The sequence below is a fragment of the Telmatherina bonti genome (genome assembly GCF_933228915.1).
Source record: "Telmatherina bonti genome assembly, chromosome: 4".
Lineage (NCBI taxonomy): Eukaryota > Metazoa > Chordata > Actinopteri > Atheriniformes > Telmatherinidae > Telmatherina > Telmatherina bonti.
In genome coordinates this window covers 25,982,638-26,054,726 of record NC_136622.1, presented here as the reverse complement: position 1 = coordinate 26,054,726, position 72,089 = coordinate 25,982,638, and the positions used below count along the sequence as shown (strand labels likewise).

Genomic DNA, 72,089 nt, shown 5'->3' with positions numbered 1-72,089 from the left:
CCCTCCAAATCTCATTTACTCCATTGGAAGTAGCAGGAGAAAAAAAAAAAAGAGAGGAGTAGGAGGAGTACAAAACGACCTTCTCTTCCCCGAAGCAAGAACATCTTCTCATTGTGGAGGTCACCGTCTCAGTTCAGCCCCACGCTCTGAACACTACTCTGCTTGTTTTAATGATGCACAGAGCGGAGGGAGAAGGAGGGGAGAGAAAGACGGAGATAGGAAAACTAACATAGTACTAGAAAGGAGAGAGGGAAGAAGAAGAAGCAGAAGAAGGGGGGAGTGGATGGAGATCGGAGGATTGGGCTATTTTTTCCTACTGACTCCACTCACCCCCTCGCCACCCTCCTTCTCCCGCCTTCCCTCCCCCCCTCTTCAGTGCAGGAAGTGCACCTCTCTTTCCACATCCATCTTGAAAGGTTCTTCTAAGCTGTCTAACCTCTCAGCAATATTATATATTATTGCTTGCCTCAACCCACACTGAAACCAGGGTTGCTATGCTACAATAATATGACCTCTCATCTCTTCTCCTCCAGTATATTTCCTTCTCGCTGCTTCTTCTCGTTTTCAGCAGGGAGGCAGGGGAAGGGGTTAACAACAGCATCCCTGTTCAGCTTCTCCCCATCAGGACTCTCTGTCTCTTTAATGACCTTCTTGAGCTCAGAGCTGCTGTTTGAGCTGACCCTGCTGACCATGTGGGGTCATGACCTCTATTCCACAGGACAACAAATTATCTGCAAGCCTTATAGATGGGCGAAAAACTTAAGTGTTCTATCTATCTATCTATCTATCTATCTATCTATCTATCTATCTATCTATCTATCTATCTATCTATCTATCTATCTATCTATCTATCTATCTATCTATCTATCTATCTATCTATCTAAAGACCAGATATGGACTGGTTGGAAGCACTGGTCCTGAAATGTTCAACCCGAATCATAATCCACAGCCAAAATTCTGTGTTACATCATCCATCTCCAATCCCTTCCTCCTCCTCCTCATTCTCTCCCTCTGCCATCCTCTTTCTCTCTTATCTCTGCTGGCCCCGTCTCTTGGGGGTCGTTCGTTTTTGTCATAATCACCTTGGAGATTGGGGACCGGTGCCCATGGCAGAGCTGAGCTGAGCACAAGAGAGGAGGAGGAAAGAGGATGATAGCGAGAGAAAGAAGTGTGGAGGGGGTGTGATGTTAAGATGAGCAGTGGAGGACAGTTTTGCGGGTGGTGGGGGTGACGGCTTGTCTGGCTCAGCCCCGGCTAATGTGAGGGGACAGCCTTGGCTTTGCCTTAACCACACTCGCACCGTGGATGCCAGGCAGAGTGGGGAGGAGAGAATAGACGGATGAAATGCTCTCCTTTTCAGCGTTGCCTTCTCCCGCCCTCACTGACTGCATTCGGAGGCGCGTGGGGCCTCGATGTCACACCCTGTAGGTGTTTAAGCTGCTTACTTACACCAACGAGAGAAAGAGATGAAGCAATAGAAGACAGGGAGACAGAAAGGGAGAAGAAGCTGCAGTGAGCATGAGAGCGGGAGAATGGGGAACAGTTAGAAGAAGATGGGGGCGGAGGTCACGGTTGTAGGAGGCTGTAATATGCAAGTATCCCAGTTTGACTGTCTTTGCAAGAAAATATTGGTGAGGGTTATTCATCAAGCGTGCAGCTGTGCAGTGTGAATATATTTAGGTGTGACAATTAGACACTGCGCTGACAAAGACAAATGAGAAGAAGCAAAGTTATAACAGAATGATAAGATAAGGGTTTTTCTCCTGCCCCACCCAGCTGCTTTACAGTCTTCAATAAGCAGAGGCTGGGAAAGCGTGGGATGCGCCAGTCAGGAGATGGTTTAAGCAGGAGCGGGAGCCGGGGGTCACAGTGTGCTGCAGGAGTTGGAAAAAATCCTCTCTTGCTTTCAGCCGTGTGTGTGTGTTCAGACCTGTTACTGTCTTGCTGAGGTGTGAAGGGCTGATGATGACATGTGATGCTTGTATAGCATGGGGGCAGGGGAGTGATGAACACGAGAAAGGCTTTACAACCATAAGAATGGGCACACGCACGGACAAGAGAAGGGGTCAAAGGGCGATGGCTGGACAAAGACGGCTCGAACCAACAAATGTGTTTGACATTGTTTTCCTGCTCTCACTGGTCTAACTTGTGTTTTTGTCCTCTCAGCAGGCTTCTTGTTGATGCATGCTGGTTAGGCTCCCAGACACTCCCTCCTCAGGTCACTCTGCTTGTCCTAGCCCTCCTTTCTTCCTTCCTTCCCATCTCCAACTCCTCTCTGCCTCTCCTCCTCGCCTGACCAGTTCCTTTAATTTGGTTTCTGATTTTTTTTCTCTGCACCTCATCTCCTCTCCCTTCTGCTATGTGGGGGTAAAGTACAGCCCCTCCCAAAAGCTGTGTTTGTTTTTTGTGCATGTGTAATGTGTGTGTGTGTGTGTGTGTGTGTGTGTGTGTGTGTGTGTGTGTGTGTGTGTGTAGTATGCATGTATTTGTTTGTAAATCCCCTAAAGTACCCAAGGTTTTTAGCTGTTTAGTCCTTCCTCAAAATGATGATTTAACACTGATGACCTTTGGGAAAACAAGTCCCACATAATCCTCGCATGTCACATGTTAACATAGCAGGAGACGCGCGGCGGTTTATGATGCGTACAAAACGCAAACACTCACAGGGCAATAGAAGAAGAAGACAAAGAAGTCAGAGTGATGTATAAAAGCTGATAGACCTCTCCATTTTTAGACATCTGAGGTGCACCAGGCTTTTTCTTCGCAAACATCAGCCTGACAAAGTGTGTAATGTGTGTGTATGGATGTACGTGCGTGGAAGAAAGTGAGCGCAGCATGACGGTAGAGCTTACAGTAAATGGAGACGTTTAGGAAAAGCAGGAGACAAATGCAAACACAAATCAAAAATGGTGTGAGCGTTGCAGTCCTTTGGGTAAAAACAGGTAGAGGGGAAGGAAAAAAAAAGGGGGGGATGCTGGTGGAGGTAAATAAAAACCTCAATCAATATGCCATCTAAGAACAGCTCGAGCCAAGGAAGAAGCAGAGAAACTGACAGAGAGAAATAGGAGAAAGAGGGAGAAAGTGGGTCAAACAAGGAGGTGAAAGGGTGAGTGTTTGCACCAAGAACAGAGTGACAGAGCGAAAAGGAGGAAGATGGACGGAGCAGTGGGGTCAACACAGAGAGGAAAGAGCATGAATGAGGGAGTTATGAGATCCTGACCTTTGCTGACCCCTCAGCCAGTAGGACCTGAGGAGCTCACGCTAGAGGAGGCGAGAGGACTTGTGGGAGGAGGTGATATCGATGTGACAAAAAGATCGGGGGAAGGGAGGTAGTGAGTCGAAGAGAGAAGAGAAAGCCGGTGGACAGTAGAAAGGCTGAGGATAACTAATTTACTCAAGTGGTTTACAACTCGTTTGGTTTCTGAACCCACTTTAATCCACTGTGTTGTCTCCATCGCGTTTCATTTCAAGAAGTTCCCATTTCCTCCACACAGCAGCCTTTCTCTCAGAGTTTGAATAAATATCAGGAAAATGAAATAGATATAGTGAAAATCAGGAAATAAATAACACACAGGTGCCAAACGTGGCCTGAGTCAACCAGGCCATGTACATGGGAACCTATGTATAAAGTAAACATTTAGGGAAACACCTCTGAGGTAAATACTGTGTCCCTGTCATGTGTACACTGGAATATCAGGATTTTTGCTGGCAGCATTAGATTGTGTTGCTGTGTTCTTGATTTATCATCACAAAATGCCTCATTCTCCCCTTTTGTTTACATGTTAATGATGGAACGAGGAACATGCCATCAGTCCCGAAACGCTTTTAACTCTGGTTTCCATGAAATGATCACCATGGACTTGTTGCACATTGACAAGACTAACACTAACACCCAAAAGTTACAAAACAAACTTCCAATATGGAAAATGTCAACTATATTTGGAATAACTTCATATTTGCTTTATTGTGCAGACTTTCACAAATATTAAAGCTTGCTTATATTTCAATAATCAAAAAGTACAAAAAAACCCTAAATCCCAAAGTTAGCAGTTATGCCTGCAGCAAGATGATTCAAAGCAAAGAAAAATCAACTGTATGCGTTTCTAGTATTTTTTTCAGTAATAACTTGCATTTAAATATTTACTTGCAAATGTTGTTTTACTAGCATTTGAGACAATAATGCCACGTTCAAGGAAAGCCAATTAGACACATTTGTAAACTAACCATAATATAATGAAACAAAGTTTTTATAATCAGAAAAGGAAGAAAAAGCTCTGCAACTATTTTCCCACTCGGCTGCTATGCAGCATATTTTCATACATAGCAGCTAACCGTTCACAAATCTAAAGCAAAGTCTGTTAAAGTAAAACACAACAAGTCTTTCTTTGACCATACATTTTAATAAAGGACTGTATGATAGAGGCAAATGGCATACAACTCAAATCTGTCTGGCTCTCTAGGAAAAGAAAGAACAGGGAAATATTGCCTCATGCACCCTTTATGCTGCTTCAGTATCATTAGTCTTCCATTTAGATTACAATTTCTGTCAGAGGGAAACCAGAACATTTGCATCAACACCTAATTCTGCCACTATTTTACCTCAGGGAGATTTTTCAGGCAGAAGGTAAAGAGCAAAGAAGAAGCAAATAAGTACAGAATCTGATTTTTTCTTCTTCTTCTATTCACCCGCTGCTCTCGGGTATGCACCTGATTTGCTCTTGACATTTAAGCATTGTGTACACGTCAACTTTCTGCATGTATGATGCTAATCATAGTGAGTTAGCATTGCATTGCTAGGTGATATTGTAATTATGTCGATGTAAGCTATTATGCTATTATGGTTTCTTTTTTCCATGTTAGATCAACTATTGATTCCAAGCTGATCATAGGTGTGAGCATGAGAGTGTATGCTTGGTTGTTATTTTGTTTGTCTCTGTGTAATCCTTGGGATTGATTGGTGACTTGTCCATGGTGTAATCTGTCACTCCCCTGATGAGAGCTGACATAGGCTCCAGCCCCTCCATGACCCTGAACAAGATGAAGCGAGTTTAGAAAATGGATGGATAGATGGATGCGGTCATTAAATTTAACTGCTGTGGAAAGATGAACCATCTACATAAAGGAGACAACTGCTCTGAATGTGCATTGAGATACCACAAGTTTCAGGTCACTGCTACAGTAGAAAAAAAAAAAAAAAAAAAAAAAAACTCCTAATAATCTCATAACCCCTTTTGTAAATCTTCCCCCTGCTGAAATCGTGCCATACCCAGCAGAAAAAGGACATCGGTGTAAAGAAATACTTCAGATACTGCCTTTAAATTCGCATGACACAGTTTTCAAAAGAAAGGAATTTAGTACAGTAAAAATGTTATAATTTCTTTTCTCTTTCAGGGCCTTGTGTCATGCATGCTAGCTCCCTGTTATAGCCCACGGGGACAGTTGATAGAGTGAAGTCGTCAATAATGTTATTAGTAACACTTGCTACTTGTGTGAAAGGTGGATGTTGTAATTGTTGCAGAGAGAAAAGAGAGCAAATGTTGTGAATGGTGGAGGAAAAGTATATTTTACAAAATGACACAGTACAGTGCCTCATCGCATTTAAGCTAATTCCGGTAAAATTTTGTTGGTCTTTCCTGACCGGAGAATATTTGCGTGAGATGTGACTCTACGATGCTGAATAACAACAACAAAAAAAGCTTTCCAGAGATTTCACACTGTGCTCTATTATTGTTGGAATCACGGTAGAGTTTTATTTATTTTTTTAAATAAAAGTATTCAATATCAATATGATTAACGCAGAATTTTCCTTTTATTTTTATTATTCCACACGCTCGACTTCCCCCCTCAAATCTCATCTTCTCCATTACAGACAATGCAACAACTGCCAGCAGTTTAGTCATTGATTTGAGAGTGTTTTAGGTTCAACCTCAAGCCGTTAGCCTCAAGCGGCGATAAGGAGCAGACTACAGAGGTCTGGAAAGCTTACTTTTTTCCCACATCTTTTATAATCTTTTTTAAAGACTTCCCCCAAGTCAAGAGGCATCACTAGAGGCACTTTGTTCCCTTTTCTAGACTCTATTTTTACTTTTTTTTTCTTTGCACAAACCCCTCAAGCCAAAATAGACAATTTACACACATACATGGTACCTTCCAAGAGCTGTAAATAAACCTTTGCTTATAAATGGAGTTCCAGTTTGAAGCCTATTTCTATTCAATTAATTTTTGCTAGACAGTGTTGACACATGTTGCACTGCTGCACCTATTTGATGAATATAAAACTGTAGTTTTTTTTTGTGTGTGTGTGTGTCTTGCTGTGAAACACCAGCCTTTTTTCTTATTATTTTAGCTCTAAAACATAGATGAAAAGCTCACAACCTAAGTAAATCTAGTCATATTTAGTCACTCGTGGAAACATGTAGAAAATTGATTGAAAAAATTGAAAAAGCATGAAAAAATTGCATAAGATATTTTTATTTTTATTTTTGTAAAGCTCAGTGTTAAGAAGTCCCTGTCTAAATCACGATTTAAATAGCCTTTTTTTTTTTTTTTTACTCCAGGTACACACACACATACAAAATATATAATTATTTAATCGAATTTGCAGGCAAAAAAAAGTGTAATTAACAAAAAATCTGAAAAATAATCAATCATAATGTAAGTGAAGGATAATGTATATATTTTTTTAAAATCTATGTGAAGATTTTAGATAGTTGCTATGAATAATAATTCCACAGGGCTGAGGCTACAATTGCATGGATACGACCACCTTTTGTTTTACAGTTGACTTGGAGACAGATAAACGACAGATATATGAGGATCTGAGACAATTTGAATTATCAAAAAATGTATGATAGGATCATTGAAATTAAGCATGTTTAAGGCTAAACTTCACCTTGTGATAATCTTGTGATTTACCGAAAGGTAAATGTTCATACTGACATGAAACCATCACGTACCAGTCTTCACAGTTCATATCGTTAATATGAAACATATCAAAAATAGTTCAATCAAATTCTTTAATAAAATGCTAAATCAACAAAAGTCTTTTAGGAAGTTTAGGAAATCCATTCTTTTTTTTATTAGTATGCTAATTCACACCCTGATTGTTCTTTTATAATCCCTCAGAGATAGATGTCTGTCCGATAAAATTAAATCTCCAGCTCCACCTTTCTCCTACAGCTCCAGTTCAGACCCAAAATGGTGATGGCTGATTGGAGGACGCAGGTTTCAAACTGTTGGCTGGTTCCCTTGCACCAGTTCGGCTGACATGCATTTATTTTCGTTAAAATTTATAACAGAAAAAAAGAAAAAAATGAGAAGCTCATTGTGGGATCAGAGATAATGCAGAATTAAATGCAAAGCTTTGATATATGTGCTATACTGTACTCAAGCTAATGTTACCAGTAAACTGATATACCACAGTCAGAAAGTTATTTGGTCCATTTGAAAGACTTCCTGTTTTGTTTAGGTTTAGGAAATCAAGAGAAATGAAAGGTAGATTCCTGATAGCTCACATAACAATAGGAAAAATATAGAGGAAGAAAAGCTGTTCCAAACATCCTGATGGATGCCATCACAGTGGAGCTGATAATGACACATACATCTCACCAATATATCAGAATGTATGTTCCTCACATATCATGATGACAGTTTGTCCAGTCTATTTCAGACTTGGTGCAGTGTTAGAACTACAGTGACCATCTTTGTTATTGCCCCTGGGCTTCAGATAACCCAACCTGTAGGTGGTGAGACGATTTCTACTGGATTTTAAGTGACTGTGGAAGGGAAAAAAAGGTCAAATGTAAAGTGAGGTGTATTAGACTGGGCACTAATTGAAATATGATATAGCCTTGTACCTGTATCACTTAGTGAACAATGTGGGTCACCAGGAAGTCAGAGAGTCCAGAAGTCTTTAAAAAGCCGCTTGTACAAACAGCAAACTGATTATTCTTGGACTCCTGCTTTGAAAAGATTGAGAACTACAGTGAAAGATATCATCATTACCTTGCACACATGGAGTAATATCTGAAAATATTTATAAGACAAGCGCGAAGAAAGTCAATTAAAGGCTGTTTTCACAAAGATGTCCAGCCTTCCTCATCCCAGGGTTTCCATCACTCTTGTTTGGTCAAAACCCCTGATGCTTCTGAAAGATCCACAATGTATTCTTTAGCTTTCTTTTGTTTCAGCATGACATTGATTTACAATTTTACAATGTTTATCTGCAGCTACATGCCAAGGGCTGCTAACAGAAGTACTATGTTGCTTACTTACACAGAACAGAAGACTGGTTTAGTTTTCATGTCCTTCTGTTGAAGAACCACCAATCCCATCCAATTTGACTATTACTGTAGTTTTGTCATGTGTTGCAGTCTGATGGGAAGCAGTTTTGCACCTGTACGCTGGTTACTATGCACAATTTATCAGGCTATAGATCCTGGAAGGATTTATATCAATGCCTATGATGTGAAAACATCTGTCATCCTGAATTGTTTTAACTTTAATATTCCAGGGGAACTTTAAAGAAAAATGCCTAAACTGCATGTTATGATCTAACACACTCAGGCTAAGACTAAGCTCATTAAGACTTCACGGCCTGCGTCTGTAAATAAAACATTAAGATAAATTTAGAAACACAAATCTTCTTCAGGTCTTTTTTTCATATTTGACTCTGTGCTTTGGCCACAACAAAACTAAAGTCCAGGGTTTGCTTTGGCTCATGATTAGTATGCATGTGGGATATTCTGCCACAGATAGAGTTTCTCATATTGAGAAAATACTGACTGACTGAGTACTGGAGCACCTAAACACAAATGTCCCTCATATGTGCTTTCACACATTTATTGTGTGAGCTTTAAAGTACAATTAATATAAATTGCAGTGTGCAGGGCTGCTCCTTGTGTCATCTTTTCTTTCTGAGACAGGCTTGCTCTTCCTCCCTCTCTCATTTTCCTTTCTCATCCCTCTTTCATGCTTTCTCTCTATTCTCTCTCTCTCTCTCTCTCTCTCTCTCTCTCTCTCTCTCTCTCTCTCACACACACACACACACACACACACACACACACACACACACATACACAAACACATATATACACACAAACTCTCCCTTTCTTCAGCCTCCTCACAGTCCAGATGGCCTAGCTGCCCCCACACTCACTCCCCCACATACAATCACTCCATGCGCTCCACCCCACTCCTCCACTCCCCATACGGGAACAGCACTCCCTTTCGAGGAGTAACCCCCTCACCACCACCACCCCCACCTTTCTTCCGCCTTAAGAAAAAAAAAAAAAAAAAAAATCACCAGTGCCATTGTACTCTTATTCACTTTCCGTACACACACCTAATCACAAATGCACACAGATACCCTTCAACACATCCCCTGCATCCCTCCACAGTCCACAGGCTTCCATACGCCCACTCACACACACACATACACACACGCTGACACATAAGATCTCGTTCAGAAATCTCTGCTTTTGCAGCACAATGACTGATGGGAAGGAATATAGTTACTGCAGGTGTGATACGTGGCTCAGATAGATGGTAATCAGATCATGACTGGGCTTGTTTATTTATTTATTTTCAGCGTTCGATGCTTTCGCTTTACATTTAGCAGAGCATTTGAGGATGAACTTCCAGACATCTTTCAGCAGTGAATGAGCCGTTGCTAAGCGCAGGCTGAATCTACAGAAAGGAGATGCACATGGTCATACAGAGAGCCTCCATATGGTTCTGCATCTCATTGCTGTTACCCTCTGATGAGTTCAGAGATACCCGGAAAGCAAAATTTGCTCAAGCAATAGTGTGCCTTGTAGTGCTAACTTATTTCATAATTAGCCTGCCAGGGGTCAGGGATGGAGCAGGCCAGAAAAAGATACAGACTTACAAAGAGAATCAAAGCAGAGAGGTATGAAGGAAAGGACTATTGTTGGAGAGTGTACGGTAGAGTGTGTGTGTGTGTGTGTGTGTGTGTGTGTGTGTGTGTGTGTGTGTGTGTTAACTGGACAGGGAATGAAGGGGAAAGAGCAGAGTTGGTGAGTGAGTATATTTTAGGGCTTGGGGTGGTGGCGTGAGGGGGTGTAAGCCAAAGAAGGAGGAGGAGGGTGTGGTTAACGGTTATAGTGCTCACAGGAAGCCGTGAAGCAGGGAAAGGGGAAGTGAACCACCCCCGTGCTGTTCCAAGGCCGCGGTGATACTATACTCAAGATTGGAACTAACTGACCTCAGCTCACAACATTCACCACACCTTTAAACCCTTTAACACACACACGTACACACATGTCCACTTAACAAAGATACATGACCACGACTGAAACCGTCGTGCTGTTGGCCATGTTTGTAAAGAAACAAAACACAGAGCTGTTGTCTTGGTCTTTTTTTAAAAATTATTTTATCATTTGTGTGTGCGTACGCTTTGCTTAATACTTTAGAACAAGGGTCATGTGGATGGTCTGTCATGTTCTTACAGAAAACTTTGTGAGCAACTATGCTGTCAGCCATTTTACAAAACACAGCAAGAGTTTCGACATTAGAGTTCACATACATACAGAAACATACGAACAAAATCAGATAAATCTTTCATAATAATCTATATTCTTATGATGTTGGCTGTTAAATGTATTCAATGATAAATTAGGAGATTTTGAAATGTTTATGTGATGAAATTTTGTCAACTTATGAAATAGTCTGTTCTTAACCCTTTATGCAAAAATTATTTTGAAAATAATTGCAAGAATTTTCTCAAAAGTTTTCTGATTATTTTCCTATATGATTTAAAACACATCCAAAGTATTTTTATTTTTTTTAAAAATAGACATTCAATGTAACAAGCTTATTTTATTAAAGGTAAAAATGGGATTGAGCTTTTAGTTTATTTTCTCTTTTTTTATTTTAAGGAATAGATTTTAAATAGTACTTTACTGACATTATGAAAAATTTCTGGAGCTTCAAGTATCTGTATGTAAATAAACATTTGTCTAATTCAGTTTGTAAGCATAAATTCACATTAAAAACACTGGCACACTGGATTGAACTATGTGAATCAGACTTTTATGAAGATGCAAGAAAACCGCAGTTTATTTAACTTCAAAGTGTTGATTGGAATAAACCTATAAAATGTTAATGGAAGTGCTGATGGAAATTCTGATTATTACTTCAATTTCATTCTTTTTTTTTTTTTCAATTAAAAAAATGTAACAAAAAACAAAGAAAACTGCAGATGAAGATGCAGGTAAATTTTATATTTATAAGCCATTTCAATTCCACTTCCCTGGTAAATGTGTCTTGCACGTATTACACCTTTGCAATATTTACGTAACAACATAACACACTTTAAAGCCACCTACCCACACACAGTAGGCATAAACATTTTCACCATTCACCATTTTGTTTTCATGATGCTGTTTTTCAAGTAATGCACAACTAAATATTAGCAAAATACTGACTGTACAGGAACATAGATAGCTTTTAAGTTATAGCCTTTACTCAGATTCAAATCTTACATGCCAACACATCAACATGGAAGACTTTCCTGTTCATTTTACACATAAAAAACATATATATATATATTATACTTTATAACTGTAAAGTACCAACACCCTCATCTGATTGGATTAGTCAAAAATCTCAGGTGGCATCACTGACCTAAACTTCCCCACATACACTCAGCCTAAACTGTACACCAGTCAACTCAGCTCATACTTAGAAACCTTATTCTGTCTTTTCAGTCCACACACACACACACATACACACACACATTTGTGACTGCAGGCAACGTGGCAAAAAGCCGGCAACCCTGGTCAGCAGACACCCACACAAATTGCTGAGGGACAACAAAGGTTAAAAACAGTAGAGGTGATGTGTACACAGACACACACACACACACACACACACACACAAACACACACATTATACTAAAACACCCAGTTGCGCAAACATTTAGGATGTTTTTTTTCTCCAAGATTTAAGATTATAAAACGCAGATTATGAAAAGCAGTTTAAAAAAATGTCAAAAACCTTCCTTAAAATGAAAGTCAGTGTATAATAAGAATCTGTGTTGACCAGTGTGGATGCACATTATGTTACCCTGGTGACTTGGTTTAAGAATTCCACAGAGAGCTGCATCCTTAACTGACCCTTAACCTAGAAGAAAGAAAGGTCACCGTGGTAACGCAGTCCTCCGGTTTGTTTTGTTGGCGAGCTTTTTCCTCTGAAAGCGTGTTCGTAAAATCAGTTTTCGTGAGCAAGACAAAAGCTGGTGAGACTGCATTTAGCTCTAACACAATTGTCCAGATACAATTACAGACTAAAGACTTGGTAAGTCTAACAATAGCGTCATCTTTCCATTGTCCAGTAATTATTGACACTTGTGAGTGTTTACACTCAGCAAATATTTCAAAATGTAATCAGTCCTCTAAAAGTCACAAGGTGCATCATTTCTTATCCAGTCTGTAGAAAAAACACAGTAAAAAAAAAAAAATAAAAAAAAATCCAGATCTATTCACAGAAAAAAATGCAATCACCTGTAAGATTCCCATACATATTGAAAAGTTAATCCACTTTAGTCGTCAGTGTTTTTGCTTCTTTGGGTTAATTTTTCACATCCTGTGAGCAGTAATGCCAACTGCTTTCCTTTCACTGTAAAAGTTGTTGCATGAATAACTGGGGGAAAAAAATAAAGACGGAGATCAGTGTACTTCATTGTACCTAAAATAGTATCAAATCTACAAAAAATCCAATGGGATCGATTGAAGTTCTTCTGCTTCATTTTGCATTTCATTGAGTTGCATTTTCAGAATTTATATAACAAGTTATGTTTAATCTCAGTAAGAGGTCAGAATGCGAAACAATGTTTTTAACCCGGTGTATGCCACCGTCCCTGATCTACCAAAATCAAGCCAGACTGTGCTGGAAATGGTTTAGAGAATGAAGAGACAAACAAGAAATTATTTAACAAGCAATGAATTGAAACCCGTTGTTCATCTCTATTATACACAGAAAACGCTGCACTTTAAATATGGTCACCCCTTCAATTATTACAGGATAGAAAAATGTGCTTTTAAAATATTTGAGTTGCTCAGATTAACTACATCCACACATGATTATATCACTGTATTTATTTATTTAGGTTTTTTAGTTCAGTACATTTTTATGTATAACAGATTTTAATGCAACAGTATCATTCGTGCAAATGTTAAACATGTAAATATTTAAGTTAAAAACCCACAACGCCCTCATTTTTCTTTTGAGGTTTTAAATACTGTTACCATAAGATCCATCTTCTGTTGCATATATTACACATTTATTAAATGAGAACAAAATAATATTATCTTTTCCTGAAAACAAGTCAAACATTTTTTTGTTATGTAAGCAAACCTGTCCAAATTTTTTTAGATACAGAAACTAAATTCAATGCATTGAGATTTAATATGTGTCTTTATGCAGTTTTAATGGTGTTTGTATAATTAATTATATGACAGAACAAATTCATGCTGATTTTTAAAAAATATTGTACTAATTTATTTGATATCTTTGCGATAACAACAAATTTATGCACATCTTTCTGGAGTCATGCAAGAAAAACAAAGATTATTTGCCAGTTTAACTTTGATACTCAGTATGGCTCACAGAAGCATTTAATACCAGAAACAAAGTAAAAGCAAAAATAAACAAAGGAGTAAAATGTTGGTGGAATCTGAAAGCAGCATTTGAGGCAATCTAAAAAGTATATTAAAGATTCCAACACTGATCATCCTTACAGATACTACAAAGAGAATTAGTGAAAAGGCAATTCAGGCAATTTATCTTAGAGATTAAAATCAAAATTAGCTTTACTGGGAAGAATAATTGCCACAAGCAGCAGTAAGTGTCTTCGCTCTCCAGTTAGTGCAACCATTGCTCCCTCTACTGGTTAACAAGCACTTACAGCTGGAAGAAAGTTGCACATCAACTTTACAGAGGATGCTGCTGTTTGAGGAAACCAAGTCAATTCTTTTTTTTAGGCTTAAAACTGACACACAAAAACATTTGCATAAAAACATTTCTTCACATTCTGGCTTTCTGACCACATCTGACAGCCTTACCAATAGTCAGTAATAAAATATCTTTATTTGTTTCATTCAAAAATAATTAAACAGTATTTGAATATCTGTTTTTCTGTTAGTTCATTTTTTCTTTTGCACTCCTCCACACACTCTGCTGAGCTGAGTTAGCATTTCATGGGCTGACGAACCTGAGATTGAGCCTGAAATCACCATTCTCAGGTTGGACAGTCCTAGAAAGAACCACTCAAAGGTTAAAGAGCGGCCGGGTGTCTGGTTCAGGCCACTTCGCGAGCCACAGTGCGCAGCATCCACACTGATGGTAAATATCCTGACAAAAATAAAAGAGCGTCAAGAAAAAAGATGTGAAATATGCTTAGAAAAATTACAAAAATGTGTTCCTGTGTTCAAAGATTGCAACATGTGAGTGATAAGCTGGGGGATGTTAGTTTTTTCCTTTTAATTTGGATGCAAAAATGTTCAATTCTGCTTTGTGGCTGTGCATGAGATCAAAATATTATACTCTTTATTATACTCTTATTATACTTATAATATAATATATAATATAATACTCTTTGTCATCCAAACCAACAATCTCTCAATCATCTCAAGGCTGTTTTTTTTTGTTTTTTGTTTTTTTAAAGTTTTTTTTTTCTCTTCCTAAATTTCTTAAAGTGTCTCCTCAAATACTACTGCAGGTTTTTGTTTTCATATTTTATTTTACTTCACTTTTCCATTTTTTGTTGTTACTCCAAGTTATTTTTCTTTGTGAACTACATGTAAAAGATTTTGGCGCCAATTGCAAACATCCACTTAGAATAAAGAGGGAAATATGCTTTAAAAATTGCAATTAATCAAAACAAAAGTGATTATCACTCCTTATAAGTTTATCTTTTCAAATAGTTTTTTGTAGTTAAATATTCAACGTTTTCCATGGAAAGGAAGACCATGTTTTACTAGTTTAATAACAAATTCAGCAAATAATAACATGTAATTGTGACAAATATCTTTCACGAAAAAGCCATACGTAGATATGTAGCCAGTATGTAAGCATTAATATCTGGCTCTCTCTGCTGTTAGCCAAGTTGTTTGAAACTACTCACAAAGCAATTAAACTCATCCAACAGAGCTTAATGCACAAACTGCATCTCTTACTAAAAACATGTATATATCACCCTGACCTGACTTTATGAGGACAGTCCAATCTCTCTGAGTTTTAACTCTGGTGATAAAGTATACAGATGGAGAGTGCATAGTGATACACACACAGAGAAAGAGAGAGTGAAAGCAGAAAGAGAGGGATAAAGGAAAGACAATACTTTACCCTCTTCAACAGGCTAATCTAAACCCTCTTTACGTGATTCAGAAATACTTCATCATCTGAATAATTTATCCTCAAATATTAGCACTCAGCTGATGCTTTGTGATGGCCTAGGGCTCTTCACATGCACAAACCAGACACACTCACAGCCTGATAGGAATTTAACCAAACAAATACCAGCCATACATATATATTCATATTTCAGCAATAATCGTTGTAATAACGGAAGATTGTTGTGAGCTTAAAGCCTCATTCTGTCAAATAGCTTTCAAAGTTTCTCTGCACGCTTCTTACCCACATGGTAGAGCTTGGGAGTCCTCACCACCATACAGCAAAGACAGATAGGAAGACAGTCTTCAACATGTAGACTTGAGACAAAAAGAAGGCAGAGTGGAGGAGAGCAGAGCAAGCTGGAGCACAAACTGGTGACATGAGGATGAAAAAGCAGCAGAGATCGCTGAGTTAAAACGGCCACTCCTGCTTTCTTCACCAAGCTGTGACCTCATCATGCTCTGTGCTACCAATGGGGATGCAACTCACACACACTCAGTGACACACAGACACACCATCTTCCTGTTTGTCAGTGCCGGTGGTGAACTTTCCACTGACATCTCCAGTTATATGAAGTTTTCATGCACTTTGTCATCAAGAATGAGGCACATCTGCATTGAATCTAAGCAAATATCAGTGGCAAAATGTCGCAAAGAAGTAGCAGAAAAAAGTGTAATTTTATTTCAGATTTAATCCCTGAGAATCAAAGGTCAGATGATTTTAACTTCTCTAACAAGTGAATGAAATAAAACCCGTAGAAACGCATACAGCTGCACATAAAAGAGCAGATCATTAAAAGCGTGTTGCTGCTGAGCTTCTTGATATTTTTTGTTACAGCTCGTCTTTTCACCGTCTTTCTCACGCCTCATCCTGCAGAAAAATATATGCCCTTTGTGTGTCAATATCTGCCCAACAGGCTGTTGGTTTGTAATTGTCCATCAGCCTCATGAGGTGCATGTCAATCATACTTTAGAGAGACTGACATCTTGATGGCTGTCATGGTGATAATTATGGAAGGTGATGGAAGATATCAAGGTTATTTTCCATGTGAAAAGGACAACCAACCACAATATCTTTCCTGTTCATATTTAGAATGCAGATAATGTTTTCGGTGAAATGTTTGAAGAAAATAAACATTGAAAGTCGAATAAAATCTATATATTGCACTTTTATTTAATATATATAAAAATAAACATGCACGTGATAACATTGTACATTCAGGCTGGTAGGCTGAAAACAATCCTCTGATCTCAGAACAGAAAGACAGCTGAACTTACTCTTCAGTAACGTATGATCAAATGGAAAAGCATTGACTTGTTAACTTTAACAACTTCTCACTAATATGACAAGTTTCAATAAGCTGCTTCAGTTGGAAATGCAGGATTACAGGACTGAAATTCCAATAAATTTGATATCAGATAACAGCAAAATGATAAGGTCATGTCTGGCACATTGTTGACATTTAAAAAAAGTATTAGGCAATATTAATAAATCTTAAAAAGATGGATTTTATTCATTTCAGTATAGTTGCGGAGTAAAAAGATCAGGCACAATCTGGAAACTTTCTGACCTGAAGATGTTTCAACCTCATGAATCTGCAGCTCCAAAAGCCCTTTTAAACAATCAATCCTATCTACTGCATAAAGACCAGGAGCATAAATCAGGATGCGTGAGACTGAAATAAAGACTTAATCTGTATTTGTTTCATGCAGATGACCCAAAAGATGCATGGCTTGCCTGCTGACTGGTCAGGTCTATCCACAGTAAAAATATGAAAATGAAGAACGTTCAGCATGAATATACACTACAAGTACACACTTAAAGCTGTGAAATACAATATTTTTGAACATCCTCTTCAGCTGGTTAAGTCGGCATCCACAGAGCAGGAAAAGGGTGAACGAAAGAGCTAAAGGAAAAAAAAAAAAAAACCAGACAGGTACACCCACACATTTTCCGACTGAATGGTCCTTCAGAAAGTGCTCACGGCCATGGAAGTCGAGCAAAAACAAGTTCCTGCTCCAATTTTACTTTTCTGAAAATTGCAATGAAGAAGGCATAAAAAAACCAACATGAAACATGTCTTGTTCTTCTACGTCATGTGCAAATTCACATTTAGTTGTGATGTCCACGATACACGACTTAAGGCAGGATAAATCGTTTCAAAACACATCTGCAAACTTTCAAGTGACTGTCATAATTTAAGCATCAAAACAGAAATAAGAACTTTAAAAAAATGCTGTACAAATAAAAACATTTCAGACTTCACAACAGTAACATTCACCGTCAGCAATCCCGCTTGATTAAATAACATAATTTAAAAATGAAACTGTACAGTAGAAATGTCCCATTGTCCTGTTTTCAGTTCTTTTTTGTTGGTACGGTCCTGTTTGACACTTGCCAGATGCAACTTGTGGCCAAATATTTTCTCCAATGCAAGGGGGGGGGGACACCTCTGAATCTTTAAATATAGTAGTAGCATTAGTAACTGGGCTCATCCATCTCCTCATCGCTCCAGTCAGGAGGTGCATCTGTTCCAAAATATCGATCTCCAAAGTTTCCTGCAGAGATCAAAAGTGTAATTAAATATAAAGTATTTATTAAAAAAAACAAAACCGAAACGAATAACACTGCAACAACTTCCTCATCATTACTCACCGATTCCAGGTATGATGTGAAAGACGTCATTGACTTTCTTGTCCACAGCTGTGGTGATGATTTTGACCTGTGGGAATGCGTAGGCAACTGAGTGAACTCCCATCTCAGCCATGAGCAAAGAAACCAGTAGAATCTTGTCTTCCTGAACGTCATGGTCCTGAAAATAAAACCGTACCAAGAAAAACAGGTTACATGTTGCATGCAGCTGGGACGACTTCAGAGTTTCTAAACACGGTGTGCACCTACCAGCAGGACTCGTACAGCCATCATAGCAGCAGCTCCAGTGGACACAGTGCAGTCCATCAGAATCACATGATCTTCACTGATATCTTTGGGTAAACGAAGGTAATGAAGCTGAAAATGTGCAAAACAGGATGTGGGTTAATACCAAACCATATCTGACCACCAACTATAGGTGGGTGTGTCGAAATCCCCCGAACTGAAAACTTTCTATAAAGGACATTCAGCTAAACAAGATGCATGTCGAAACAACAAGATCCTGTCAAACCATAAACCATATAAAGCTCACTGAGGTGTTAACCCTTTAACTTCTACCTGAAAAACATGCATTCAGTCAGAAACATCTGCAAAAACACAAGGCCAAACTGAGGAGCTCTGAAATCTACTTCTCCTCATCATCATGCTAAAGCACACAAAACCAACATTTCAGCTCCACCAGTACAAATACACATAAACTCAGTGGGACCGAGTGATAAAATCTGAAAGCTCCTTTATTTTGGGTGATGAGTAAGTGTAAAACTACAGCTTCAAAGTTCAATAACTCATACATGCAGTCAGTGCAGGTCTGTACCTCTGGTTCTCCTGTGTCCTGGTTGGTCTGGATGAGGATCTTGCCAATGCGGACATCTTTACAGACCGCCCTCAGAGCTGGCTCCATGGTCTCTCCGGCTCGCAGGATGGACACACCTGTGATCTGAAAAAAACAAAGAGGAAAAAAAAAATCAAACAGAGGTTAATTGCATCATTTAAAGTAGAGCAAACTCTTCCAAACAGTTTTTTTAAAACAAAAAAAGGACAAAAACAGTGTGGAGAAGTAAATGGAGTTCACTCACCCTCTTCCCATGGAAAGTCCTGCCTTCGTAATCCTCTCCCTGGGGGGTCTGGACTATGTGGACCTGAGTTAATAATAAAAATGATAACACTGTGAGCACAGAGCTGTTCACAGTGCTGCATGCTGTACTGCAGAAATCAGAGGAAATGCAGAATAACCTTCTAGAGAGAATTACAACTTGCTAGGTTATGATTAAGGCATGAAAACTTTCCACTGTGGTGATGATAAGTTTCCATGCTCATGTCACAGGACATCACACTGGTAGTATATGCCTAATAAATGCAAAAGCTTCATTCTTTCCACTCTTCATCTTTTCCTACCTTTTTTCAATGCAAGAACACATGTCATTTTTTTTACTCTGTCCTCTAACTATCAGTCAATTCTCAAAAATTCCCTCGTACTATACACCCAAGTATCTAATGGCACCCACTGTCTACAGCTGCAGAAACTTGTGGACTGATACAAATGGATCTAAAGGGTATCTTGTTTTTTGGAACCTGTGAGGGGAGGAAGGAGAGTGCTCGCTCGATCAACAGGCGCATCAACCTCTTGGAGTAGAAGATGAACTCATCACGACTGGTCTCCTTGTTCCTAGACAAGGAGGAGAGGTATGTGAGATTTATTCTCGCGTCGGCAGCTTTACACATCAAAGGCTTTAATGGAAAATACATGCAACACATAATAAAATAAATGAGGCTTTCTAGCTTTTACCTGATGATGGTGTGCATGCCCCTGACTTGGGGTGTGCTCTCCAGAACACTGAGGGTTTGGGGGAGGGGTTGGGCCTGGTGTGCAGAAGCCAGTGCTGCCCTGTAACCACGGCAACAAATAGTTGCAAGGGTGGCAAAGGGTGAAAGCAGTGAAAGGAAATAAAGATGGACGGAGAAGTGAATACGGCACATGTAAATTCAAGAACTATTAAGACTTCAGCTTCACACAAGAGTGCAGATATGTTCTGTATTCACATTCAATAATCACACACAAACGTGAAGGTACATGCAAATAATAACAACAAGGAAAGAAATGAATTTGTCAATATCAGTTTGAGAAAAGTTGATAATGACAGTGTAAGAAATCTAGTAGGGTCGCTTGGGAAAATGCAGGTACAGAAATTCGCAGAGCACACGTAGCCAGTGTTAAGTATCTCAGTGGAAAATCACAAGAGCACAGAGGCCATGACAATGGAAAAGAAGGCCAGAACAATCTAAGAATCATCATCATATAAATTAGAAAATTTCTACATCTACTATTAACAAATTTACTATGGTTATTTTTCATGAGAGGTCTAATTTTTTTACCAAATAAACATTAGTTCTGAAAATCTACTTGACCTAGCTCTATCTCAGACTGTAAAGGAGCACGCACACTGTTGCAGTCATGTTGTAAATACAGCATCTATAATGTCACTGAGATACGGATTAGCCAAATGCAAAGAAAAGAAAAATTGTAGCAAATCTGCTCACATATCCCAGCGAAGTTTCCTCTATGAAGACAAACAATCACAGAGGGGACACAGAAAAGACAACAGACAAGAGGAGGAGAAATGAAGAGACACAGCATCAGGTGGATGAAGGGATAAAGGCTCATCAGACACAGTGTAAAGTGTGACAGCTGAAACTTGGATATAAATGCTTTAGAAACTCCTGTCGAGGTTAACGACCATTTTAAATGGAACATTTCATGGATCATCATTCACTCGTGTATGTCTTTCATTATTGGAGAGAGCTAACGGAGCAGGCCATGCTCGACAAGGTGCGTGCAGATGTTAAGGTACGAACTGAAATTGCAAATTCTGGATGGTGTTTTGGCATCTGTACACATGCATCCACTGTGTGTATGCGTGGGAGGTGCACAAGCAATCGTGTGGCTGTCACTCTTTCACTGTGTAGAACAGTAAAGGTTGGTATTTGAGCTCACAGGCCCCAGCACATCCTGTGTCTAAAGACAGACACCAAGCTCACTTCCTTTCACTGTCTGTCTCAGTTACTGTGGCCGACATTCAATGGAAAAACTCAGCGCTTTGTAGTAGGGTATTGGAAACTTTCTCTGTGGCTGAGGTATGTGATAATCAACAATAGCTGTAGCAAGAGCTTCCTCTCTTGCGCTTTCTGCTGTAGTTGCTCGTTCTCTTGTTGCCACTGAAAGGAGGGTCAGCGGCTTGACTCTTGGGTGTATTTTTAGACACAGAAGGCAGGAAGAGTGTGAGATGTTGTTTCGATTAAACATAAAGAGAGGGAAAACCAACACCTTTACATTAAATGCTGGCTGCATCACACCATACTGAAACCGTTAATAGTCAATTTTTCATACATTTTATGCATTTGAGAATTTATATTTCTGCACTTTAACAGTACGACAAGATGTCGAGACAGTTGTACAAGTCTTGTACTCTGATGGGGGATCACTAATTAGCCACATTTGGTTTAAAGATACAACAGTGCCGCCTAGTGACGTGTCATGGCAGCCAACAGAAAGGTGTTCGTTAGAGGCTGGTTTTGCTACACTCCTTTTTCTCTCCCTTCCATTAATACGCTGAAGTACTTGGGGAACATTAAAGATGTAGAGGAGAGAATAATAGAGAGGATAAAGACCACTCTACCTGACGCAGAGCTCGCGCTGTGAGCAATAGAAGTGGGGGGTGGGGGAGAGAGAGTGAGAGAGCAGTCCATCAGAAGCATGTGTGTTACTATGTGTGTGGCGAAGAGGACATTAAGCAAACCACTGTCACACAACGTGTTCCCCAAGCACAGGAATGTGCCTTCGGTGACGGGTGATTAGTGCAGGTTGAATCACAAATTTAAAAGTCAGTTTGACGTGTTTGCAGTAAACACTGACATTATAGTTAAGAATTTGAGTATTAAAATCTGTATATTAAAGAGCCATGAGGTCTGAAAATGAATAAAAATGAGAAGTAGTTTACAGCGCAAGACCACATTTTCTTTTTTATTTATCACAAATACTACATTTTGATATAATTTATCAGATAACAAAACAAACATTTTGGCTTGATTTTTGTTCAAAAAAGGATGCTTTCTTTTTCACTACATTGGATTAAAAGTGTTCTTATGCTTAACATATTTCTTATAAAGCAAGTGCTTGCATAGCAACTGTAGTTCACTGTATTCATTTATAAAATGCAAAGATTCAATTGCTAAGAATTTACAGCTTTTAAGCTTTTTTTTTTTAAGCTTTCAATTTTACATTTTTTTGCATCTTTTAACTGGCACATGCACATATGAACAAATTTCTGTTTTTACATTTTTCTTTTTGTTTCTTTAAGTTGTCCAGACCAGTACCATGACAGCAGAAAGATGGTCTGGCTGCTGTACTGACCGAAATCATTTTTAATCTGCTAAGAAGAACCCCTTTGCATATGCAGCTCCCTTGATTTTTTAATTTTATTTTTTATATTATTTTTATCCATTTAAAAACATCTCTTTGGTTTAAGCATCACTCCTTTGGCTGCCTCTTCATTTTAGAATCCAGTATAATACAATTTCTTTTGTTTTTGAATCCCTCTACTATCTTGCAACACCTTATCTCGCTGATCTGCTTCCCTCCTCAAACACCCACAAGATGGTGCCCTGGACAAAAGGGAAACTACAAGGACATTCGGTTTTCACTGTTGCTGGTCTGAGATTGTGGAACAACCTTCCTCTACACGTCAGACAAGCCTCCATCTTGCCTGTTTTTAAATCACTTATTTTAATCACTTCAGTTCATCAATTAATTTTTCTATCACTCCCACTTGTCTTCTTTGGCTTTTTGACATGAGACGTTGACAAACTGTTTTTTTTTTTTTTGTTGCTTTTTTTATATTCCCTCCTTACACACTATTTAATTGATCTGATTTTCTTTTTCTTAATGTTTTGATTAATTTTATCAGCCATGTTTCTATTCTGCTGTACAGTACTTTAGTCCACAGAGGTTGTTAAAGTGCTTCATAAATAAAGTTGGATTGGTATGGAATTTTTCCCAAAGATTTCAGTCTTTATTCGAAGAAAGTCCTCTAAAGACTGCATAAAGGTAATTTGTGGCTATCTGAAACTTTTTTAATGAATGGTTGTTCATTAATGAGCCCTTCAATATGCAGTGAGCATAAACTGGGGTTAACAGACCCTCAAGAGACTGTGATGTAAAGCATTTTTGTAATGCAAATGTTTTCTTAATTGTTCCAATTGTAACAGAATGCCTGCGAAGTACCCTTAAGGTTTCCCAAGAAACATGGAGACAATTACTAGTCCAGTTAATATCACAATTCATGTGTATTTAAAATGCCCTTGCTAAAAGAGGTACCTGGTGCTTATAGCACAATAATATATCAGTGCATCCCCCTCAGGTCTAAAATACACTCACTTACGGCTCTGAAAAGAATAAACTGATGAACAATTATCAAACTGGCACTTTAATATACAATCTATTTGGATGTAATGATGCCATGAATGTTTCTCACAAAAAAAATACTAAATGAAATGTGGTAAATAGTTTAATTAAAAAATGCTTGACAAAACCTACATCAATGGGTTAAAACTGTTAAACATTTTTGTTTAATTAGTTGGAGCTGCAGAAATGTTTATCTTAAAACACCTCAAAGTATGACCGATGCATCTATGACTTGACACGCTGCCTTGAGTGCACATTTTCTCATTCCAGGAGGACAGTAAACAGGTGGGCTAATCCAAACCCTTTCATAACTTGGCCACTAAATGTGGCGATATTGTAACACTAAAGATGCTTTTGTAAAAGAATTTCTTATAATATAAAATCTTCAAATAATAAAGTGAACAGTCCAAATAACTATTATGTTCACTGAAGAAACACTTTCGCCCAATTAAAAACTGTAGTATACTTTCTTTCCACTAGAGGGAGTGATGAGCCTTGCAGGCCAAAAACATGAGGAGCTACCTGCTAGAAGAAACCCTATGAGTGCAATTAATTAAGAAGATGAATTTGAAATAAACATGCCACATATTTCACACATTGACATGACAAATTGTCTACCTGTCAGTGTATTTGGATGTGTGAACAGCTGTGAGTGTAACCCCTCTTACCTCCTCTAGCTGACTGTGAACATGCTGAACAATCAAATCGATGGCAACCATATTACCACCACCTGACAGGAAAAATAAAAACATAAATGAGAAGAGAAGATAATCTTTTGAAAAACTAGAGTTTGAAAACAAGTACAGTTATAAAATGCAGGTCACTTTAATGTCACACAGACACAAGTGGAGGTGTGCTGCTGCATGGTAGATGTAATTGAAGGGTTTATTTCCGTGTATTGCTGCTGTTATGTTGCATTCAGTTTTAGTTAAGTTATCCTAAACATGTGAATGGACAGATGTTTGCATGCACGCACCACGTGGCACCACGATATCAGCCAGGCGCATGGTTGGCTCAATGTACTGCTCGAAAGCTGGCTTCACAAACTTGTTGTACTGTTTGATGACGCCCTCGAGGTCTCGGCCTCTTTCTGAAATGTCCCTCCTCAATCGGCGCACCAAACGGATGTCAGAATCTGTTTCTACGAAGATCTTCATATCCAGCAACTGATGAAAAAACATGAAGCAGATAAAAAAAAAAAAAATTGGCCAAACAATTTATGTCAAACATTCAAATCAAAATGAAAGAGTATCAAACAAGCTAAATATAAATTGCTTATGGCAGAATTAATAGGAAATAAATCCTTCCTCATTGGTTTATTTTGAATTCTAATGCAATATTTCTAATATTAAATTCTCCTTCCATAAAGTAAATGAGAACACTTCTGATTAAGTACATTAAAAAATAAATACAAATAACTAAAAGCTGCTGAATGATCACAAAGAAACTCATTCTCATGCAGTAACAATAAGCAACAAAATAATTGTTGAAACAATTAATGTGTCCAATCTGTCTATTTAAATGCATGAATTGAAACGGTAATAATTGTTGAAAATATTGACCTGTGTTACTTTAGTGCAACATTTAAAACAAACTGTGTTGCTTTGAACTCTGCAAAGTGGAATGAACGAGTCAGCCAGCTTACTTTATTGATATATCCATTAAATGACTGATAATTATCAACTGGAAAACAAGTGCTCTCTTGTGAACAAATTTATCAGATTTATATAGTTCTCAATCATATTTATACACAGTATATGTTAGGGTTTTTTGTTCACTTTTAAAACAGATGCAATGAATAGACATGCATGTTTTAAAGTTTAGCTAAGGTTAGTTTTGCATGCTCAATAGTGATGGTCTGACCAGTCGAGCATGTTAAAGTGCAGTAACTTTACACTACCTTCAAAAGCTCCTTATCTGCAAAAGCCATGATTCCTTCAAAGATGATAACACTGGCTCCATACACTGTTTTCTGTGGTGAACAAACATTGAATTAGATTAAAATGTCCAAACAAACAATTGCATTGTAAAAAGCTGTAACAAACAGCTGAACATGTGAAAAACTCCAGTGTAGTTCACTAAAAAAACCAGTTGAGAGAAATCACTGCAGTGGTCTATCAGAAACCATCTGGAGATGTGCAGCTTAAAAAAGTGACTAAACCACCAGAGAGGGAGATTAAAAAACCCTGTTAGATAATCAAGAAACTGAGATTATACAGCATGCTGGAACTCATTAATGTGTTAGGGCGATGCTGCGGCTGAGTTCATTCTTACCCACTCCTTCTGCCTCCCATGAGTTGTAAAGTCATACACAGGGATTTTCACACTCTTGCCCTGTTTGAGTTTGCGCAGGGTGTGTGTCAGCAAATCAAAGTCGAAGGCATCAGGGTGGTCAAAGTTATAGTCATTCCTGGCAGCCCGGGCCTGCTCCTCTGGGGTCAGGACCTAAAATTTGCCACACATTTCCAGAACAAAATACTTCAGAACACTTCCATTCTATGTTTTTTGCTTAGACACTTTTATTGACATTTGTCTCAGCAATTCACAATAAAAAAAAACATCAAGTCACATTGCCTAAATGTCATGTATCATTCAATAAACTTGCATCATCAGATTCATAAGCTTGCATGAAAACACAGATCCCTGTTAAAGAGCAGTTGAAATGAGGGGACCTAAATTTAGGAGAACATCATGTGCTGCTGTGACGTCTGTACCAGGTGCTGTGTGTGTACCCTCAGGATAGTAGAGCATTGAAGCCCCATACCCGGTATTTGGCAGTTTATGAACAGCAACACCCACTCCTCAAGTGAGCAGATTATACACCGAATATGATAAACTAGTGTTACATGCCTGTGTGGGCTTTAAGCTTCTCCAACAGCATGCTTGGAGAGATCAGTATAAAAAGACATATAATACAGAAGCAAAGTAAATAAATGCTGACCTCTAGTAATGCAGTGAGCAAACTGGCTCTTACTAAGAGCTACCAGAGTGCCAGTCAATCGTAAATCCACCCTTACTCAGCATGGTCTGACCCCCCCCCCCGATTACACAACCAGAGTGGGTGGAGATATAGCGGGGCAGAAACGATGGCTCTTGCTTAATTGCTCCCTGGTACTCTCTTTTTTTCTTTCCCAATTTTATCTGTCACTGTCCTTCTCTTCTAACATGAGCCATCTTATCCGTTTTGCTCCCACTCTCTCTAGATGCTCCCCTGTTTTCCCCCAGGGTTCACAGGGAGTCATATTTTCTCTCTTTCACTCTCCGTTCTGCAATGAGGCATGGTTTTGTTTGTTTTGTTCTTTTTCTTAATCCATCCTTTAAGGGCACAGATAGGGTCAGCAGCCACATAACACAAGACACAAATCGCAACCATTTTGATCTGAATACACTTGGATTGAAGTGTCCAAATTTAGCAGTCTACAATAACATTTTGCACATGTGTGATAGAATGCAAATGGACATGCCATGAGTACACACCGCACGTTGTATGACTATGCATACCTTGTAAAAAGAGTCCATTGAGAGTAAAACAACCCATGGTACATCTAAAGCTTCAATGATTTTCCTGGCTACTGTTGTCTTTCCTGAAGCGCTGCCCCCGCACAGACCTGTGACAGAAAAGTGACATAGTGATATTCATTTAGCTTTCATAAATAGCAAACGTCTAATTTCAACATGCCAGTACTTGATACAAACATCTTGTATGAGCTCGGCAGAAATATCTGATGTCAGTCAGAGCACGCCGACATTGCTTGAGGCTGTTTTGTTCCCACAGAGAGGCACAAACACAGCCAGTGGCTTTTTCCCAGCAAGATTCCTTTACATTTCTAATTTTCCAATTTCATTCTACTTTAGATTCATATTTCCAGCCTGCTCCTCAGATCAAAATGTATGTTTAATGGGTAAATGAGTCACTTAAAAGTAAACATTTTGTCCTTGTATGCCATTATGGTAATGAATTATTGACAGAAATTTGTAAAAAAATAGAAACTGATGCTCATATGAAGACAAGAAAAGTTGCATGCAAAGGATTTAATTTATGCTACAATGCTTCAGTAAGCAGCAAGAAATAGAAACAGTTTTACATGAAGAGGAAGTAAACCAACCACTGATACTGTACCTATACCAATATATCCCTGTTACCATATAAAGAGAAGAAATTATTGTAAAATATTCTTTCATCCGTATTAAAATGTGCATATATAAATGTGGACAAAAAAAAACAGTGAATTTGTTTTACATTTCCGTAGCATATGAGTCTAATTTGGTAACTGTGATCATGCAAAGGAAGAGTGAAGTAGCAATGAAAAGACTTTATTTAGTAGTTATATTTTTAATGTCTGATAACTTTAAAATTGCTTGATTAGGCAGTTTGTATCATCTTAATATAGACAGACAAGTTGTGCAACAATACTACACACTCCCAGTAACATGTCAGTATTACCAACACCTGTGAGACCAAAACCTTCAGAGATAATGATATAATGAGTGAATTTGTTTTAGTTTAAACTATTCAAGACAAACTGGTTTTTGTACACTTATTAATGGCTACTGTTACAAGCTTTCTCTCTACACTCCATGCACCTGTACTTGAGCATCTTTGCAAAAGATAATTACATACACAATAGGTAAATACTGATCATTTCTTCCAGTGTAATTGCTGTCATGAATATGTTGGGAATCCTTTAAATGAAGATGACTGTGTAGTATAATTCTAAAATGAAGACAATCTATATAACTGAAACATAGCATAGTATTGCAGATGCACTTCTATTTATCAGACCACACACAGTACTTCCTGCCCTGTCATGCTTACATGTGCCTGCATGATCACTTTGTTTTTAAATTCTGAAAATTATAGGCTGGAAAACAGAAAACTGGCAAAGTTTGGAACAAAATATGTCTTTCTAATAACTTGAAATTAAATTTCTGCTTGAGGTAAACAGTCCTGAAACAGATAAAGGTGTTTCTGACTTTATTTAGCTAAAAACCTTTTAATCTATTATTTCCTGTTAGCAATGCCAACCCATGCCTAAACCAGTTCAGATACGAACAGTGGTACAGACATACTGCTTCATCTGATCTAGGTGTTGCTTTCTTTTTAGTTTAGAATTCTCCTAAAAACTCCATCTTCATCCATCCATCCATCCATCCATCATGCATCCATTTGAATAAGGTATCTAAAAAAAAACAGCATATAAAAGAGCAGAACAAAATTTCAAATTCCTACCAATGATGAAGGCCTCTTTGGACTGTGTCCCGTGTTCGTTGTACCAGGGTGGACGACCGGCAGTATAGATGGTTCGTTTTGATGTCCGTAGCAGAGGAGGCTCAGACTTACACTGGCTGGTGGTCCTTTTCCTGGGAGAAAGGCCCGTGCTTACCGAGGGAAGAAGCCTGTCCAGCGATCCCTCTCCACCGCCGCTGTTAAGATAACAAACACAACACAGTTTCAGTGTTTTCGAGCAAAGAAAAAATGTTCTTCGGTTTGTGCATAATTTAATATTTTAGAGAATCAAGTTCTCCACTTGAGTCATTGTGAAACTCATCAGAACAAGACATCCATAAGAATACAACAGAAATGAGCTACGGATTAAATCTGTGTAATGTCAAATGCATGCTCGGATGAGACAGACCTAATTTTGCATCTAAACATGAAATGTACAAAATAATGAACTAAATCAAAATGTTTTTACCAGAAAACAATCTGAACAGTTGTCGGAAAACAGTCCCTCTCTCCTGTACTGAGTTAATGTTTACTTTGTTGCATTTTTACCAAGAGAACTTTGTCCACCTGTGTCTGCATCAGGTAACACAGTACTTATACAGTATTGTAGCTGTTCTTGTCTATAGCAACACAATGATCTGAAAGCAATATAATCAAAGCTTTATTGTAATGATTTGTGCAAGTACACATCAGAGCAGCGTTTCCAAAGGTTGCACACAGCTCACTGGGAAGTAAACAAAGATCTCTTTCCTGTCACAGCAAGACATGTATTTATTCAGAGCTTCTCTTCTCTTAAGTCAAGAAATAACCATGTCTACGGCATGTGATGACTCATAATATATAGATCTTAATGGAGATGCTACAAACACACCTATCATTTCTCTATCTTATTTTTACTTCACTGAGCTTTTCCCAGTAAATGCCTGCATTTTATTTTTTTATTTACAAAAGATCCTTTAGCCAACTCGTAACATCATAAATAAGACCTAACAAATGCCATGGAAAACACATCAGAGGTAGAGCTTTGGGCAGGCTTTAAACCACACCTGTTTATTTATGGTTGCTACGACAAACACTGATTCTTGTATAATGAATTCAGTTGTGTTAAGCAATAGTTCTGTAGGTTTCTGAAGGTCTCTCAACATTTTCTCTGGAAATAAGATACATTGTTACTCATTCACAGTCCAGTCATTGTACATAACTATTTTAGGGAGAGTTTTTCTTCTTCTTTTAATTTTTATATTTTTTAAAGGCTACTGTACACTGTACACACTACCTGAATAATTAAAACATAAAAACACACACCCAGTTCAAAGGATGAACCCAGCTGTGCCCATAAACAGATTGTATCATGGCTAAACAAGATGAAAAGGTTCTTATACACAAATAACAACATCCCAATTCAAATCAGGCGTCATTCTGTGAGGGGCAGAGAGGCATTGAGTGAATTTGCATGGTTATTCAAACGAAACACAATGACGAGCCATGTCTTCTGCAAGACAGAGAAGTCACATTGTTAAGTAATACTCCACATTTTTAATTGTGACATATTCAAGAAATACCTGATGCAAATGTCCTGTTACTCAGTAGCTAAATAGGAGCATCTATGAACATTTTCAATATTTTTTAAAAATGTTAGTCCACTTAGTTGTTTCATGCAGAAAGCAGGAGTATTGCTTAGCAACTTTGCAAACTGAAAGTCAAGAAGAATATTTACAAAGATTAATTAAATAGTTGTGGCTTAAGAAGTTCCACAGGTATGACTAGTATAAAAAACAACCTGGTGGAGCAACTAATACTATGTTCTTTTTAAAACCTGCTTTGCTGCTCTTACATGATCCTGTTTTACCAAACCATGAGAAATAACACTTAGCATTGCAAATGAATCATTACAGAGAGAAAGGAATACAACTGTTGCATCAGTAGTTAACAGTCAAACGTAACACACATTACGCAGTCCTTTCAGCAAAACAGACTCGACTTGCTGTTCTATAGACATAACATTTTATCTTTAAGTGAGAAGTCTAACTACTTGTCTGTTGCTAGCAACACTTACTGCAGAATCCGAGACATCCACACCTCACCCAAAGAAGACTGTAAACAGCCAGATGCCATAACTGTAGAAGACTGTAAGACAGAATTATGAGATCTCCTGTGCTCTCCTGTTGACCATAAGCTTTCAAGTCTTTGAAGAGGCCATATACCTCTCCAGGTGGAGGGTCAAGAGTTCAAACGTAGAGAGAGAGAGAGTTAAGACTTATCTTATCATATCAGGGTCACCTGGGCTTTGATGGAGCCTGGGAGTGGAATGAGACAACATACTGAGCATGGAAGAGACACTCCAGTTGGGTTATCAGTTAAAACCCAACCAGGGTGCCATAAAAGATTAGCCAAGTTGACTGTGCTGAATCATGCTCTTGTTCAGTGGTTACACTCGCAACGTGGCACCAAGAACTTCTCTTAAGATTAAATACACACTGTAAATGCACCTTTATGAAAAAGAGGCAAAAAGAAAGGTCAGAGTTCAAGATGCCAGAGATGATTCCAGTGGAGGAGACTTGGAGGCAAACTGAGTTCAGGGAAAATTATCGGCAGATAATAAAGTTTCATATCTACATGTTTTTTCTTCTGCTTTTCTTAAAATACCTTTGATCATTTCAAGCCCAAATGAGGAACATAAACTATGTGCTCACTTAATGCAAACTAAGCAAACAAAACACTTGCTCTCGTCTCTTGTGACAAGCTGCATGAAATTATTGTCCTGTCATGTTCTAAAATATTACTCTGAGATCGTGCCAGTAAATAAAGCAGTACACAGTCATCCATGTTAATCCTCTCCTATTGAGTTTTAGATGCATGCAACATTTCCAAAAGCACAGTATGTCAACAAAACTGTAGCCTTGCATCTCCAAAAGGGCGAGACGATAGCTGACATCATATTTACTGACTAAAACTAGACATCTAAACCTCAAAATAAACACAGATGTCTGTTGAACCTGAGGATAAGTGGAAAAAGCAGAAATATATAAATAAATCAAAGGCACTTACCTGCCATCAGATCTTAGAGTCCAACAGCCAGATATTCTGGCTCCAGAGTAAGCTGGTAGAGAGTTCATATCTGGAGAAAATACTAATGTATTTCCACTGTGTGTGTTCCACAAGTCGAGCTTTAATCCCACACTCCTTCCAAACAGGTATATTAAGTATTATCATACACTGGAACAGAGTAACACCAGTTCACCAGCACTGCCCTCTGGTGTAACACAACCAGAAAGATGCTGAGAGTGGGAAGTACAAAGGGATATCAACTGGGGCAAGAAACGAAACTTAAAACGTTTGTTTAGCTTTCTGTTTCTCCCATTCTCTCAAAAGGAGAGTGAAGGCACTGCGGCTTAGTGGAGAAAAGGACTCAGTGTAAAACTACAGCACTACAGCTTTTCCCTCCTCTTTCACCAGCTCCCTGCTCCTCCCCTTATCCGTCCAGCCAACAAACGTAAGAGGATAACCTACCCTCCAGATTATGTTCATTAGCTTGTATTAATAGCATCAGCTTAGAGGCAGACCTCCCCACCACTGGCACACACATACACTCACACACACACAAATGCCAAGCTTGGGTCGCCTGTCTTTGACAGTTAGTGTCACAATATGTGGCTGGAGGTGAAAGAGGGACCAGAAGGGATCGGCAGAGACTCAAAGAAACAAACAGGAAAATAAGAACTGCACAAATGGCTAGACAAGCAGCTAGCTATTTCTCGTCTCTGACGTTGACGCTGTTGACTGAACACAAGAAAGATGCCTCAGGCTGAGTTGGGGAGGTGACAAGAGAGAGAAATGGAAAGGGGGAGAGAGGCACAGGACGGCGGAAGGGAAGGGCAGGGGCTGCGATGTGCTCATACCCTGCAGGGACTCGCTATGTCTCTGTGCCTTACACCGAGTCTGGAGACGTCAGCACAGCAAACATACACATACACACTCATGGAGAGATGTTCCATCCCTGACTTCACCCACAGTGAGGACTAGGGAGTAAACAGCGTGATGAAACCCAACACTACTGCTCTATCAGCTGAAAGTCTGAAGAACAGCCCTGAGCAAAGCACGCATGTACACAGAGCCTCACACTCCTCCTAAGCCACAAACCTCGCATACAAACAAAACAAATCTTTATTCTTAGAGTTCAGAGAAGTCTAATTGTTTTTCATATCATGTCAAAACAAACCCATGACCTGAATACACCACAGTTTACAAATTATACTGTTAAAAGAAGCTCATAGATTTGATTTAAAACAAATATAAAACACTTCCAGATGTTTGGAGCTTAACCCATGGTATTCATGTAAATTTACTTTGCTGTTTAAACCACTGAAAAACAAAACAGGAATATCTCTCCTTCTAAGTTGATTTGTGACTGTCACTGTGGCTTTAAAGCACGGCCAGAAGACAGCTGCAACACAAGAGAGGCACATCGAAACAAGAAGCCTGAGATGGTTGCTATGCCAGACATTCAACCACCGCTCTTTGGCCACAGAGACACACTGCAGAGTCTGAGCCGATGAGCACTAAAACAGACAGTGTCTGCTCCTCACTGGGACAAAGTCACTTGTTACGTTGGACACAAAACCTTGCATAAAGTAGTCAATGCCTCGGTAAAGCCATATAGGAACTCATATTTCAAACACATAATCTAATCCTTTAAAAATGGCAAGAAAGTTATGTCAACTACTTTACTGTAAAAAACCCTATTACCACAGAATAATTGAAGTATGTATGTATTTAAAGAGATGACACTGAAATCAGACATTTGAAATTAGAAAAAAATCAAGCATCACTAGTTGCTAAATCTGTTAGAAATGTAGTGTTTTACATGCTCTAAGGTCTTTTTTTTTTTTTATTTAATTGCCTTTTTTTTTTTTAAGCAAAACCCACATATTTAGATAATATCACAGTATTGGCAAAGCAGTTATCAAAACTTAAACTTAGACAAAAATAAATAATAATACTTTAAAAACAGCAACCTGATAGATTACACATTAATATAACATTTCTCAACACCCCCCCCTATTTAATGTTTATGACTAATGCTTTAGAGAACAGGAACATTTAGTTCTCTCAACAGATTGACAAGTATACAAATGTAATAACACCCTCTTGTGGATTAGTAAGGTAAGGTACCAACCTGAGGGCTGCTATAACAGGGTATAACAGGGGGTAGATATGACCAAATGACACGTGCTAATGTGTTCAGCAACAGTATTAATCATCCAAATCAAATGTCCTTCTATAAACTATCCGGGGATCCTTACATGAGGATATTTGTCCGGAATACGCCATTTACTCATAGCTACTATGCTATTACAAGAAAAAACACATGCCATAATACTTTTTCCGTTTATGAAAACTGTCAAAAATCCTTTTTATGCATAACACGGACTGTCTCTGGCTAAACTCCTCATAAGTTAAGGAAAGTGAACATATTTCGGTCAGTAATTTCGTGTTTTTATTTCCATGTTGACAATAAACTTGTCACAAGAGACCACCTCGTGTAGGACAAAACATCTCAAAAGCCTGAAGAGTGGCGTGGAAAATATGTCGAGCTGTTTTTAAAGGCGACTTTTTGAGGTACATGTAATTAACAAACGACCACAGTGTAATTTTCTTCGCGAGTGTTATGTTTCTATACTATGAGGCAGATACTGTACCTATTAACATATAGGGTGACTTGTCGCGTTTCCGTAAAGATGCTTAACTGCCAGTAGATAGTGAAAGGGGGGGGGGGGGGGGGGGGGATGAACAGCAAAAATAATGTCGAAATCAATCGTGTCTGAATTAAACTCCGACCTTTAAACGTAATACCTGTTCAAAGCAGAAGTTTTTTCTTCGCTGTCCATCTTAGCGAGCCTCCCCTCCATGCTAACGGCAGACATATCAATTCTGTTGACAATCAGGTGTTAGGAGTCGAGTTAGCACCGAGGCATTATGGGACATGTAGTCATATCGCTGTTACTCATCTCAATGCTACGCAAATATAGACTCTAAGATTAACTCCAAGACCCAGAATGCAACTGAATTCTTCTTTCGCTGTACAGTCAAAAGCATGTTCGGTATAGTTATGATAATCATGCAGGGCCTTTACCAAAACTGGCAATGGCTGACGTTCAAGAGGCCACGTGCTGATCTGCATATTTATTGTTATTATGTAACTGAAATTTAATTTTTTTCCCCCCAGGTTTTCCAGCGATTGTTCTAACTATTGCTGCATGTAGGCTAATACATTAAGATTTAAAAAAAAAAAAAAAAAAAAGCAATAGGAAATAAATGTGAAAACCTAAGATATTCTGAAGTATTCACCTACCAACACATTCAACATTCCTGTGTTGCCATGAGAGTGTGAATTGCCATCAGGAGCAACTTAGGTTCTCTGTTTTGCCCAAGGGCACTTTAGCATCTGGAGGATCCAGGGGTCAGTGTTTTCTGTGTACAATGCAACATCGGAATGTTGAATGTAATGTAGGAGCACCAGCTTGCAAGTGATGCTCTCTTATTGCCTGTGGCTGCCTCTGTTGTTACCTGGTTAGCATCATTTGGTCCAAATGTGTCAATTCCTGTAGAAGTGTGAAAGGATGGAGTTGGGGAGGAAAAGAGAAAATGAGAATTAGTGGCATAAAAATATGAGAAATTGTGCAGTAAGTGCCTCATCTGTAAGTCAAAAAGACCTACAATATGGTCTATTTACTAAAGTAAGCCAATTACAATACCTTAAATACCTTTATCTATACGCCCATTTCATTGAGTCGTATGTAACTGGTTTTATGAGTCAGTAAATTAATGAAGAAAATAAAAATTATAGAATATTGGAATTCATTAAATGTTTTCCTCTTTTTACTTGCAGCTGACAAACATAAAGTTGACAATCAAATATGGGGAGTACAGCTAAACTGGCTTATAAATTTATAAGCTAATATTATAGTTTTTGCATCGAGATAGATCCCGCATACAAAAGGAAGCGTCTGAGTAACATGTCAAATAGGATTAGAGTATACTATCCAAAAAAGCCACCAAGTAAAACCGACTTTGCATTCTGTATTAGTGGCAAAACCTGCTTAACCACCTACACCAGTCTCAACTGAAATAAACATTTAAAAAGGTATGGTTTGCACATTTTGACCACTACACATATCACTGAAAAAAATCGTCTGAAACTTTGAAAGCAAATAACTTTTCATGATATGTTGTTTTTAAAGACTGGAGACTTTTAAATTACCCAGACATAACATCCACTGTAAACTACAGTATGAGTGACACTTGCTAATATGGATGACACAGATTTAGTCAACAAACTTTTATTAATTAGTCAAGGGATACTAATGCACAAGTAATACAACAAGTTTGGGAGAAAAAAATGTAACAGTTCGGACACAAAAGGAGGTGTTGATACCTCCAAAGTTAGGTACTACACAGCTTAATTTCAGATATGGAAATCTTTAATACATCATTAGTCTCATTTCATTTGTTACCCATGTATCGTAAACAGTCATGAGCTGTGACATTATCTCATAAAACTCTGAAAGTTTTGCCACGATGGCCCCAACAACAGGACCAGATGCCATTTCCTGCTTTTCAAGTACACCGCATACAAAATTAATCACTAAAGTCCAAATAAAAAGGTAGAATTAGCAGGCTGTCTAAGGGGATTGCTAAGGATTAACCTTGCTTTTGGAAATAACATGGCTGACAAAAGGGAAGACACTTGAGCCTCCTGTTTTCCCAGGTAAAAAAGTCACACCACACACAGTCCAGGCAACTAGAAAGCTCCAACAACACTCCTATTTCAAGCCTATTTCATGTTATAGTAAGTGCACTAATACAGAAACAAACACACATACATACGCCATGTTGCTCCATATCCAATAGATAATAATAAAGTCCTTTCTCAATATGTTTGCCATCATGTACTCAAAAAAGCTCAATTAATGTGCGTTATCAAAATGGATAAAATAACAGTGTATGTCAACACACAAGCCTACAAGCCTTTGTTGTGGTTTACAAAGTTTTTCAATCTTTTTTCCCCATTTTTATTTGTTTAGAATTCATGTGTAAAAAGCATTTTAAAAGCAAACAAACAAAAGGGAGTGGAAAAAAAAGCCATACAATTGTGAAAAGAGACATCGATATCAAAATATTAGCAAGCCAACAAAATCAGCTAAATATGGTGTATTGCTGTACTTTCTAAACATTGCAGTTAGCTCACACTGCGGGATAGATATGTGTTTTCCACGTCATAGGAAGACAGAGAGTAAAGGGTGTGATAAAATATAAAATACCCACTGTTAAAAGCAGTGCTAAACTATCATATTGCAACACCAAAGCTCATCAGGTAAACACAGTCAATGTGACGTCATCAATGAAACAAGAAACAAGCAGCAGATGAACTGACTCTGTGCCACAGCATAACACTCAACAAAAGTGTCACCATTTCTAACATCCAGTCATTACAAAGGTGCTAATTGTATAATACACACACACACCCAGTCATACACACACACACACACACACATAAATCTGGACAACTCCATGAAAAGGTCCACCGACCAATCAGTGCTCATCTAACTTATGCTCTTTGTCAGCTGAACCCCGATAGAAGAAAAAGGTTCAGCGAATGGAAACGTGCATAATCACTCCCACCTGAAAAAACTCCATCGTCTGATTGGTAATGGAGGAATTGAGATTGAATCTTTGCCCTACATTATAAAAAAGTCACAGCGTAGGAGTGAAACCACCTGGAACACATGCTCGTTTTGAATCCAATGTTTCTTGAAAATGTTAGGCTGACATCAGTGCTTGATTTTTAACGATGACTTTGACATTTTGGTGCAAAATTCAGACAAATTGCCAGCTAGGAAAACATGGCAGGATGGATTAGTAGACTTGAGTGAGTTGTATTAGGTCCTTAAGGTAAAGTGGCAAGTAAAGCACCCTTATCATCACCGGAATATCCTCACATCACAATTTTGTACAAAGCTATCAGATTGCTATCTAGGCAATACACACAGTACAATATAAAATAGATTCATGATCTGCCTTTTTTTATGCAAGCAAGTCATTATTTCATGGACACAAACTGCACATATAGATCAAATATTCATGAAGTTTTCATTTGCTCAATTTGTTAATACAACTGTGGATTCAAGTATCTACTTTAAACAAAGTGAAAATATTCTCTCATCTTAATTATTTAAGTCGTTTAATTAATTTACAAATCTGAAGCTAATCTAACATTAAGTGACAGCGGACAATTAAAACTTCTCTAAGACCAGTTATGGCTTTCTGGGGTGAATCATAAGTATACTGTGTTAGATACTTTACAGAAAACTTAACCATGCTGTTTTTCTATAACTTTTCATCAGATTAAAATATTCCCACTCCTGTACATCGTAGAGTTGAATACACCTGGAGTGCAAAGAGACAAGAGGGGAACAAGAAGGTCAAGGGTTAAAGTGCAAGGCAATAACTTTAAGCTTCCAGGAATTTACTCATATACATTTTTTTTTGTAAATCTTAACTTGCATTTTTTCTGTTTAATAAATCAACTTCTTTATAAAAGATTGTAACTTTATTCTCTCCTCAGCGTAGATTTAAGGTAAAGCAATAGCCCAAGTATGGCCTCCTTTAAAATAGTGTCACATCATTTGATTGTGCTGTAATGGTGCAACAAGCTTCACACAAAATTCCTTCTTCTAATAACTATTACACTTTTGCCAGACATTTTAGAATGCTTCAAGATTTCATTTTTTATGTTTAAATCAATTAATCAATGTAATATTAAATATAATTTAAACCAAGTTATATTTTACAGATGAAAAAACTGAAACCATCAGCTATTGGGGTATCAAAACAGCTGATCAGAAAAAGAACGGTTGAAATAATCTTTGAACATTATGGCTGTCAAAGCAGATACGTTTCATTGTTATGTGAAAAACATCACACAAGCGAAAAATGTGGGGGGAAAAAAGTGTGGAACAAGAATAGCAACTGACCAACATCGCAGCTTATGTATGTGACATTTGCTTACATGAAACATGAATAGTAAAAGAAAAAAAGTTCAACTAAAAGCAAATAAAATATTAATTCAAACAACATTGCACAAAAGCACACTTTGCAAAAACTCTGACTGCTTATGACCCAACTTGATGAGTTGAGTTTGAAAATAACAGATGGCATCATTGCTTTGATTATATAGGTATATAGATATAGATACTGTTTATGTACACCGTACAGTATATCTGTGAAAAAACATGAAAACACTAGCTATCATTAAATTACTTCACCATGCTAATAGAATTTCCTTTTTAAAACCTCTCAAACACAACAGGAAATTACTCTCTTTCATTTGGAATATTACCTCTCTTTAAAATTGCTACCCATGTTAAGGTGTGGATTTTATCCTTGATGAATACCGACGCCCCGCCTGCGAGTACAGAAATTGAAATGTGTGCCTTAAAAAGGAGACACGTGTGGAATGGAGAAATAAAGCATTACTGTTGTGATTATTGTTTGAACAGGTGCACACATGAACTCAGGGGTCTCAAACCAAGACTTGAAGACCGCTTTAGATCTTTTACTTCTTAATGGTAGATTTCATCTCAGAGCCAAGTCATCCTGGAGTTAGAAAAGTCTTGAAGCTTTCTGGCACAATGTTTACAGAAAGCATCCTTTGTGGCTCCAGGGTCAACAGAAGCGCTACTCCGACAAAGAGAGCCTCTTGGGTTTGTTTCGTCTGTTGGCAGATGGAGCGGGCTGTCTGTTCTGGACTGGACTATCACTGTCTGTTCGGTCAGGCATAAAGGTTGGGGACTGTGCTGGATCAGAGGGAGGGGTCATGCTGGGGCTTGAGTTTTGAGAAGTAGTGAGCGGTTCAGTTTTTGTTAAAAGAGCCTCATCCACAGGGGGGCGCTCTTTGGGTTTACGACCCCTCTTCTTACCAGTGGTGGCTCCATTCCTCACCTCAGCTTTTATCCCATTGTTCTCAAGCAATTTACTCTTGTTACTAGAAACCACCTGAGTGGCAGCTGCACGGAACCAGTTCTGAAAAAAATGAAAAAGAAAATCAAACAAACAATAATATGATCCAAAAACAGCTGTTAAACACAGAAAAAATAAAAATAAAACGCTGAACACAAGATATGAACAAGGTACGTAAGTACTATTAAGGGTAAGATAGTAAAATTGTCACGCCAGTTGAATAAAATGCTCCATATGGTGAGATTTGTAGGTTTTTTTCAGTGTTTTTCTTTTGCAATATATTATCAACTGATTAATGTCAGTTTTTACAAGAAAGTAGAGAAAGAAGCTTCAATCATGTCACGGTAGTTTCACAGCTACTTGTGATGGTTTCCACTGAGGGTGACCCACCTGGGAGTGTGTCTTACTAATGTGGTACTTGACACCACTCTCTGAGCTAAACTCCTTCTGACAGATCAGACAGGTGTACTTTCCCATTTCACCACCACTCTGTAAAACACAAACAGACAAGTACAAAGGTGTATACATCTTCATATAGTCCTGTCAAATCACAATTCACATTAATATTGCCTTTTTCTCATTTGTTTATATTGTCATCTATGGTATTCCATCATTGTATTTTCCATGAACACAGCATGTGCAGATGTGCAGACACAAAGGAATTTACATGCATGACGTTCATGTCAAAAAACACACAAAAAAAATCCTTGACAATGTGGAAACTTAATTCTGTGTTATCTGAGAATAATGTAATCAGATTTATGGATTTGCTGCACATGTGGATTTGTACCTGGCTGCAGTTGGCGAGGTGGGCCTTCAGTCCGGACACACTCGAATAGACCGCTTCACAGTTCTAGATCAAAGAAAGATAAACAACAAATCATCAAAAATAAAGCAAAAGTAAGTAGAATCCTTAACATTATCATAAACTATTGTTCCAAATGTTCAGTCCTGAATTGCTTTGATCTAAAATAGAGAATAGCTTTGTTTTAAACATTGTAATAAATCAAATTTATTTATGCAGCACATAAAAAAAAAACAGCTGAAGTTGACCAAAGCATTGAACAATTTTCAGAACCAAAGAAAAAAGACTAATTAAATATCAGTAAATAACCAATACAGTAAAAATAATTTTTAAGAAAACTTTAAGACTGAGAACACCCAAAGGCTTTGAAAAATAGGAGTTTTTGGTTTAACCTTGACGACATCTCAGAAAGCTAAGTGAGATAGGAATATTGTTCCCAAGCTTCAGAGCTGCAACACAAGAAGCCCAACCACTCTTTATCACACTTTTTCAAGCCTGTAAATGCTCTTACTGCGTTCATGCAGCAGATGAAGCCCTTCTCCTTGACTTGGTTCTTCCAGGACTCGAGCAGCTCTGGGCTGAAGTTGGGTAGGCCAGGACGAGTGTAGTTTAACTGTACGAAAAACAATGCTTTTATATGCACTGCAATGACACTTACTTTTTAGGTTTAAAAACACTTAGGCCACTGTGAAACCCTGTTCATGGTTCTGTATTCTTACACTATTAAATACCTCTACCTCCACATGAGACCACCCATGTTTACTGTACATCTCTTACCCTCTTGCTGTCAGGGACCAGGTCATCCTTAATGCGTCGCTTGGTGCCCCAGTCTTTGGCCAGTTCGTCTTCTGCTATCTCCTGTAGGTGAAATACTGCCACCTGAGCGGATCGCCGCCTGACTCTCCCACTGGGGGTTCTTTCGAAGTCGTCCCCCTGGCTTGCAGATTGTGTTGCTTTTTCCTTGTCTCGCTCCCCGTCCTTTTCCCTGTCCTTCTCTTTAGGATGGCTAGATGGAGTTTTCTCTTGCCAGTCCTTCCTGTCAGGCTGACTCTGCTCCTTCTTCTTACCTCCAGATGTAAACTCTGCTGAGACCATCTGGAGAGACCGAGAGAAGCATTTTTAAGAGAAATTTCAGAAAAATGAAAACCAATTAAAATTTTCTTATTAATAGAAAATCTTTTCATACTATTACTATCGTCTCCAATGATAAACCTACCCTCTGTTTTCCAGTATTGTTGTTGGTGTCGGTCATGTTGTCCTTGCTGTCACTGGTTGCTGTGGCTGTTATAGTGGTGGTGTTTGTTGGGGGGTGTTCAGTGCGTACATGGTAGTCTCGACCCGTTTTGGAGCGGTACGTCTTTCCACAGTGCTGGCACAGAAACACAGTCTTCTCATCATCAGACAAGTCTCTTCCGCAACGCTGCTGGTGATACTGGTAGCCCATCAGACTGGAAAAGTGCGCTGAACAGCCCTGCATATATATGTTTGAACAGAAATGTTTGTGTGATTTTTGTGACACCAGAGAAAAATAAGAGAAAGGAGACAGAATGAGACAGTACATTAGACCAGAAACCTGGTCAGTGCAACAGAGTCAATTTTTTGGCATAACATTCATGTATTTGCTCAGTATTTTGTGATTCATGTTTAAAAGACACGGAAAACAGGAAGAAGATGCTCCTTTTTTGGCACTTAAATGTCATGGTACAGTGTCTATTTTCCACACCTCTTCCTCTTTCCCTCTCTGCCTGTTGCAGTTTGGTGTGAGTAATGACAACAGTGTTGATGTGGTTTTGGGCAACACATCAAGAACATGACATTAAAAAAAAAAAAGGGAGAGACTGAGGTAAAATTAGGCAGACATAGAATAGGAGCCCAAGGAACAGGGAGAAACTGAATCAACACTGGTAGATGAGGAGAGAGATAAATGTAGCATGAAAGACAGGAAAGAAGAGTTGAGAAAAATGGGAAAGAAAGCATAGGAAAGCTGGAGTGACACAGAATCAGGGACAGGCAAAGAGAACAAAATAAAAAAGACATGGAAAGAAAGAAGTAGTGCATACCTCACTTGGACACTTGATTCGTCCCATCTGTTTGAGCACTCGGCGAAGCCTTTCTCTGTCTTCGTGCTCGTTGCCCGTCTGGCCTTCACTCCCTGAGGGCTGAGGAGGAACAAACAACACCATTACATGAGGGTGTCAAACAAAATACCCCTCCCAAAAAAAAGGAGAAAACAAAACTGTGTTTTCTATCTCTGGTGTTCACACTGTGCTAGGATCATTCATTAAATGATTACATGGTGAGGCTGTTACTCCAGGCATGCTTATGACAAATGTCAAACTCATGTTTTCGCTTGAGTGTCAGCTGGTCTCCAACACAGCCAAGACCAGAACAACAGATGGTAGGGCTGCCAGCGAGGAGGAAGAGATGCACGGCACCAGGGAGAGCCTGGACTTATTGAGGGATCTCAGTGGAGTATCACACAGAGATGAATGACATGTGACTCTGTTGTTGCTATCTGTAAAGGTAGGGAGAAGAAGTACAATAGTGCTTGCCGCAGGCAAGATAACAGATACCAACTTAGCCTGTGATTTACAGCGACAGGGAAAGAAACCATGAAACTGCATCAGCATGTATTATTAATTCCTCACTCAGCAAGAGAATAGCAAGCATTAGAGAAACAGAATGAGAGAATAAGCAGAACTATCAGTGTAGTGAGATTAAGGTCAACCTCTCTATCATCCTGCTGTTTTTTGTCACACTTTTTTCCCCACATTGCACTGGGAGACAGCTGAGACAGGTGAACACTTAGAGAACACAATGGCTCAATAGTGTTGTTGATGGTAGAAATACTCTGACTAATCAAATATCTTATCAATAATCATCAGCAGTACTTCTCATATACAGTTGCTTAATACTGAAAAACTTAAATAGCTGTCTGGGAAACAGAGAAGTACGTACAAGTTAATAAGAATGATGGCATTTAAGAGGAAAAAAAGGGTTTTAAGGTGAATACTAATTGGTTTACCAGTTAGTCATGTCATGATGTTACTATAAAAGACAACTGAGCGGGATTAAACAGACTCAAAGGTGATGTTGTACTCTTCTACTTTTCAGCAACATCAGCACAAATATAACACCTCTGAAAGCAGGATCAGAATAAAATGTGCAAACTTGGCACTGAATTCAGCAAATCAGAAACAAGGCCTTAAAACAGTGTGGATACTTAATACCTAACTCTCCATCTGTGAGAAATTCTATGGCTGCAAGAAAACAAGGAAACCAGATCAAGAGACAGTATATTTCTGACATATGGTAGTACAATGGGAGATGGAGGTTCAAGAAGGTTGACCCACTTTTATGGAAGAATGGATACACCCCCCCCCCCCCAAAAAAAAAGTCACACTAAAACCATTTCAGTTGAAATAAAAAATGAGTTTTGAAGAGTTTTACTTGAAAATGGAAAGTTGCGGATACCAGACACCAGGTTGTGGCTGGTTCACCAAGACTCTGTGACACAACATGCCATGGTTTTTGAGTTATAAATGTCTATTTTGTAAAAAGACTGTAACCAGTTAAACCTAGAAAATGATGTGTTTTTTTGGTCAGCAGCTACTTCATTACAATATGATCGTACACACACAGCACTTACTGAACCAACACAACAACGGCTTTCCATGTCTAATGCCATTTCTATCGTCTAAACTGATAAACAAAATGTTAGAAAAACGTTTTGCTGTTTGATGAGGGAGACAGTCAACTGAAACCTTGAAGCATTTTCCTTTTAACACACACTTAACGCTCTGATGTATTTTGTGCTGGGCGACTGGAAACCTGCCAGCAAGGTCAGGGCTGAAGAGGTCCAGTCTGAAGACAAATGGCAGTATTAAACAGATTAACTTAGCTGACACGGACGGCACAGTAATCTATCATCATTTCAAAGCTGGCCAACACTTTACACCTCAAACATTTACAAGCACGTGAACACCCTTACTGTAAATCATTCATTATAATCGTATGTGCCCAAACAAAAACACAAATAAACATGATACAAGTCACACAGTTTACTGACTGTAGATTCATTAATATTTAATAATACCTTTAGAAACTGGCACTGTTGAATTATTCAGCAAACTTCAATGTGGTAACATTGCTCTAATGTAGGAGAGAGATGATAATATCTTAATGAAGCTTTCTGCTGTCAATGTTAACGCAGAAGTAGAAAGCACCACAAGCACATCAACTTCAATGTCTTAAATATTTCAAATATATGATCTCTTTCAAACATATAGATCAAATCTTTAAAAGGTAAAAATAGCTAATAATAAATACAGAACAGATCATTCATGCAGAGGACAAAAGACATGTCCAGACAGGAGTGTAAAACCACAAGCAATAGGCATAATATCTAGACCTTTCAAAGATGACGTTTGGGACAATCATGAAACAAAAGCCCGCCAGACACACTAAGCCTTTTTATCTGGGTTGAAATGGAGGAACGGAGAACTGCTTTAATGGTCAGAGCTGAAGAAGCCATAAAAACACATGAGTGCAGGTATACCTTGGTGCTGTGTTCCGCCATCGTGTGGTAATTGAGGCCCGCCTTGGACCTAAACTGTTTGTGGCACTGCTGGCACTTCAGAGCGTCCTGGAGCTGCAGGGGTTAAAGGCGAAACGGAAGATCAAATTACATTTCACAACGAAAGAAATTCAATACACTTTCTGAAATTGCTCTTTATTGGATCCATTGATATAGAAATGCTTTATCTACTGTATGACCTTATGGCTTGCTATTTAGTGCAACAATTCTGGTTCAAATAAAGCACAAAAGACACATTAAGACTCTTACAGAAACTGAAAAAGGTTTGGTACAATAGTGCTAGATTTTCATTCTTGTCTCAGGATTGGTTTGGAGTCAGAGGTGCAATGATGGTGAGTGACCAGTAAAGTGGTAATTCTGTCATTGCTTAATAGCTGGCCGCCACGTTAATAGAGTCAGGCCACTGGGCTGAGGAGCCATTATGATGGCTTTGTAACACATCTCTCTAAGGACCAGGCTACAAAGCCATTGGACCTGTTCAGCCACTGGAAAAGCCCAATTTATTGGAGCTGGATATCCTTTTTCTATGGTTGACCTCTACTTTGTCTATGACAACAACCGACCTCAAGAAAAAGCTTTCAAAACAAATTACACAGAAATGAACAGTTTGTTTCAACTGGTATAAGCTTTCATGTCAGTAACAATGATTAACACTGAAAACTGCTTAAAATGTGAAATGCTTTCATGTCCTTTTTTAGATATGATTTACACAATGTATGAGTTTCTCAGTTTAAATACCTGTAGCAGAGGTTATATTTTTCCCATTTTATCTGTTATTTTGTCTCTATGATTGCATTTTAGCAACTTATACGCAAAAACTACTGGAAGGATTATTATGATTTTTTTTTTTTTTTTTAAATAAAAATGCAACAAATAGCATGGTTTAATCATCAATGTATCTCGGAATCTAATAGTGTATACATATAAAATGAATGTGAGACTTTACCATATGGTGGAAAGCATAACATTGGTTCAAATGGTGGAGGTCTGTGCTCTCAGAGTGCTTTTTAAATGTGTGAATGAAGTAACAAACAGCTCATGCAGAAAGGTTATGAGCCTGAACCCATTCAGTATTTTGCAATATTATGTCAATTTATATTACATTACTGTTCAAGGGCAAGAAATCCCATGGATCTCACAGGGGATACCCAACATAACAATTCAAACTATAACAGCACATTTTTAAGACATCTATCCAACTGCACTGCACAAACACAGGATTCAGCAATTCATAAATGACAACTTATTGTAAACAATGTACTGTTTAATTTAGACTTTCAGCAGCCAGACTCATCTTTAAGGATATGGTAATAACTGGTCTGACAGGGACAGAGAAGGTGACACAATGTCCAAACAATTCCCAGAATGATAAGACAGTTGTATCCCCCCACTGACCTTTTGGCAGATCTCCATGTGTTTCTTGAGGCCGTGGATTGTTTTCCGTGTGACAATGGAGCAGGTTGGACACACCACTTCACCTCGCTCTGAGATTGATCTCTGCCACTGAGTGTCAGGAACAACACCTGAGTGACACATCCCATAATAAATACCATTATTTGTGAATCAAAAGATCATTTTTCAAACTTGATTATTATTTATCATCACAACAGAAAAAAAAGCCTTGGATGCACCAACTAAACATGAGAATTCATTGCTAGCATCTGCTTTATAAAATTGTGATTATTATCCTGTATGTCTGTTCCTCTGGACAAACTAAATGTCAATAAACTGCAAAAGTTGTTGCAATGTTAGTTAATCTACTAAATGTTCAGCATTTCAGAAACATCAAAGAAGGAGCTCTCTGCTGCGCACTGAACCGATGAGTACGGCAAGTAAGTCAGACAAAATAGTGGAAAAGAAATTACAATTTGTAAAAAACAAAACAAAAAACACTGTCCATTAGATGTGTAAGTGAAGAGGTTTTCTGCTGTAGATATTGTTTAAGATTCAGTAGCTGATAAACAAAGTGCTAATGACACATGAGCTTGTTGCTAATAATAGACAACATCAGAAAGGACAATGTATAGAAATGAAGAGCTTTGGGAGTAGAGTGCGAGCAAATAATTAGATACTAATTTACCTTTTGTCTGAATGATTACAGCATGTATAGTGAGAAAAACAAAACCACGTTTAAAATGCTTTTTATAGGATATGACTGCACAAAGGATGGAACATAGCCAAGTTATTAAAAAGAAGTTCCAGGGCACACATAATGGTGTTCCACATTTTTCATGACTGAAAGATCAGTAAAACTGAATTTCTGGTCAGTTTCATTAAGAAATCTGTGAAGAGGAACATTCTAGAAAACCATTATTCAAATCAGGGGTGCCCAAAATAGGCGCCAAAGTGGCCTGCCAGCTCCTTACATCTGGCATCACACTTGGAAGACCTGCCATAGCATTAATTTTCTGAGACTTCATCAATCATCATCAACTTGAAAAATTAAAGGCCTTTATAAACTGAATGCAGTGTTATAACAAAATCGCCTCATTTCACAATGTGCTTTTTTAATTTCTGAATTAGACTCAATATTTCCCTCAATTTTGTAAAAGTTTTAATAATTTGGGAAGACCCTCCATGAGTCTTTGCACATGCCATGAACAGTGGCACACAGACAAGAGACCCGTCAGCATGGGAAGAAATACATTTTTTCCACAGATATCAATTCTAAGACAGCCTCTCTGATTTGCAATCAGTCTGTGGCTGTACAAAGCAGCACAATGTGTCTCACTACTACAACACGAAACATGTAATATTTTTAAGTAACCAGGAGAGGCACAAAAGAAGAAATCAAGCAGGCAAAGGGCCCTCACACAGCCCTCAGCTCTCCGGGACAGCATGACATTTCTGTTCTCACTGCCAAGATTGGATGATCATTTTCAACTGGGGATTTTGTTAAAGAGTGTCTGTCCGTATTGTTGTGTCCATCTCAGACAAGGGTCTTCTCTTGTGTCACTGTGTTAAGCCTGCAGATCACTGGGACATTTTCATTATGGCCCTTGGAAGCAAAAAGTTTAGGTAGCCCTGACTCAAATAAAGGTCTAAGTTAGATGTTCACCAAGAAAGTTTGTGGTTTGAACCTCAGTAGGGGCCTTTCTGTGTAGTGTCTGCAGGTTCTCTAATCTTCTCTATCTATTTCAACATTCTCCCACATTATAAAACCATGCATATTAGTTTCAGTGTGTTTTTACATTTACCCTTTGAGTGAGTGAGTGAGTGAGTGCATGAGAAGTTGTTTGACTTTCAGTGTCGGCTCTGTGATAGTCTAGTGATCTGCTCACAGTGTATCCTGTCACAGACCCCTTATGTGAATTGGAATAAAGAGTTATAGAAAATAGATGACTAGATGGATGGATAGATGTTCACCAGAACTTGTTGTGGCAGACTCCTTCTTGAAGGACTGACTGGATATAGGTCTTCTCTGAGGCTCCTCACTGGACCCACTGCCCTCTGATCTCTTCCCACGAACCGCCTTCAGCTTCTCCTCCACTTTAGTCATACCTGCAACACATGCAGACATGCCTAAAGATCCAACTATGGACAGTGATTAATACTCCCACTACATGAATTTAAGGTTAAGTGGAGACAGAGAAATGGAAGCAGAGATGGACATATGTGCTGGAATGTGCTGTAGGACAATTTTGTAGAAGAAACAGAAAATAGAAACCTGACAAGTGAAATAGTGAAAACATTAAAATAAAAAGGGAATTCTGACTAAAAGATAGCAGCAAAGAGCATCAAGCCCTGCACACTGCAGATAAATTGTTTAGTTTTTGATAGTAACAAATGATTATGCAGCATGAGTCACTGAACATTTTCAGCATAAGAATGAGAGAGAAAGAGGTCAGCAAAGCTGTGTGTTTGTGATATGTTTTGCTGTGTGAATCACTGATTCATATTGCTAGAAAGAAGTCAAATTCAAAGTTTCCACCTTTGTAGCAATAAAAGACTAGCTCCACTGATCAGCAAAACTAGGGAATGTTCACATCGGATCCATAGCTAACTATACAATACAGTTTCTTTTGGAATAAACCTAGATATCACAGCACAACCCTATGCATAAACCTGTAATGATATTGTAGTCTACCCCCTTTAAATGCTATTATTAAGTAAATCATCGCAGGATTCCTGAGGTCTGCTGTAATTGCTCCTGCATCAGCCTGAACATAAAAACAAACATCTTCTTTATAACATTCTTTTTAAATTTCTTTCATAAATTATTTGCTCTCAGATGCAGATGTTTACCTTTCAATCCGAATGTTCCAGATATGGAGGGCTGTTCTCCAGTGAATTTCTTAGGAGTTTTCTGCTTCCGTCCTAGCTCGAGAGAAAAACAAAGGAAAGAGTGGTCATTATATGCTTCCAGTGGAAAAACAAGCAGTCCTGCAGATGAATGCTTTCCTATAGGATGATAAAACAACAGCTAAGTAGATTTTTTAGTGGAAGCATTTAACAAGAATATGAAGTCCATTAACAAACGCTGCGCTGCTCTTACTGTGCTTCATTCGCTCTGGGTCTTCATCAGGGAATGAAGGGGGAAGACTGCCACCCTCACTTTCACTTCCTCCTGCATCAGATGATGTGCTTTGGGATTGTGACTGCGTCTGTGTTGGCTGGGACTGGTGAATCTGCTGTGAAGTCTGGCTGTGGATGTGCTGTTTCCGCTCACTCCTCTGGTGGGCCAGCTCTCCATTCTGAGAGGGTGTGGATATCTCATGGGTTTTTTTCACTTTGAAGAACACTGGAGAGGGGGGGCTGTTCTCCATGGGCCTAAATGGATAAACAAAGAGATCAGTTCCAGCATTAACATTGGTGATCAGAGGGGGTGGTACTTTGAGCTCTAAATCTTCGTCACCTTTTCTTGCTGTTGGACTTGACGAGACTCTTTTGAAGCTTATGCTGCTCTTCCTTGGCTTCCTTATTAACTCTGTCTGGATGGTTCCACAGCTTGTGCTTCTGCAGGCGCACCTTTGTGGCAAACACTGCCTCGCAATAAGGACAGCCATGACTCAGCTTCTCAGCTACAGTGGCCTGAATACAGACATAAGAAGAGAGAAGCTCAAGTAAACTGATTCCCCACACAGTGTTTGATAATAGTGAGTTGCTATTACTAAAAATCCTCCAGTTAACTAATCATAGGTTTTTAAAAAAGGAAGACTAATGGCTGCTTTGTCTGGATTCTGTTTGAACTACAATGCTTGTACACTGAAGGGGTTTCTAAAGTACTTCACTTTTCATCCTCTTTAAATTGGCGCATAAAAGTAGAAACAGCCACATAGCAGGTAAGACCAGAGGCTAGTGACTCACCCCTTGGCAGCGTTGATAGTGGTACTTGACGCCATAGATGCTGGGAAACTCTAACCAACAGCCAGAACATGGACATTTAACTCTGGAGCGGCGCTTAAACTCTTCCTTCCATTGTACTATCATATGGGCCTGCCCAGGAGGGACGAAGAGAGAGGCGAATGCATGCAAGTTTTACTCCTATGTCCTACTGTATTATAAGCATATTCACGGGGACCTGCCTACTGTGAGTAATGAAACCCATTTTAAGTGTTCACTCATTTTGAAGAGAAATACTCACAGGAATACTTCTCAATTCCTGCACTTCAGCTTTAGGGCGACCTTTCCTCTTCCCCTCTACTGGATCATCACACAGTAGACCTGCCAAAACAAGAATAAAAACCACATCTACGTTTAGAAATATACCATTGCTAACACTCTATATTCAAGGCATTTGGATTTTAATAGCAAAGTTTTCATAAACTTCTGGGCCTTCTATCTATCTGGGCCTTCTATTGTTCTGATTTCTATTCACATATATGTTCTTTGTGGACCAGAAAACCACACTTCCATACTTATACAATTCATAAAATTTGTACAAGATTTACTATATGTGAACTGTCCTGTGTGATAAATAATAGAAAATCAAATTTAAGTCATCTCTTCACACATTTGGAAATTTTACATGAGTAAAAAATAATAAGGCAAATTTTATAGGCTAATGAGTCTATGCAAGTGTATCATAATTACATTATTTAATAATACAGACCAAGAAACATTTTAGGAGGTTGGCTTCAAAGATGTGTTGTCAGTTTAAAAAAATGTTGTTTAAAGGGAAATTGGGTTAAAATTTTCCATACAGTGTTACCGATCAATTAAACACAAAAATAAGCTGAATTTACATCCACCCATTTTCTATACTGGCCTCTCAGCTGCTCAAGTTACATATTCCTTGGTGAAAATGCATCAGTGATCAGTCTGATCACTGATGCATTTTAACCAAGAGGGAGCAGTTTAAGCTCTAAAGTTACAAAACTCCTGCACTCACTTTTCATGTATCAGTTTGGAATAAATAGCAAAAATCACATTTCTCTGGTTGATCTGTAAAAGTATTCAAATTAATAGTAATGTAATGCATTCATGTATTCATTATCCTCTTACAGTGTGTTCAGACCAAACGTGTTTTGGACGTCAAAAACGCTCAAAACGCTGAACGCTTGATGCTGGTCACTAAACTGCCACTTTTGTGCCTGACGCCCACAACGCTCCTGCCGCGTTTGCCGCTTGTCTGGAACGAGCAACAAACGTGGCGGAAAAGAGGGGGGGAAAGGCGGCGCTTTTCTTCCAGTCAGTCTGAATGATGGCGGATTCAGTAGAGCAATGGCATGGTTTTATTTAATAAACAAAGCTAGAGAACGTTGTCGTAGGGCAGTGATAGTCACTGTTAATGCAACAAGAGCCGCACTCAGCAGAGAGCCGGCCCCCCCCTTCCCAAAACAAAGCGTTGCTAGGCAACGCATCCTGCTACGTTGCCAAATCAGTAACATTCAGCTTTTTGGCAAGGAATGGTTATCCTAAATATTGCACGGAGTAATGGCATCTCAGGCCCGTGTCTGGGTTCACCACAGAAATCCTCCAGGAGCTGCGAGCTGATCGCTCTGATTGGTTGACGCCTCGCGTTAAGCGGTAAAAGTTCAACTTTGCCCATCTCTGGCTTTTGATGATCTTAAAAAACTTCTTAAATTTTTGGCGCGTTCCGTGCGGAACGCCAATGCCCAGAACACAATGCGAGAAAGCTCGACGCCCCCTTGAACCTCCACATAGACTTTACATGGAAACCTGCCGCTCTCGACGCTCAAAACGCGTTTGGTCTGAACACACCATAAGTTTGTTTAAGGGTCACGGGGAAGCTGGAGCCTATCCCAGCAGTCTTTGGGTGAAAGGCAGGGTACACCCTGGACAGCTCGCCAGTCCATCGCAATAGTAATGTAATGGTTAAGGTATATTTCACAAAACGAGAATGTTTGGTTGTCTAAATAAACAGTTTTATTTGACATCTTATTAATGACAGTATACCATTTTTAACTCAATAAATTGATAAAAATCTTTGAAGAGTGGTGATTCTTTAATCTTTGCCAGAGTTTGTATCGGTGTGTAAATGTAGAGAGGGCAATGGATATAAATCGCTGGAGCCTGGCTGAACCTCTGACACAGCAGACTGCAGACCGAGTGCCTCAGCTCTCTCTACTGCTCCCCTCCTCCACCTTTCACTCTGCCTTCCTTCTTTCTCACCCCATGACGAGCTTTTTCAGCTTCTTTGCCTTTCTCTGCCTACACAATTCCCAATCTTCCTCCATGATTCCTCCAGCTCGTTACCACTCTTTTCTCCCCTACAATTAAGACTTCCCAAATCCATTTTGTTTTTGCACTACTACTTGGGTGAAGGGGATAAGAATAAAGGAGAATGTACAGGAGTGTATGCATGTGGGAGAAGGTGACAAAGGAGAAGGAGGCGGGAGACTCTGACCATTCATAATACTGAATGACAGTGCTGCAGGTAGCTCTGCTCTACAGAATGATACATCTTTACATACAGTATGCTCTCAACTCTTCTGCACCTGATCTGGTGGGGTCACAAAGCAAGAGCATAAACTACATAATGCAAGAGAAGAAACTACATAAAGTACTTCAGGTAGTTTGTTGGGAGGTGAAATACAGTTGTGCTCTTGTTTTCACTTTAACAAGACATAGTTTTTGTCAACTGTTCTTCCACAAAGTCACTGAGAAACAGGCAAAGGATGCATTCGAGCCTTGTACAAATCCTACGCTGGATCAGAACTCTGTGCGATCTTGATTATTCTGGGTTTTTTATTGTGTTATTTTTTTTTTTAAAATGTTAACATTTTTAATCTGATAAGTACATTTTTTGTCCACAGCCCAGACAGAGTAGATCATGTTGGTAAAGACCAATCTTCAACCTAAAGAGATCTTTATATGTTGATGCTGGCACCTGAAGATGAGCCTACCATAACCATGACTTTTATTTTCTTTCTTGTTTTTATTCGACTTGTTTCTTATTCAGAAGCACAAACATAAACACATTCTAATAACTTATACATCATCTCTTACTATAGATCCATATTAATTAGGATAGAGTAAAAAGCAGTGCGGCATTGCTGGCTGCTTTTCATTTTTCTGAAGAGTTCATGACACAAGATGTAAACATACACATGAAAACACACACTGTTGCACAAACAATTACACAGAAGCGTTACCAGGGTGTGTAAGTGTGGTGTCTGTGCATAGATATGAATGTATTAATATTCTCCAGGCAACAGAGCTTTCCTCTGTTAACTGTCTGGGTAGCAGCTGGAGAGGTGAGGCAGTTAAGCTCTTGTGCTGAGAATAAAATTGAGCCTGGTTTCTCATTCTTGTCTTAGAAAATAAAAGTTTAGCAAAATAAAACATAATTACTGAATTATGCTCCTGAGAAAGATATGATCTGGTTGTTATAGGAATAAGATTCACTTATCTAAGTTACTACTAGAGGCTTCTTTTCAGAATGCAAAACGACTGGGCACACATATGGTACAGCAGGCTACAATGCAAACAAACATATCCAAGGCAACACCATATTTAGGCAAAACTCCCAGTTAAATGAAATATGAAGCAGCCAACTTTCCTCTTCTGGTGTTAACTGTGTCAACAAATTACATTGTGTAAATATATTTAGCTTTGCTTCGCTAGCAGGGACGTGGACGGCACACTGCTGCTCAAAGCGTTCCAGCAATCGCACGCATTGTCTTGGTATGAAACAATGCAGGTCCATTGTGTCAAATCTAAACCCCAGTTCTCAGGCACAGGCCACAGGGATAAAACAGCTGTTCAGCTAATGTCAGGGTGTGAGTCGCTCCCAGCTGTCTGCAACTGTTGCTCCTCGCTGGCAACACTGAAAGTGGTAACCAAGCAGGAGAAGAGAAATGAGAAATGAGAAAGGAGAGAAGAGAAGAGAAGAGAAGAGAAGAGAAGAGAAGAGAAGAGAAGAGAAGAGAAGGGAAGGACTCAGGAGTGCAGGCAGCTGTCTAATGAGCTCAAATAACCTCTGAGTTCTCCTAGCTACGCCTGCAACTGCTCTCCCTGAGTGCACGGGTTCACACATTACCCACAAACACACATACAAGCCAGCACACACAGAGCAGTCATTTGTTTTCCTTGACAAACACTCACACAGAAGCCATTGTCTCTGTCTGCACAGTAGGTTTCAGACGTACTATAGTTTAAAGGGACAACAAACATAAACTTTGTAGACGGAGGACATGGTATCGATACTTGTTGAGACTAAACAGACAATAGATGGAAAAACGAATACACTTGGAGCTCGTGTGCAGTTGTCACTTACTGTTGTCTAAACATCTCAACTCGATGTTTTCCTCATTTTTTTTCTACCACAAAATGCCCTTCTCTCACATCTTCTATTTAGCAACATATTAACACATTGCTACTCTCATACACACATATTTTCTTTTTTACTTTTGTTCTTCCAGCACATTCTTGTTCAGCATGTACTGCCATTTCCTGTCCCTCTCTTATTATGTCTTACACACATACACACACACATTCATAGATGTTCACCTCCTTTGAAAGATGTGCCCATAATCCCTCCCAGTCAGGCCTGGTTCCAGACAGTGAGTAAGACGGAGAAACGAGGTGGAGCAGCACCAGAAGAGCCTTACAACCCGGACACTGACTAACTGAAAGAAAACCAGACTCTCACTCAGGCTTTCACACTCTGTGTTTTGCCTTTCTCTCTTTTGTCTTGCCACCTTCCCTCTCTCTTTCTTTCTTTCTGGCTCTCAGTTGTTGCTCATCTCTTTAATACAAACATCTGTTGGCATTCACACAAACATTCCACTTTATTGGTACTATTTTAAGGAAAGACTACATTTATCTTTGGTTACATCTAATACTAGAATGTTTTCAAATACCTTCTGTCAAACTATTTCTGTTTTTCCTGCACATATTTTTCCACTAAAAGGGAGCAAACAGCAGCTCTAAACTTACACATTTATGGCAAGATAGGAAAACTACTTCCACCTATAAACTGTTCAATTTTTAAGTCACAAAAAATAGAACTGTAAAGAAGGGATCATGATTTTTTTTCCAATGAATTTTGCTGATATCTGATGAACCAATGTTTAATTTCAAAGTTTTCATTCAATGAAATATTTTGATGATATTGTACATTTTTATTAAAAGACAAGCCATGTTTATCCTGGCTGCCATGATGTATGTATATCATGTTTAATTCAGTGATATTTGTTTTTATAGAACATAAAGCAGAAGGAAATGCACCGTGTGCCTTACAACTGTGTGTGTAACTAACAGAGCAGTTTCAACACTGTTGTTTACAGTTCTCTCAGCAGTCTGCAGCACACGAAGATGACGGCACAACAAAGCTAAGCAGGCAGTATTGCAGTGTCAAGAAGTGCTTTTGTGATAATGTGAAGTAGCATCAGTGGAATCAACAGTGATCCAACATACCACACTTAGTTTTCCTCCCTTAAACCTTAAAATTAGTATTGCTCTAACCCTCAAATTTCTGATAAAAACAAACACTCAGCACTGACTTTTTTTAAACCCATCCCTGGTGGATTTCTGATCATTACTCACTGCTTTTCCACATTTTCACAAGCAATATTACAGTTCCATTAATTTTTGTCCTGTTGTAAGCTCCATTAAATTTTTTTAACATGTTTGAAACAAAGAAAATCATCCAAAAATAAAGGTCACTTAGCTATAAAGTCCTGGTTGAATGCACAACAAAGCTAAGCAGGCAGTATTGCAGTGTCAAGAAGTGTTGTTGTGATAATGTGAAGTAGCATCAGTGGAATCAACAGTGATCCAACATACCACACTTAGTTTTCCTCCCTTAAACCTTAAAATTAGTATTGCTCTAACCCTCAAATTTCTGATAAAAACAAACACTCAGCACTGACTTTTTTTAAACCCATCCCTGGTGGATTTCTGATCATTACTCACTGCTTTTCCACATTTTCACAAGCAATATTACAGTTCCATTAATTTTTGTCCTGTTGTAAGCTCCATTAAATTTTTTTAACATGTTTGAAACAAAGAAAATCATCCAAAAATAAAGGTCACTTAGCTATAAAGTCCTGGTTGAATGCACAACAAAGCTAAGCAGGCAGTATTGCAGTGTCAAGAAGTGTTGTTGTGATAATGTGAAGTAGCATCAGTGGAATCAACAGTGATCCAACATACCACACTTAGTTTTCCTCCCTTAAACCTTAAAATTAGTATTGCTCTAACCCTCAAATTTCTGATAAAAACAAACACTCAGCACTGACTTTTTTAAAACCCATCCCTGGTGGATTTCTGATCATTACTCACTGCTTTTCCACATTTTCACAAGCAATATTACAGTTCCATTAATTTTTGTCCTGTTGTAAGCTCCATTAAATGTTTTTAACATGTTTGAAACAAAGAAAATCATCCAAAAATAAAGGTCACTTAGCTATAAAGTCCTGGTTGAATGCACAACAAAGCTAAGCAGGCAGTATTGCAGTGTCAAGAAGTGTTGTTGTGATAATGTGAAGTAGCATCAGTGGAATCAACAGTGATCCAACATACCACACTTAGTTTTCCTCCCTTAAACCTTAAAATTAGTATTGCTCTAACCCTCAAATTTCTGATAAAAACAAACACTCAGCACTGACTTTTTTAAAACCCATCCCTGGTGGATTTCTGATCATTACTCACTGCTTTTCCACATTTTCACAAGCAATATTACAGTTCCATTAATTTTTGTCCTGTTGTAAGCTCCATTAAATGTTTTTAACATGTTTGAAACAAAGAAAATCATCCAAAAATAAAGGTCACTTAGCTATAAAGTCCTGGTTGAATGCACCACTTGACTTCAACTTTTGGCTTTAACATGTTGTTAGAGCAAACTTTGAGTGTTGGAGCCAGTGCCTGTTTGAGTGTTTGTTTAAACTTTCTTTAAAAATTTTAAAGTATGAAAGACGAGTCACTTAATTCAGCCCAAAGAGAAACTGCAGTGTTGCAGTAATAGCTAGAAAAGCACTCAGAGCACAGAGCTCCCTAAGCAGCTCATTTACACCCACATTGCGATTTCCATCCTGTTGTAGTCCTACATTCATTTTATATGTATACACTAAATGATTCTTAGCTACACTGATAATAAATCTACAGTGTCTTGGCCAAATATGTTGCTGGTTTTTGCATGTTTATATCCTGATTTACTTTTCTTGCAGTGATTAAAATTCTAAAGATCCCCTATTTTTTTCTGTTTTTGAGCGTAGTTTCCAGAATTTGAACTGGGTTTCTTGTCAAACCTTTTGAGAACTTCTGTATTTTTTGGCCACGCATCCCTAACTATTTACTGAGGAGTTACATGCATATGCAGTATACTGAAAAGGACTATATCCGGCAATAATAAAGAATCCAAAAATCCTGGCTCCAAATGGGGATCAAGATGACTTCCAAAGTTAAATAGAATTTGTTAGACCAAGACCCATTCTCAGAAAAAAGTCATTAAAATCACCCAGAAGTTTTTGCATAAAGTTGCTAACAGTTGCTAACAGACAGACAGACAGACGGGAAAAAAAAACTACAAACACCTGCAAAAACATAACCTCCTTGGGAGAGGTTAAGAGTCAAATATTTTCTAAAATATCTGACATCCATCTGTCCTGATTTATTATTTTTGTCTCTTTGGTCAGCGTGCAAGAAGCTATTTGGAAAATTACTTACATTTCTGTAAATATTTGGTATCAGGTTGGTGCATCAATGGCTTGACTTGGCTGACTTATCCTTTCAGCCTTCACCTTATATCATCACCTGCTTCACATGGTATTTGTATTTGGGCTACATTTACATATTGTATGCATTAAGGACACAATGAAACCACTTCTCAGCATAAAATATGTCACATCAGTCTGTTGAAGTAAAAGAATTAAGTCATCCATACACTGATCACTGTTATATTGAATATATGTACTATTACAACAATGAAAGACACAGCCATTGTGGCAGAGCAATATTTTTCACTAACTCTAGATTGGACCATAAATTATCAGTGAGTTATAACACAAAAGTTAGTTTACTCACCATGCTATACCAGTTACCATGACATAGAACAAGTGTGTAAAATTGAAACTGCTGAAAACATTGCTTATCTGCCGAGTTAAGCTAATTGAACAGTTAGTGTTATACGTGGGACTGTTATAAGTTTAATAAAAACAATATATTTATCTAAAAGCACCATCTCCACTGGCATTGCTGTATGAGCATGAAACAGAACAAAACATAGAAGTGTTGTTTAACCTCTTCATTACCACTGGATCACCAGCGATCCAGTAGTATACTTTATCACCATCCCATGGTAATGCAGAGGTTAAAGTTTAGTTTTCTGAGGTGAAAGTAATCATATAATGCAGTTCATACACAAAAAGAAGCGACTTTCAGTTTATTAATTAATGTAAATGCTGTGGTTCAGACTTATTTTCATCAGCCATGTTCAAAGTTACACATGAACATCACTAAGTTTGATCGAGTACCACTGTTACCATAAAATGTTAAGCAGAAGCACCAAGGTCCTCATTTAGGCTTTACACCAACACGTTTAATTGCTACCAGATTAATAAAGAGCAGAGCTTGTCTGAAAGTGGTATTAGTTCATTAGATTCCCATTGCATGGTGATGCTTATGGTTTTATAGATCTAGTTCCTCATTTATTAGTCATCAAGAGTAGCATTCAATAGTGTTTTTGTCAGTGCTACAGATTGAGGCACCAAATGTGGGAATGTAAAAATCTCCACAGTTTTTTATTAAAAAATTCAGAAAACACGTGCTTTTGGTTTCGCTCCATATATAATCTAACAGATGGTTTTGCCAAAGAATTTTCTTCTGTATTGGACACATTTGGTTTAAGACAACATGTAAAAGAACCGACCCACATTCAAGGTCACATTTTGGACCTGGTCATTTCTAAAGGTGTTAATATTTCCCATGGTGTTGTTTCTGATTTGGCCTTTTCAGACCATTTCTTCTTGTTTAATATATGGTACTCATCACCCAGAATGTCCAAACAACCTGCTTCTCTGTTCGGAAAAGGTTAATTTATGAAAGAACAAGTGCAGCGTTTATCAAGGCCAAAGCTCTGTTACCAACGACGACTGCAGAGTCAGATGATGGACTCCTGGATAATTTCAGTCTAAAAATCTTGAGTGTGATGGATGCTGTTGCACCGATAAGAATCAAGAGCAACTTAAGCAAACAGTCTTCTAACAAACAGGACTTCCTTAAAAGAGCAATAAACATCTGCAACTCATCTAGAATGCTGCTGCTAGAGCTTTATCTAAGACTAAGGGATCTGAACACATCACACCCGTTTTAAAATCTTTACACTGACTTCCAGTCAGTCAAAGGATAGATTTCAAAACCCTGCTGATTGTTTACAAATCCCAAAATGGTTTAGGCTCAGAATACATCTGTGATATGCTCAGAGAATATAAACCAAGCAGCGCTCTTTGATCCAAAGACTTGGGTCAACTAGTCCAGACCAGAGTCCAAACTAAACATAGAGAAGGAGCATTTAGCTGTTACGCTGCAAACAAGTGGAATAAACTACCAGTGGAGATTAAACTCTCACCAAGTGTAAAAACTTTTAAATCCAGGTTCAAAACATTTCTTTTAACATGCACCTATCCATGATATCTGCACAGTAACTTTTAATTAGATCAGCTTATTAACTTTTATTGTGATTTTGCCATTTGTGTTTTCTTTGATGCTTTTTTTTGTTTGTTTTTACACCATCTGTAATGCTTTTAATGTGTCATGTAAATCACTTTGAATTGTCTTGTACACGAAAGGTGCTACACAAATAAACTTGCCTTGCCTATGTTTACACCTCTCAGTGTCTTAGCAATAAACAGCCTCAGAGTCATAGGTCATCTAATAATGTAACTTTTAAAATTAGCAGCTAGAGTGAGAAAGCAAGAACCCTAATGAAAAACTACTTATATAGCTTTCAGTGGCCTAAACCACTGTGTAGGGAATCACTTTGAAGAAAGGGCAGAGCTTACTGCTTAGAACCAAGGTAGGCTATCAGTTTACAACCACCACAAAACCACACATAATGCAGCCACATCAAGGAAGTGAGGGCAGACTTGAGATTTCTGCCATATAATCTGGTGACTCAATGCACCTCTATTGATTTTCAGCTTTTCACATCAACGGCATGCTCCGCATTATTGCACATCTACTGTATTACCTGTTGGCCATTTGGAACACAGACCACAGCGTGTTAGAGATTTCCAATCTCAGCAGCTTCAGATGACTGACCACATATGTGCAAATCCCAGAGGGGGATGACAATGATCAGTTTTCCAAAGTAAAACTTGCTGAAGAATACTGCATAAACGAAGGGTAGTGGAGTTTACAATTACAAATACTTATCCAAATGAAAACAGCATATTTTTATGCAAAAGGGCATACAGTCCTGTTTAAGAGTCAGACGGACATCACCAACTCCAGACTGTTTGCAGTGCCCTCCTTATGGACAATGACTCACCAACTCAATATCGCTATTCAACCATCCCTCTGTGCTCCTTGTCATCAGATATCCTAAAACCTGTCAAATAAAAGGTATCTCAAAGGACCCTGTTACAACCATGATACACCAGGCTACAAACAGAAGGCAATTTCAGTTTTAATCCAAAACATTTTCCAGTCCATGATCAGTAACAAACATGTAGGTTTTGTGTGTAAATGAGGAACAGGGCTGCACAGTATATTAAAAAATGCTTTTTAATACCACTATTTAAGTCACTTTAACTTCAAACAAACAAGTATATGTACTACATCAATAAGAACTGCACTCTAAAGGCAGTTCTGCTTGTCTGCATATTTTAAAACTAGCATGCACAGGTGCAGAAACGAAATCCAGTCCTGTTCACACACATTAATGGTATATGTTCAAGCATTTATTTATGCAATGCAAATAATATAGTTGTTGCAGTTTTAAAAAAAATTATACTGCTTACAGTGTGGTATTCTATATTTTGGCACTCTAATGGAGAAGAATCGCAAGATACTGATGCAAATATGCAGCCTCAGCACAAACAGTTGAGTTGATGTATGGACTCACTTGCCAGAGGTCAGTGTTGTAAAAAATTAAAGTCTGATTTTATTTTCAGTGTTAAGACTGGTTTAGAATCTGAAATCTATGAGGTAGTAAAGTGGGTATTTAAAACAAGAAAAAGCTGGCTTCACTCCTTGGATAATGCAACCTTATAAATATGCCTAAACAATTAACCTCAACATAACCAAATATGCCAACTAGCTATGTATCTGACTTCTAACCGTAAGGCATTGAATCACGGAAATGCCTAAGGGAAGCCAGAATTAGGAGAACTGCTGCTTACTTAAAGGGGTCATATTATGGTATTTTAAGTTTTCTGAGCTTTCTACAGTGTTACAGTGCTGAATCCTCATCAGACATGTGAACAGCACTGTGTTTTATCACCTAAACGCATGTTTGAGTTTGAGTTCCAGCACTCTCTCCGTTCGGTTTCCATGGCGACGAAAAACTCGTCGTTTTAGAGAGTTTTTTTTCTACTTGGAAATCCTTGTGACGTCCCGGGGGATAAGGTTAGGTGATTGGTTACCCTCTACTGGTTATCAAGGGCATGTACAAATACATCAGGCGGGTGGAAAACATCAGATAAAGTTATTTCCAACGATGGCTGGTGAGTTTACCAAAGAGAGACATCCTGCTGCATTCGTTGCTGTGGGTTGCTGTTTTCCACTTTGTTTTCAGGGTCTGATTCAGGTTCCAACATGTAGGGCTGGATGCTATGTGTTGACATTGTATTTTGTTTTTTTTATTGAGTTCATATTAGCCTAATACTTCTGTTTATGAGATGTTACAATGACGGCGAAAGCAGTTGCAGTGCGCGCTCCCGATGCAGTGCAGTGGCGGGAGGCGGGGCTTAATGCGGAAGAGTCTCAATCCACTCGTTTTGCCCACAGGCTGATCTGACAGCCTATGGAGAGGGTCGGTCTGAAGTAAATAAAGCGATTTGTGGCAATAACTCGATCAATCCCAGCCCTTCTGGTCTCAGAAATAAAATTAAATTAGCCTAAAATGCACATAATAGTTCCACTTTAACCTGCTAAGGAATCTAAAAAAAAATCCTAACTACCGTAGATTAAGGCAGTGAATTTAAACACAGAATTGCAGCTACTCAACATCCCAGACAAGCAGCTTTGTGCTTGCAAAGACAGAGACAAGGATTGCTGACATAATTTCTTTTCAGTACTTTTCAAACTCCTGACAGAAACAGCTGAGATGAAATAGACACTTATACAAGCCCGTAACAGCTGGATGTAATAGTGTATCCCAGCATGCTAATGCTTCGCTTGCTTGATATGTCGACATGAAAGCAGCATATCAGCAATGCTGATAACTTCGCTGCTTGGAGCAAGGTAGCTGAAATATTTCATACTTGTGTGTAGCTCTTCGTTCCCTCAAGCTAGTCTAAGATCTGTTAGTCAGGTTTTACAGCAAACAACCCCTGAGGACCTCAGAACAAAAGCACTGCTCATTTTCAAGTGATTTTGAGACTTGACTTTATTGACTTAGTTCACTTGATTTAATCAGTCATGTTTAGCTAAGTGGTTGATAACAGAATTTTCTGTGATGTGATGTGAGAAACTCAGAAGACAGATTTATTTTTGCTTTGACTTTAAATGAAATGCAACAATACTGTGCATGGATGTAAAGATGGATATACAAGGAGGATTGTATGATAGCACTGGCTGGAAGAAAGTGCTTGGTCACAGTGGCTAAATAAGTCGTTCCCACACACTGCTTGCCTGAAGCAATTCCAGGAGGGTTGAACGTTAAGCTAAGATATAGACAGACATCTTACAAAGACCCAACCAGCGAGTTAGCATTTGTGTGTATTTAGCGACTTCTGTAGTGAGTGAATGTTCATCCTGGACTGCTGCCTCTTTTCTGCTGACCTGCATGATCCTTTCCGCTGCCTCAATTCCGCAGATGTGTTCAAATACATGTGTTAATGATATGGATGCATATGCAGCCTTATCAAAGATCCTCAAGGTGCTTTAAACTAAACACTTCTTTTTCCACAGTGCGCTTTATTTCCATTATGTCCTCTCTTCAGTGTCAGCCTGCAGTATTTGTAGTTGAGACAAAGCATTTCAAGCAGAATCTTCTGCTTTTATGTGCATATCTGAACAGCACCAGTAGACAGAATCCAAACCTAATTCACCAGACATGGACACTTTGGTTAGATGCTACTAGTTGTGTGCCCTACAAACTAGTTGGTGAGACAATATATCTTACATCGGGGCCCAATTATATGTGACAGCCCATTCATATACTTTTTTCTGTATTGTTTTTGCTTTATTACTTTGTTTTTTCAGTTTTTCTCTTTAATTACCAAAAACAGAACAGCAGCCTTTCCTCTTTATGCACAAAGCAAATAAAAAATTTATCGTACAGGAAGAGGTTTGCTGGCTTGAACTGTTGCTAATTAAGTCCCATAAACATTTTCAGACAAACACACAACGCATAGATATACACAGAAACATACAAAAACATTGCTAAAGAATGGTATATCCAGAATTAATACAGTACAACTTTCCATTAAAGGTTGTGTTTCAAACTTGCATTCAGCTTTACAGAAACGGGCCTAACCTAAGGCCTTGCAAAACCTTGCAGTAGAGCGGCTTTAGTAATTTCCACATAATATAACTTGAAAAACAAATGAAAAAACAAAACTGTGTTTCAGCAAGATATCTCTAGGAATAAAACACCAAGAGATACAGAGACAAACATAAGGAGAGCAGGTCACCCTCAAGGACCACATCAAGTCCAGTGTTATGGCCACAACACGAGGAATGAACCCAATCCAATTTTCAGTTTTTTTTTTCTATCTCTGCAAGCGCTTTTTTCCCCCAATGTAACATTATTCAAAGTTTGAGGGTTTATAGATGAGCACTGAAACTAATTATACAGTAAGACGTAACACCCAAAACTTGGGCCAGTGGACAATGGCAGGTAACCACAAGAGCACAGTGTGTACAAGTGATCTAGAGATAGGAATAAAAAATAAAACCTCAGCAGGGAGCCTTAAGTATTGATAACTTTGTTTCCTTAAAATGACATTCTAAAACCCCTTTAGGGTAGCAAAGTTTGTGTGAAGCTCATCATTATTAGCAATACGGCATTTCTCCTTCTCATTAGCTCCAGCAAGCAGTTGAGTTATAAACTACTGGGATTTGAGATGATGCATGCAATTTGACAATCATTTCAATGAAAAACAGTTGATGTTTTGTTGATAAACTAGAAAGTCCAGTTGGTCATTAAATACCTTATCACTTACGCATCAGCTGAAGCTGAAGGAATCCTATACCCCCCTAGTTCTTTATCAGTTGAACATTAACAAAAAAAAAGCTATTTGTGGTTTTATTGCTTTTTAAAATGAAAAAAACAAATTGCATTGCCATATTCCAGTTTGCATTCACACCAGTAGTTAGACATGTCCCCTAAAGGTTGAAGCAGGTTTCTGAAGAATCTTAAAACGACGTGGTAACACAGAGCTCACTCCACTGGTAATGTTAACCAGTAAATCTCTCTTACAGAATGACAAACTGCAGGTAATATTCAACGTAAGAGATTTGTTCCAAACAAGCACAGCAAGTCTTTAACTGTAACACAGTATAATCTAGATTCTTATCTTGTGCAATCAAATCATGCTGGAGGCCATTCTTAAAACCAGCTTAAAAAAATGAACTTGCAGTATCAAAATTTCAGTAAATAATTACTGCTTGAGTATCCCTGACAAGCTTCACTTGTGAATTAAAGCAGATCAACGGTGGAAAAAGAAAGTGAAACACGTGCAGAAACGGTTAAGTATGAAGTTACATGGAAAAGTCCCATAAATCCATCACCTGTAATAATATTACACATCACACCACAGACAATGAGTCACAATCATCGGTATTACTCATTAAAGAAGCTAAGCTGAGTGCAGCCGTTTAACAGAGTCAACCACTAACCTTCTACTGACTGATTTATAAAATTATCTTGTTTATTGAGTAATAAAGTCAAAGAAAAATCTATAAAACATGAAACGTTGAGAGCCTGCAGGGAAGAAGCTGTCATTCAAATCCACTCACTGTCTTCAAACAAAATAAATACTTTAGGAACAAAGCGGCAGATTAGCTGGCAGCTGTTATGCAATAAGAGATTAGAAGGTATATTTTGAACAAGTGCCATGGTGCCAACAATTGGATGAGAAAGATAATCATTTATTGAGATAGCATAGCATCTCATAGGGGCTTTAAATGTTTGTGTGTGTTGTGTTGTGCTGCATTCACTATTCTGTCTTGGAGAGCTTTGTAGTAATGTCCCTAAAAAAAGTATCTCACACACGGCCACATGCACACACCCACATTAAAATAACACAATAACCCAGAAAGACAACAATCTCAAGGACCTCTGCGAGTATGTCTGGGCGTACGAGGCTAGCAGCAACCAAAACAACTGGGTCATATTAGAACAGTCCCAGTTTTCCAAGCCTGCCTGATGCTATTAGCAAAGTCACAATGATCTGTTGGTTATTGGAATGAGAAATAATTCCCTACTCAGTCTTTCTTGTTCCAAAATCTTCCATTTCCATCCAGATGGCTGGAAGTTTCACTTGTGTCAGTGCTTGGCAATACTTGTTTGTTTGGTTTTTTTTTCCTCATTGTCAGGCAGTCTCAGGAAAAATGTTGTAGTTTCCAGGCCCCTCTGTGGCTTGAGGGGTAGAATTACACTGAGCCTGGAACCATTGATTCCTAATAAAATATAACCTAGTCCAGAAAGAAAAGGGGACGCTTAGATGTATGGTATGTTAATCAAATCCTAGTGGAACAACACAGAAGCACTAAACCAAAAACATACAATTATAGCATTTCAGCCAATGTTAAGGGAACAAACTTGGTTTTATATAAAACTAAGAATGTATTTACACTACACTTGGTCATGTTGGATACACAAAAAGTTCTTTTTTCCTTCACAATGCATCACAACATGGACTTCATCTTGGAAAAAGTCCAGGAGCAATTCTGGGTCGTACCGACAAAAGCTCAAGCCACTGATTTTATCTAACTAACTTTATTTTACTCACTGTGTTTATTGTTGTTTTCAGGCCCTGCATTACTTCGAACAAACTCCTGGGGATGTCCATGCTTAGTGGTTCGGCCCCTTGGCAGCCCTGATGAGGACAGCTTCCCAAGCCTTGGGCCACTTGGGATCTCCATGCCTGAAACAGCAGATGAGGGGGTTCAAACACACAGGAGACAAGAATAGCCATCGGCATTACCAGAATGCATTCTGATATGCATTAATCTGCTTCCACTGTTTATCAAGACATTATATGCACTTTGTGACTGCCAACAGCGTGTGATGATGCTGCCTCTTTCTTCTGTAAAACAGTTTTTATTGTGTTGGCTATTGGTGTTGTTGAACTGAAGGTTATTCGAGTGGAAGCACACACATCATCTGCAGTGGTAATGAAGGTGTGACCTTCCATGTTCATTTCAAAATCAATACTCTCCCTTACACACTAACTTCATGCTCTGTCCATTAGACAAAAGGTGAGCCAAAGAGAGTGCAGGGAATAGAAACTTATTTTTAGTGAGAAGCTTTTCTTTCTCTGTTTAGTTATGAAATCCTGTTATGCACATTTCTATCAGGTCAACTGCAAAGGTTTTTCATTAAAGTGAGGGCCTAATTTCATTTACTGACACAAAGATACATTTATAATCAAAGCCCAAGCATCCTTTATTATTTTCTGTCAATATCAACGACATGTCCACACAACCTTCCAATTTCAGGCCATCTTATTCTAAATCTTCATACCACACAAGTATAGAACAAAATCTAATTATGCTAAGTTGTAATGATTATCATCCAACATGCTTTATCTCAGCACACATTCATGTCACTCTTCTAATCAATTACAACAGCACACAAAGATTCAGTCAATAGGGGTCAATCATTGTCCGTTTCCATGTCATGCTATTCACTACATATTGAACAATAATGGCTTATTTATATCAGGGTTAAGTTTGTTTGAAGTCTTCATTCATATCAAATTAAAATGCCGAGTGAACTCTCTTTTAGAGTGAAATACCAGTTCCTGCTAACTCAGGAGGAGCTATTGTTTTAAAACAATTTTGAGTCTACAAAGTCATATCTCTACTGAGTTATCCGTTTTGCATTTCATTTTGAGCAAATTAAGCAATCATGCAGTAATCTACCAGGATGACTCTTTATTTAGTATACACAAGTTTTGGAGAACAAAGATAAAACTAATGATTTCTTTTTATTATTGGTAGTGAATTATACATTCATAGCCCTTGTAAAAGCGAAAACACAAAAAAAAAACCAAAAAAAAAAAAACCACAGCTTGACTAAATACAAAGCTGCTAAAAAATAACAGCAAAAAAAAAAATCAAATGTCTAAAATAAGTATGATCATCATGATGCACATTATGTGTTAAGTAAAGCCACTCAGTGCAGAAACTTAGTTGTTTTGTGTATTTCTCCATTAAGCAATTAATTAGTTTCCCAATAGTCTATTAATATAAAGAAATGTAATCATGTGCTCTAAACTGCATTCTGTTGCATCACTTGAAGAGATTAAGTGACTGACTGCATCAGCTGTACTTGTAGTAACTCTTGGCTAAAGTTGCTATATTTCTATACTTATACTTCACAAGTTGCTTTAACTGAAGAAAATTCTCATTTGCAACATAGATGGTGACTAAATATGTTAAATAGAATAAATTTTGGGAAATAGAAGGAAAATGAGGGATGAAAAGAACAGGCTCAGATATTGTTGACATAGTTTTGCATTTAGATACAAGTGTATGCATATACTTACAATCCATCTGTGTTTTCTTTTTATAATAGTCATTTTTACAGTTATATGTATTAGCTAGACATAGTAAAACCTGGTCACAACCACACACATCAGCTCCAATCAACTGACAAGCCAACCTGAAAAGGAGTTTTCTTCAGTGCACGTGGAACATTGTAATGGTGTTTGTCAACTACAAGGTTACATTTGCATATTTGAGGAGAATACAAAGAGTGTGCTCCACTTTCTTCTTTATGGTCAGCCACACCTACCTCAACTGTGGAGCAGTCAGTCACCCAGCACCAGGAGCGGGGTGGCCCCGGGTCACCCACGTGAGGGAGGATGAGGACTGGGGGGTTAGGAGACAGGCACCAAAGTGGGCGTTTTTTCCACAAATGTGATGTTACATGGCAATCACACCTGCTGTGCGTCAACAGCCGGTCAGACTGAGGCTGGGGGGCCTCAAAGGAAGCGGACAGTCGTCACCTTCGTCCTGCCCCCCTCCCCCCCCCCTCCCCCCCACTCTGCAGGCGACGGCCAAGTGGACAGGAAAAACAGAGCAGGACAGGAGTAGAGAAATCACAATTTCTCCTGTACATGAAACGACATCCAGGTTACTTTCACCTTATTCCCAGTTTCCAAACGCCTTGCCCCCCTCCTTTCCTGCATTAATATGTACACCACGAGGCACTTCTCGTCTCCAACCTCTTGTCTTCTCCTCAGACACTCCAGAAATGTCCAAAATAGCCAGAAAACAAGGGTAGGTTCCCGACTTCTTGAGGAAAAATATTAGAATACGGAATGGTTTATATAGGCAGTGAAGCAAAATGGCGACTTTATTACGAAGGAGGAGTAAAAAAAAAAAAAAAAAAAAATCCTTGCGCTGGCTGAAGCTAAAGGGAGGCACAAAAATATGTTTAGTGCAGTAATTTCGACGGCGTCGACACTGTCGGTTAGAGTAAAAGAAAACGAAGCGAGGGAAAATGAAGAGAAACGTCAAATCTCGGCCGCTTTTGGTCCACTCCTCGGCTCCTTACCTCGGGATTATTTCGGGTTTTCATACGGATATTATCTCGGCGCAGTTTACAGTGATGTGTATTGGGTCACGCGCGTATCCACTCCACCTTTGACAGTTGCAACTCGAGTCTTGAGGCAACTTGCAAACTCTCGCGTTGTTATTATCTATTTCCAGCTGAATAAATAGTGGGCTTGCTGGCTAATAAACTCGCCGCAACACTGGCTCGTGCTATTCTTCCGACGTAACGGCGCTCGTGCCTGACGAAAAAAGGGTCAGGGCTTAAATTCCTAATATCAACTCCTAGCTAAGTATTTGCACCGAGTTGCAGCTAAATGTTCAACCCATGTGTCCTTCAGTGGAGTGTATGTGGGCTTTTCCAAGTCTGACGAAATGACTGGTCCAGTCTGTGCAGGCTGTTGTACTTGTCATAGGCCAGTGTTGTAGTCACACTCTCCAAAGGAAAAAAAAAAAAGAAAAAGAAAAACTGGAATACCAAGTGTGCTAAAAGATGTTTGGAAAACACACTAAGCAGAAAGCTTCCCCCCCCCCCCCTTATTTTCTTTCCACATATCAAGCCTGTCTCGTGTAATAGTTTCTAACGGAGCCCTGAAATTGAAGGTCAAGATTCAAGCATAAGCTATAAATCTTATTGATGTTTATATCAGCTAAAAGCACATGGGCACAGTCAATGCAATATTGGATCTTTAATTGCTGTAGCTGCAAGCTGGCTACAGGCTATGTGCATATGCTGGCATTTCCCCCATTTAACATGGCTAATAATAAATGTTTCACATATGGTGTGAGCCCACATCTTTTTCATATCACAGCCCACTTAATGAATCATTCATGGCATCATTGCCACTTCACTCAGTTTCAGTAAAACAACAGAGGGACTCTCTTAATCTTTGATTGGTGACAGTCATCATGGCCTGATATTTCCTATTAGTGGAAATGATCTGAAACCATGATGTAATTTATTTTCAGGTTCAAAAGGTGCCAGTAGAGGGCAGTAGAACCTCATTTTTATCAAAAGTAGGCTTTCTGTAATGTGGTACTTTTGAAAATTTCACTTAAAAAGTGGAGATAAAATTTTTGTCACATGACACCAACATTAAAGATAGCATAGTCTATTATATTTCTCATTGAAAATTTTAAAAACCATTTAGAAAATGCACTCAGCAGAGAGCAAACATAACTAATAAAATTGATTAATTAAAGGGAACTTTAACTTCTTAAACAAAGTTCACATTTTTTTCTGTAGGCTCCTAAAATGTGGCTTTGTAAGAAATCATATATGACAAGATTATTTAATAACTGCTCTGGACCATATGTGAAAAAATTGATACACAGTTTGCCCCACATCCAGGCAAAATTAGGCTGCATTGATCTTCCACAAGGGGGCAGTGTAGTCCTGCGATATCTCAGGGCCAAAAGGCCCCTGAAGCATCTGTCTCTTTCTAAATGTGTGGTTTGTTTTTCAGGCTGCATGGTGTGATAGTACAAATATGTTTAGGATATCTCTAATGTCTTTATTAAGACTTGAGGGCAGGCACAGCTGGTTCAGTGGTGATGGTGGGAGGTGGTGGTCCAATACACACGTAATATGTTGAACTCATCAAGTCAAAACTGCCTCCTGTTTATTTTTCTTTCTTTTTTTTTTAATGGCTGCTGATAAATACTTTACATAGGGCAGTGTTTGACCTGTGAATAATCCCTCCAACCATGTTGATAATTTATGTTTCCACTTGTCCTCTGCTGAGCCAGCAAATAGGTTACTTAACGGTTTTAAAAACCGGTCAGGTGGAGTCGTCCGCTCACTTAAAAGCTCTAAAAAAGACAGCCTGACAACTTATTATGACTGTCTCTTGACCTTTTATTTCAAAATTCAGAAAGTACACTAATACTGTCATTATTTCTTTACATTATAAACTGTATAGTGTATTTTAAATAATGGATATTAACAACTGGCTGGTTTCCAAACACACTCAACCTTTCAGCTGTATATACCATCAAGCAGATATGCTTAAAGTGGCCGTTAAAGGCCTTCTTAACAGCAACTGATGAGTGACAATAGAGTGCTTCTCAGTCAGTTGCAGTGCTGCGAGAGGACTGAGATCAAGCTGATCAAAGGCACAAGCAGATAATGACAAACAAGCTGAACGAACAACATCAGCTCTAAGGTTTTCTAGGATGAAGTTGCGAAAATTTTTCACAAAGGAAAGCACATTTTCAAATGTCACAGAGAGTAGAAACTACTTAATAGTAAAAGGTTTCCAATTAAATGCAGCAGCCCAGAATCTGCTCCACAGATTTCTTCCCTGTCAAGGTTGAGAAGGTCACTGTTCATCGAAACTGTTTATCATACATGTGCCCTGCTATTAAAAGGTGAGATGCTTCATGTCTCTCAGTAATTGGATCCCATTGTGTGTGTGTGTGCCAGAAAGAGACAATGTCTGTTTCTGTTTAGGCAACACTGTTCTGCATTCACATTCAGAGTCATGATTCGTGGACCCTGAATGGCAGCTCGGAGGCAGTCGTTTGAGGCATGGTGTTCAACAAACGTTTAAAACCACTTTTTTTTTCTTTTTGTGCATAATCAGAAAGATGAAAGTCAGAGTAGCATGCAGGAGCAAGT

General features: G+C 38.5%; 2 protein-coding genes across 3 annotated transcripts; both read right to left on the bottom strand.

Moving 5' to 3' along the window:
• Nucleotides 1-16,564: 16,564 nt before the first annotated feature.
• Nucleotides 16,565-34,685, bottom strand: uckl1b (uridine-cytidine kinase 1-like 1b). 2 transcript variants are annotated; one of them, XM_079239378.1, is made up of 15 exons: nt 34,605-34,685; nt 28,755-28,948; nt 27,026-27,132; nt 25,799-25,969; nt 25,425-25,496; nt 24,501-24,690; nt 24,193-24,254; nt 20,605-20,624; nt 19,853-19,951; nt 19,639-19,732; nt 19,143-19,205; nt 18,881-19,003; nt 18,316-18,423; nt 18,070-18,226; nt 16,565-17,972 (listed from the first exon to the last, which is right to left on the bottom strand). In XM_079239378.1, the coding sequence occupies exons 1-15, from the start codon at nt 34,673-34,675 to the stop codon at nt 17,893-17,895; spliced, it is 1,611 nt and encodes a 536-aa protein (XP_079095504.1). In that variant the 5' UTR covers nt 34,676-34,685; the 3' UTR covers nt 16,565-17,892. The 2 variants fall into 2 exon arrangements, with proteins under 2 accessions (XP_079095504.1, XP_079095505.1); XM_079239379.1 differs by lacking the exon at nt 34,605-34,685 and adding an exon at nt 31,800-32,181.
• Nucleotides 34,686-36,109: 1,424 nt separating this feature from the next.
• znf512b (zinc finger protein 512B) lies at nt 36,110-68,884 on the bottom strand. Its single transcript, XM_079239374.1, has 16 exons — nt 68,709-68,884; nt 66,700-66,834; nt 50,757-50,836; nt 50,028-50,203; nt 49,668-49,942; nt 49,418-49,489; nt 48,539-48,673; nt 46,568-46,695; nt 45,134-45,226; nt 42,636-42,734; nt 41,792-42,046; nt 41,353-41,670; nt 41,087-41,188; nt 40,561-40,623; nt 40,161-40,259; nt 36,110-39,833 (listed from the first exon to the last, which is right to left on the bottom strand). The coding sequence occupies exons 2-16, from the start codon at nt 66,830-66,832 to the stop codon at nt 39,489-39,491; spliced, it is 2,373 nt and encodes a 790-aa protein (XP_079095500.1). The 5' UTR covers nt 66,833-66,834; nt 68,709-68,884; the 3' UTR covers nt 36,110-39,488.
• Nucleotides 68,885-72,089: the final 3,205 nt, after the last annotated feature.

What these genes read in the sequence shown, in the direction of transcription:
- uckl1b (XM_079239378.1), bottom strand. Translation starts at nt 34,675, where the DNA reads ATGTCTGCCGTTAGCATGGAGGGGAGGCTCGCTAAGATGGACAGCGAA. An exon ending in AAAACTTCTGCTTTGAACAG is followed by an intron (nt 28,949 to 34,604) that starts GTATTACGTTTA and finishes TTATCTTAACAG; the next exon opens with CGGCGGTGGAGAGGGATCGC. An exon ending in AGGAAACTTCGCTGGGATAT is followed by an intron (nt 19,952 to 20,604) that starts GTGAGCAGATTT and finishes CCGTGGTTACAG; the next exon opens with GGCAGCACTGGCTTCTGCAC.
- znf512b (XM_079239374.1), bottom strand. Translation starts at nt 66,832, where the DNA reads ATGGAGATCCCAAGTGGCCCAAGGCTTGGGAAGCTGTCCTCATCAGGG. An exon ending in AGGAATTGAGAAGTATTCCT is followed by an intron (nt 50,204 to 50,756) that starts GTGAGTATTTCT and finishes GTCTGTATTCAG; the next exon opens with GCCACTGTAGCTGAGAAGCT. An exon ending in TTAGTAAGACACACTCCCAG is followed by an intron (nt 39,834 to 40,160) that starts GTGGGTCACCCT and finishes CATTTTTTTCAG; the next exon opens with AACTGGTTCCGTGCAGCTGC.